The sequence below is a fragment of the Capricornis sumatraensis genome, chromosome 15, assembly GCF_032405125.1.
Source record: "Capricornis sumatraensis isolate serow.1 chromosome 15, serow.2, whole genome shotgun sequence".
NCBI lineage: Eukaryota > Metazoa > Chordata > Mammalia > Artiodactyla > Bovidae > Capricornis > Capricornis sumatraensis.
Genome location: NC_091083.1, coordinates 38,132,076 through 38,203,281, shown reverse-complemented (window position 1 = coordinate 38,203,281; position 71,206 = coordinate 38,132,076). Strand labels below are relative to the sequence as shown.

Genomic DNA, 71,206 nt, shown 5'->3' with positions numbered 1-71,206 from the left:
CTACAGTCCATGCAGTTGCAAAGAGTCGGACACGACTGAGTGACTAACACTTTCACATAGCATGGGACATGAAACAGAGCACATAATCCAGAGAATGGGAGTGTTCAATAAATATACTTTACTGAGTAGCAATGGCAGTTAACGGCACTAAAGATGTTTCATGGACTTTAATTTAAATGCCAGGTATGTTTATGTGATACTAACCTCTGGTCACCCCCTTTTATGAAAAAATGGAGAGGATTTTCTTTTCCCAAAGCAATGATGTATTGTCCTTATATGAGTATTTCAAACCTGCAGCTAAGAAAACCTACCTATCTTTTAATTTTTAAATATGTTCCCTTAAACAACGGAATTAAGCCTCTAAAATCATGAGATGACCATATTAAGTGAAGTAAGTCAGACAAATACCATATGCTGTTACTTATATGTGGATTCTAAAAGCAAACAACACAAGCAAACTTATTTACAAAACAGAAATAGACACGCAGGCATACAAATCAAAATTATAGTTCCCAATGGGGAAGTGGTGAAGGGATAAATTAGGAGTCTGGGGTTAAAATATATACAGTACTATATACGAAATCAACAAACAACAAGGACTTACTGTATAGCACAAGGAACTGTATTCAATATCTTACAATAGCATATAATGGAAAAGAATCTAAAAAAGAATATTTATTTGAATATATATATATACAGCCAACGCAGGAGACGTAGGAGACGCGGGTTTGATCCCTGGGTCAGGAAGATCCCCCGGAGTGGGAAATAGCAACCCAGTATTCTTGCCTGGAAAAGTCCATGGACAGAGGATCCTTGTGGTCTACAACTCGTGGGGTTGCAAAGAGTAGAACATGACTGAGCAACTGAACACACACATACATATATATATATATCTGAATCACTGCTGTACATCTGAAACTAACACAACATTGTAAATCAATTATACTTCGATAAAAAAGATCTTGTCATTTTATATCAGACGACTGAAAGTCAGTTTTACCATCCTGCAATTGCTTCAATATGAGAATATTTTATCCTCATATCCTCCATCTCTGCTCCCATATGGTGTCCTGTTCGCACTGCAGTTCATTAGCAAAGGTGGGGAAAGTAAAAATAAAAAATAAATAATAACAATGAAACAATTTGTTATGAGTTAGCAGCAGAGAATTAGTAACTAGGAAATTTTAAATTACCCCTTCAACATATAAAATCTATCATAACCTCATATACAGATTTGCTTACTGATAAGCAGGTGGGCCCTGACCACAAATCAGGCCGTGTTCTCTGGAAAAGATATTAGTTTTGTTTATGAATAGCATCTGTTCAAGGATGTATGATATTATGGCTCCGGTGTATACCATGTAGAGAGGGAAAAAAATAGGGATGAACTTAATACGACATCTGTGACTAGTTAGTTATGGTACCCTCCAGGTATTTGGTGGTTTCAGCAGAAGTTCTAATATACATTCCAGGCATGAAGAACTACAGGGAAGGCTGTACAAATACAGAGACAAAGATGAATACATTCACTAGTTTGAGAACACTAGGAAATACACACGGCTGCCTGCTGACTTGAGAGCTGCACTCAGTTTCTCCTCTCCCATGGGAGGTGTGTGCAGGTTCCCACATGGGGACAGAGGCTCTGGCCACCCCAGATGTGAGATGGGGAGTCACTGGACCTTATTAGTGGTGACCCCCCCCCCCAAATGGACTAAGTTTCCACGTATCCAGGGGACGGTGGCTGACAAAAGGAACATGGCAGGAGTCAAGGAGTTGCCCAGGCGCTCCCTAACCAAGTGTTCCAGCCAAGTGAGACACTGGGATTGGACTTGCACTGTTATTTTGTAGCCACTGCTGATGAAAAGCTGACGTTCCCTAATGATTTCTTTTCTTTTCTCAGACTTACATTTCATGTCTGTTAGTTAGCTTCTGACAAACCGTTAATTCTTCTCCTTGGCTCTCTTGCTTGCGTGTTTCATATTATTTGCTTTTAGAAAATGTAATTTTGTTGGATTTAACCAAAAGGCAAGCAATCTGACACATAGGTATATATCAGATTGACCATATATATCTATATCTAGATATAGATATATATGGGGCTTCCCTCATAGCTCAGTTGGTAAAGTATCTGCCTGCAGTGAAGGAGACCCGGGTTCAATTCTTGGGTCGGGAAGGTCCCCTGGAGAAGGAAATGGCAACCCGCTCCAGTATTCCCACCTGGAGAATCCCATGGGTGTGGGATGTCTGTGGGGTCACAAGAGTCGGACATGACACCACCATATATATATATATATATATTCCATATATATATGGTCAATCAATCACCAGGAACTTAAGAGACTAATAAAGTTTGAGAATACTAAGCTGGGTTTATGATAGAATACAGAAAAAGCAGAAGTAAAACTCAGAACAAATAGACCAAAAATTCAAGAAAACTCAAGCATTTTCTAAACTTGTTGGTCATTTTTCCTTTGGTGACCCTCAGCCCTCTGCTTAGTTTTTACTGTGTGCATATTGTGAGGATTTATAACTCAGGATTTGCACAATGTCAGTTTAGAAGGCCATTTTTCACTTCAATAATTCAGTGGAACAAGCAGTTGTTTCATCTACCTGTTGAGAGGTGTGGTTTGAGGTTGCAGTGAACAGAGGGGTTGATTTGGGTCTTAATTTATAGAGGTGGGTGACAATTGGGCTTCCCAGGTGGTGCTAGTGGTAAAGAACCTGCCTGCCAATGCAGGAGACATGAGATGTGGATTCAATGCCTGAGTCGGGAAGATCCCCTGGAGAAGGAAATGGCAACCCACTCCAGTATTCTTGCCTGGAGAACCCCATAATCAGAGGAGCCTGGCGGGCTGCAGTCCATAGGGTCACAAAGAGCTGGACATGACTGCATCGACTAAGCACACGTGCACGAGTGACAATTCAGAGAGGCCAGTGGTTTTGATGGAAAGGTTTAGTGTGGCTCCCAATTCCCCTAGAAAGGAGAGGCACGCAGGGCCGCGGGGGGAGCACCAGTGTCCACCAGGGGCCAGAGAAGAACAAGTGGTCTGCACAGGCCGCAGCCTCTACTGTGGTGCCTGTGGAAAAGGGCAAGGCAGGGCTAGGGAACCAGCTTGGAACTGGCTGGTTGGAGTGGCTCTGGGGAGTTTCCAACTCCTTCGGAAGAAATACGAATATGTAGGGAGCAACTTCTTAAAAGAGAAGAAGAAATTGCAGAGCTGAAAGCAGAAAGAAACAACACCAGGATGCTGCTGGAGCCCCTGGAGTGCCTGGTTTCCTGGTACGTGCCGTCCCTCCGGATGACGGTGGGCAAGCGGCAGGCACAGTCCCCAGCCGGCATGACCAGCGAGGTGGAGGTGCTCAGGGCACTGAAATTGCTGTTTGAGCACCACAAGGCCCTGGACGAGAAGGTGCAGACCCTGAAGGAGCAGGACTGGGAGCACGAGCAGCAAGCCAGCGTGCTGGCCAATGTGGCCCAAGCGTTCAAGAGTGACGAGGGTGTGTCTCACGGCGAGGGCGACAGGGTCACCCTCTTCAGCTCGGCCACTCAGCTGTCACCCAGCGGGCAGGGCGATGCTGAGACTCTGACTGTGATGCTGCAGGAGCAGCTGGACACCATCAACGAAAGATCCGGTTGATCAAAGAAGAGAAGGAGAACACGGAGCAGCGGGCCGAGGAGACTGAGAGCAGGGAGGGCAGGGGGAGCTTAGGCAGCCTCTGTCGTTTTAAATCAGTGAGCTCCCTCAACCTGCATCCCGCCTCCTCAGGTGCCGGCTCCTGCCCACCCCTGCCCAAGCCCAGAAGGAGGCAGCACTGCCCGGCACGGGAGGGAGACCGGCTGGGCATCATGACTCTGTTACAGGAGAAGGCAATGGCAACCCACTCCAGTACTTTTGCCTGGAAAATCCCATGGATGGAGGAACCTGGGTGGCTGTAGTCCATGGGGTCACACAGAGTCAGACATGACTGAACTGACTTAGCAGTAGCAGGGGGGCTCTGGGGCATCAGGGCTTTCCCTGGTTGCCTGGGGTGGGGGGGTGGTTTAGGGAAGGGACAATACAGGCTTGGGGTGTGAGGGTTAGATAAGGAGGTAGTTTCCAGCCTGGGCCCCCAATCACAGAAGACTTGTAAACAACCAGGCCACTGCTCTGGCTTTGTGATTAGTGGATGCCAAAGAGATAAACATGGAGCCTAAGAAAACACAGGACAGAGACGAACAATCCAGAACTCAAAATCCAGCAGCTTAACTAAACACACAGGCTGATAACAGCAAATCCAAGATATATCATGATAAACCCAATCCTAGCAGCTTAAACCAATTGCTGTGGGTGTTTTATGAATGCAAACAATCAAAGATGTAGAAAACTCTCTTTATATCGGGGATTCATAGCCTCTCCAGCACTCAACTCAAATCATCCAGCCTTGGGCTTCCCTGGTGGTTCAGACAGTAAAGAATCTGTTTGCAGTGCTGGAGACCCGGGTTCGATCCCTGGGTTGGGAAGATCCCCTGGAGAAGGGTATGGCAACCCACTCCAGTATTCCTGCCTGGAGAATCCCATGGACAGAGGAGCCTGGTGCGCTACGACTGAATGAGTAACCGTGGTAACAGAATTGTGGGAAAATTTAAGTCAAGGCCTAGCCATATGCCTGGAACACAGCAAACATGAAAGGAAGTTCTTGCCTCTCCCCCTGGCCTTGGTGTCATCTTTGTATCACTTGCTATCACAGACGCAGTAAAAGCCTGATAATGTTATTCTCTCCCCCAGTGGAAGGTTTCCCTCGTGGCTCAGATGGTAAAGAATGCACCTCCAATACAGGAGACCAGGCTCATTTTTTTTTTTGCAATTAATGTTGATAATCAACTTGTTTCATAGTTGTTCACATATCTCCCATTAAAAAAAAAAAGTCACACAGGGGTAAAGAAAATACTCAATGTTTAGGACTTCACTGGTAGTCCAGTGTTTCAGGTTACATACTCCTAACGCAGGGGGCCCAAGTTCAATCCTTGGCAAGGGAACTAGATCCCACATGCCACAACCAAGACCCGGCCCAGCCAATAAATATTTTTTTAAAAAATGAAAGAAAAAAGAAAATACTCAGCTTAATTCTGATGGATTCTCAATCAGCTGATGTGAGATGGCAGGAGAGGAGGCCGAAAGTGCCTGTGCGTGGACACGCCAGCGCTGGTCCACTGTCCTCCGGAAGCCACATCTGTATCTCCTTTGTCCCAGGCAATTCTAGCCAGCCACTGTCATTCCCAGGAAAAGAGGAGAATTGGGTTTTCCTTATGAATCTGGCAAAGCACCACAGTCTGCAGGCAGGGGGATGCTTGGAATGAACCATAATTCTGCTCCAGTGGGTGGTGATGGTGCTCGGTGGTGGTGGCGGCGGGAGGAGGCCTTGAAGGTGTAGCCTGATGGAGGAGAAAGTGGAGAAAGAGACAGCAAACGATGAAAAATGATTTTTCTCATGTGATAACCATGCAGATCCGTCTCCTTAGAGTGAAAGTATAGTCCTGAAATGAATTTGTCATCCTTTTTCTTAATCCCCATGGTTGTAAATTTTCTGTTTGGGTTGGTGCCAAATCTCTAAGGCAACAGTTAACACACCCCTAACGCACTTTATTTCCCAGGGGCATCTTCCAGCCTCACGGAGTGACGTTGATGGCTACCGTTCTGGGAATGTTTATAACGTGCCAATCATTCTGTTAGGCCCTCCACACACGAGTTCTTCCTCTTGTACTCTTTCTCTGCTTCTCAAACTTGCCCGTGTGTACGAATTGTCTGGGCATGTACTTAAAATAGAGATTTCAGGCTCTTGACTGTAGGAATTAGAAATTCTGATGGTGTCCAATGAGGTCCAGGAATCTGGCTTTTAGTCAGACCCCCCCGAGTTGATCCTGAAGCGAGTGATCCATGGAGCACACTTGGGAAAACATACCTAGTTCCTAGTTCATGGTCAAAAGTGATTATGCAGCATAGCCTCTGAATTAATAGAAATACCGATATCTAAAAACAGGTTTTCTTAGCACCTATGAACATAAAACCCTTTCTAGTTTTTGTATAAGTACTATTGTCTGACTTTCCAGAACAAGCCAACAAGAGGGACTTTGAGATCTTATCAAGAACATTAATCTTTTCAGAGAATAAGAACTGGTAGTGTTTTTACAGACTGAGAAAAACATCAAAGAATATTGCAGTTAAAGGAAACCTTGTGGTAGGTCATCCCTGAGGCCCTAAAGCAAGGAGAGGGTTGTTTTTTTTTCCACTGAGTCCTTGGAAAAAAAGCAGCAAATCAAAGAAACAAGGGTTTGGTCTTTTTTATTTTATTTTTATTTTTATTTTTCCTGAAGAAGACCGTTAAGCATTCTTGCTCTGGTCATCGCACATCTGTCCTGATGACTCAGTAATCCAGTTCCTTCCTGAGTCTGTGAAATCCCTTCTCCAGAACCCGCAGGGAGGCGGGGTCGTGGAGGCAGCCAGGAAGGCATCCTGACTCAGGGTCCCGGGCAGCATCATGCTCAGAGTTGCTTTAAACCACATTTTCTGTTTCCTCACAATTACATAAGCAGGCGATAGATATTTTTCCTGTGTGGAAGTCTCCCAAAATCAAGTAGGTGAGAGAGAGAGGGGTGAAGTTACCTTATAACTGGGAGATTTGTAGGCGAAGTGGTGAAGGAGTGGGATTCCTCTTATGGGCAAAATAAAACCTATGCAGGTGCTTTCTGAGTTACAGAGACCTGCCTGATGAAGAAATGCCCTTTTTTCCTAAAAATATAATAACAAACGTATGTATATATGTGTGCTCAGTTGTGTAAAACTTTTTGCAAGCCCAAGGACTATAGCCCACCAGGCTCTTCTGTCTGTGGAGTTTTCCAGGCAGGAATACTGGAGTGGGTTGCTATTTCCTCCTCCAGGGGATTTTCCTTATACAAGGATCAAACCTGTGTCTCTTGTGTCTCCTGCATTGGCAGGTAGGTTCTTTACCACTGAGCCATCTTGGAAGCCCCATATACCCATGTTTGTATGTGTACAAAAGGCAGAAGACCACAGGCATATACATGTATACACAGTTGGTTCTCATCTCTCATGCCCACCACCCCAGGTCCAAGTACTGTAAACCAGTGTGCAATGGGTTTTTTCCTCCTCAGCTTCTACCTTCATTTGGGGAAACACCACACCCCCTCTTTGGGCTCTTTAGACAGTCACCCTCTCATACTCATTGCCTTTTTTCTCTTGCCCTTCTTCTTCTTCACAATTGTAGCCCCAAATCTGCAGAAAAGGCTCCCATCTTTTTCCTTGCTTCCCACCCCCTGCCCCCACTCTGCCCCATCCTCATTTTTTTCATTCTCCTTGTTCATCTGAAATGATCTGAGTCATGGCTGGAAGGCATGAGAGCTGGGCCAGGGATATATCTGTGCTGGAGAAAGCAGAAAGGTAAACATTTTGGAATGAGGTTATCATGTTAGAGAGCTGGTGTCAGGAAACCACAACAATCTAGGAAATCATGAAGTCATCTTCTCCAGAATCTGTGATAGTGCAATCTTGTCACCTTCTTCTAAAGAAAGCTGCCTTCACCCACCTTTCTGCCCCAACAGTTTCTTATTACAGAGGCTTTATGTGGGTTGGTTTAGCTTGTTTCTCCCTTTGCTTCAGCGTTGTCTTCTGCTGCAAATACACAGCAGTTCAGCTGCATTAGGAAACTTCTGCAGGGTTGACCCAGAAACCCAACAATATAACTTTGTTCTGTGGGAAACCGTGTCCTGATCTCAACGTGCTGGTTGATAAATGATCTCGTGGGAACATTTGTCTCCATGTGTGTGCATACTGCTGGGCACATAGATGCTCCACAGCAAAAAAAAAAAATTATTTCATTGAGTTGACAAATTGAGTACAGATGGGAATGGTGTGTCACTGAAGCAGTCTATCCCTGAGACATGCTTTCATAACAAGAAGTCATGTCACTGCTGTATATAACTGTGATTTCCCAGGAAAACTTCTGCATATCATTTTCTTTGCTTTTTTCTTATCTTATTTTTCCAGGCTTCCTTTGCTTAAGTGCAGCCTACCAGGCCTTTGAGGCATTTCCCATGAAGTCTTCCTACCAACAGAGCACCATTAGAACAGGTGTTAGTGGTAGGAGCTGATATTTCTGCCTTCTTACCTTGTGCCAGCACTATGCTTGTTGCTAAAGAGGCCTCATCTCACTTAATGCTCAGGGCTTCCCTACAAGGTGAGCACTATTGTTGTCCTTATCATATTAGGCAAGAAACTGAGGCTCACAGAAGTCACACATCTAGAAAGTAGCATGTGCTCAGTTGTATCTGACTCTTTGTGATCCCATGGACTGTAGCCCACCAGGCTTCTCTGTCCATGGAATTATCCAGGCAAGAATACTGGAGTGGGTTGCCATTTCCTCCTCCAAGGTATTTTCCAGACCCAGGGATCGAACCTGCATCTCTTGCATCTTCTGCACTAGCAGGTGGATTCTTTACTACTGCGACATCTGGGAAGCCCCTAGAAAGTGGCAGGAATACCCAAGATCAAGTACACAAGCCATCTGCCCCTTGAGCTTCAGAGCAAGCTGTCTGCTCCCATCTTCCCTGTCTGGTTTCCTGGAATACAAGAAAGATGATTTCACCACATGACCCTTGACCATATCACCTTTCTTTCCCAGCACAAGTGTGTTTGGCTTTATATGCTCTCTTAGACTGCACACACCTTGTGGTTAGGGTTCAGAATGAGAGTCTTGGGCCAGATTCTGCAATTGCCTACCTGCAGGGCCTCTCAGAGCCCCAGTTCCCAGTGGCACCATCTCATAGGACAATGGTGAGGACTGAAACAAAATAATGCACTTGAAGGGCTCATCCTGGGACTCCCTGCAGTGACAGTGCAATGACTTCAGAGATTATCGGTGTGATGGCAAAGAGCACAGCCAGAAATCAGTAATGTGACTGAACAGTTTTCTTTCTTCTTCTTTTTTAAAATATTTGTTTATTTGGCTGCATCAGGTCTTAGCTATGGCTCCCCAGATCTTCGCTGCAGCACATGGACTCTCTAGTCGGGGCATGCAGGCTCCGTACTGATAGCTTACAGTGAATGATGTCAGATTTGTGATCTCCAAAGAAGATTTTGCTTCAGGGCCAGAGACTGGGCTTCAGATACTCAGAATTTCATGTGGCAGAAGTTCTATTACAGCGAAAAAGGACAGAGAAAGCTTCTGACATAGACATCAGAAGGGGGACAGAGACTGCCCCACTCACTAGTCTAATCAAGGCGTTATATACTTTACCAGATCCACTGCCAGAACATACATCTTAAATTAACAAGATTAGAACTAGCAATAGAAAGGTCTTACCAGACCCACTCCCAAAACATAGGTCTTAATATAACAAGATTAGTCAGAAGTTTCTTGTTAAGAAGGAGAAACATGTCCTCGAGCAAGATATATTGTTGTTATATAATCACTCAGTTCAGTTCAGTTCATTTCCTCTTTGCCACTTCATGGACTGCAGCAGGCCAGGCTTCCCTGTCTATTACCAACTCCCAGAGCTTGCTCAAACTCATGTCCATCAAGTCAGCGATGCCATACAACCATCTCATCCTCTGTCGTTCCCTTCTCCTCCTGCCTTCAATCTTTCCCAGTTCTTCATATCAGGTAGCCAAAGTATTGGAGTTTCAGCTTCAGCATCAATCCTTCCAATGAATATTCAGGGATGATTCCCGTTAGGACTGACTGGTTGGACCTCCTTGCAGTCCAAGGGACTCTCAAGAGTCTTCTCCAACACCACAGTTCAAAAGCATCAATTCTTCGGCACTCAGCTTTCTTCACAGTCCAGCTCTCACATTCACACATGACTACTGGGAAAACAATAGCTTTGACTAAATGGACCTTTTTTGGCAAAGTAATGTCTCTGCTTTTTAATATGCTGTCTAGGTTAGTAGTAGCTTTTCTTCTAAGGAGCAAGCATCTTTTAATTTCATAGCTGCAGTCACCATCTACAGTGATTTTGGGGCCCCCCAAAATAAAGTGTCACTGTTTCCATTGTTTCCCCATCTATTTGCCATGAAGTGATGGGACCAGATGCCATGATCTCCATTTTCTGAATGCTGAGCTTTAAGCCAACGTTTTCACTCTCCTCTTTCACTTTCATCAAGAGGCTTTTTAGTTCTTCTTCACTTTCTGCCATAAGGGTGGTGTCATCTGCATATCTGAGGTTATTGATATTTCTCCTGGCAATCTTTAATCCAGCTTGTGTTCATCCAGCCCGGCATTTTGCATGGTGGACTCTGCATATAAGTTAAATAAGCAGGGTGACAATATACAGCCTTGACGCACTCCTTTCCCAATTTGGAACCAGTCCATTGTTCCATGTCCAGTTCTAACTGTTGCTTCTTGACCTGCATACAGATTTCTCAAGAGGCAGGTAAGTGGTCTGGTATTCCCATCTCTTGAATTTTCCACAGTTTGTTGTGATCCACACAAAGGCTTTGGCGTAGTCAGTCAAGCAGAAGTAGATGTTTTTCTGAAACTCTCTTTGCTTTTTCTATGATCCAACAGATGTTGGCAATTTGATCTATGGTTCCCTGGCCTTTTCTAAATCCAGCTTGAACATCTGAAAGTTCTTTGTTCATGTACTATTATAGCCTGGCTTGGAGAATTTTGAGCATTACTTTGCTAGTGTGTGAGATGAGTACAATTATGTGGTAGTTTAAACATTCTTTGGCATTGCCTTTCTTTGGATTGGAATGAAAACTGACCTTTTCCAGTCCTGTGGCCACTGCTGAGTTTTCCAAATTTGCTGGTCTATTGAGTGCAGCACTTTAACAGCATCATCTTTTAGGATTTGAATTAGCTCAACTGGAATTCCATCACTTCCAGTAGCTTTGTTCATAGTGATGGGCCAAGGTCCTAAGGCCCACTTTACTTCACATTCTGGGATGTCTGGCTCTAGGTGAGAGATCACACCATTGTGGTTATCTGGATATATAATCATTAGTATAGAGCTTAAGGAAAAACATACCCTTGACCAAGATGAGTTGTTTTGTTGTATAATCATTAGCTCTGGGCTTAAAGAAAGTTATTCTTAAAAATTGTTGTCACAATAACTCAGAGTTTAAGAAAAAACGTCTTATGTGACTAAGACAAAGTGATGCAGAAAAAAACGTTTGTCCCTTTCTCCCCCTCGAGAGCCCCAGACCCCTTTCTCCTCCTTGGGAACTCCAGGTGTCTTATCAACCTACCTGAGAATTCACTCCCTCAGTAGCTCCGAGGCATGTAGGGTCTTAGTTCCCCAAGGAGAGCTCAAACCCAAATCCTCTGCCTTGCAAGGCAGATTTTTAATCGCTGGGCCGCCAGGGAAGTCCAGTTGAAAGGTTATCCTTCTGCACCGGGGGCTGCTCCATGCCTCTGCCTCTGTGAACTGAACTTAGCCAATACCATCGCCCTCTCCATGACTCACCAGCAGTTGAACGTTTTGTCTTTTCTCTGCCCTCCAAAGTACAAGGACTTTTGCCTGTGAGCAGACCTGGCAGCAGTCTGATTGTGGCTATGAGGGAGGTGGAGAGGCGCGAGCAGTATGTGTTCACTCTGCCTGACCTCTGCCTTTTCCTGGCTTCCCATTTCCTCATCCACCAAAAGACAGGACTGAGCAGCTGACCTGTAAAGGTTCCCCAAGCCTCTAGCTAAGATACTCAGCCGTCTGCTTTAGGAGATTCCAAGCACTAAGCTGTTGTCACTGTCTTCTGCTCTTCACACCTTCCCTGCGTGTATGTTTTTGTGAAAGTGTGTGTCTATGTGTGTGTGTGTGTGTGTTTGTGTGTGGCTGTGTGCGTCTCTGTGTGGCAGTGTACGTATGCATACGTGTGTATGGACATTCATACAGCGTTGAAGCTGCCCAAACCCAAGTGACCGGAAAGAGGGAAAGGTGACCAATTCACCTGTGCCGTAGGCGGGGCCGGAGCAGGCCTGTGCCTTTGGCTACCCGTCCGCCCCTGCCCGGGTGCTGCCCTCCTGCCAGAGAGCAGAGCCTGGAGACCGCTCGTCGGACAGGGCGGGGCGGAGCGCGCGGGGTGGAGCGATGGGCGGGGCGGGGATCGCGAGGCCGCGGGGGCGGGGCTATGGGCGGGGTGCTGGGTCGCGGAGGGCGGGGTGATGGGCGGGGCCGCGGAGAGCGGGGCGGCGGCGGCGGCGGCTCCGGGCATGCTCGGCCGCAGAGGCTGCGAGCGGGGCGGGTCGCGCTGTTCCCCGGCCGGCCGGAGCGGCGGCGACAGCGCAGGGCAGCATGAGGGAGCCGCTCGGTAAGTCCCGGCGTCTGTCGCCCCTCCTGACTCCCTTCGTCCATCTAGTCCGCTCCCTCGGCACCCCATGGGCCTCGCCCCAGCCTCCCGCGCTCGCCCCCCAACTTCTCCAGCCCGGACGTGGGTCGGGTCGGCGCCCTCCCCAGAGCGGGGGGGCGGGGGGATGTCCGCCCCCAGTCCGGAGCCCCCGGCGTGGCGCCCAGCCCCGCAGCCTCGGGCGGGGGGCGCCCCTCTGCTGGGTCGTGGGGGACGAGTCCCCGCCCTCAGGTGCCCGGCCCCGGGCTCGCGCTAACCTGTAGGCGCCGAGGGCCGCGGCGGGCGTTGGCGCTCCCCTCGCCCCTCCATGCTGGGTCGGGGCGGCGGGGGGTCGGGAGGCGGGGGTCGCTGCCCAGCTCCCGGCGTCCGGGCCACCGCCCGGGTCCAGCCCACCCGCTTCTTCGCCTGCGCCCTCCGACTTCCCGGGCATCTCCACCTCGGGGAACTGACAGCCGCTGCGTGGGGTCCCCGGGGCCCCCAGTTCCCACTGGCGCCCCCACCCGCGGCTGCTGGGACCTGCCCGCGGGACGTAGGGAGCCGGCGGCCGCGCCCCCGCCCCGCCCTGTCTCCGCCCGGCCCGCGCGCCCACCGCCGGGGGGTCAGGGCCGGGATTAGGGTGCTAATCGCCGCTGCCTCTCAGCCGTGCGCGCGGCGGCCCGGCCCTCCCCCAGGCGGCTGGCGCTGAAGCCAAAGAGAGAAAAAGGAAAACAGGGTGGGAGAAAGGAAAGAGCCCCGCCTAAGAGCGCTGTAAATCCGTTAAGCCCACTTCTGCGATCCGGAGCCCGCCCGCCGGTCCTGGGTCTCCGCGCGCACCCTGCGTGTCCACACCCCCAGTCGCCATCAGTTCACCCCGAAAACCAGGGATTTCCTAGAAGACCCGACCGCAATGACCTCAGCACTTACAGCTGAGAGCGCCGCTTTGGCCCCCTGTCACTGGCGCCCCGGATTCTTCTAGGGGTTTGAAAAAAGAAGCTGTGATTCCACTACTGAAGAAAAAAAAAAAAACCCGGGAACTTTCTGCCAGCGCCACCTGGTTACACCCTAGCCCTTGCCCATCCGCACTCTCTAGGAGCGAGGACTTTGGGGAATTAGCTTAGGCAGGTCCCCACCCCCAGCCGCCCACACCCACACCCTGCCACCCAGTCTCCCATCCCCTGCGTCCCCGTCCCACCCCCATCAGCATCTCCCTCCCCAGATCTGGTCGCCTGGCCTGTCTTGGGGAGAGGGTGGAGCGGTGAGGACCACACAACTAGGAGGTTTTCTCCCTTCCCTGGCTTTTTTGTCTTTTCAGATTTGCAAATAGAGACAGGGGTGGGGGGGGTGGGAAGGGTGGGGGTTTGAGTGGAGGGTTGAAAGATGGGAGGGGGAGTGGAACGGGATTCAGGCAGCCAGAAATGCGTGGACAAAAATTGCAGACTCAGTAGTTTGAGTGGGCAAAACTTCAGGGAAGTGTCGTCCTAGGTCAGGTAGTTTTAGAATTTAAGATAACTGGACTAAGACCGTCCAGCAAGGCAGAGGCGAGTGAAAAGTTTTTTTGGAAGTTTCACGCAGACTCTATTTCCAGGAACTTGTGTTGGCTTTGATGTGACCTGGGAAGTGTGGTAAATTCGTTTGGTTTTCCATAATGTTCTGTGGGTTTGGACTTTATGTTTACCTTGATATTAGGTGTCTAATTCTAGGCCATCAGCTGAACAAGCCTCCTGAAGGGCTCCAAGTGTTACTCAAGGCAGGCAGCTTATAGAAAATGGTTTCCCTCCCACTGGAGGGGTGAGCAAATATTTGTTGAACAGAGGGCCTTCATCTACTGGGCCTTCCTCCCGCCAAACTTCACCCTCTGCTGCAGAGATCGGAAGGTCAGGCCCTTGGCAGGCCCAAGAGATTTAGGGGGATTGGGTGGGTGGAGGAAGCCTGTGCCAGAAAGAAAAAAAATTCTGTCTTCCTACCTCCTTAGAACATAACTTAAGATGCCGGGGTGTCCACATGCTCTGGAGGTCTTGACAGCTAATCACCGTTATCTAATAAGGGATCTGAGTAAGTCACAGATTCCAGAAACATTTGGCTGTAAAATTTTAGCTATAAAAGGTAACTGGAGATTGGAGGTACACAGGAGAATAAATAAGGACCAGTTTTTCAATTAAAAAAAAATCTTTGAAAAGATGCTTGGAGTCTAATTTTTTTTTAATGCAGTTTAAAAATAAATCCTAGAAATGGCTCTCAGCAAAGGAAACCCAAGGAGTCTGCGCCCCCATCAAGTCCTCATTGTCCTTGCTGCAGAGCCCTCTAGTTTGGAGGACAGTTTAACACCATGGGGCTGTAGGAGCCCAGAGTTTCTCTAATAATGAGCTTGGCAGGACTTCATGCTAATTGATCTAAAGAGAGTTTAGAACTCAGAGCGTGGGATTGAGACAATTGTTCTGTTGTGTTTTTTTCTTTCCAGAGGCAAAGACCATGTCTCTGAAATCCTCCAGGCTGATTGCTGAACCCGTCACTGCAGTTCATTTGGTTTTTCAGCAGATGTTGTTTTTCACCTTTTGGATGGCAAGGGTTATCTCATTCACTGAAACTTTGCTATTGGTCTTTGTTATGAGGGCTGGCCGACTTCAGGAATGATGAGGGGCACTCAGTTGCTAAAGCCAGCAGGCTGAGAACAGTCTCCAATGCTTTGATACAGCCCTTAAACCTTTCATGTCATTGAATATGGGAACCACCCAGATGCTAAAACCTCAATTACCTTGATTTGAATTTGTGGTATTTTGTTTAAAATTTGACTTTCTACCTTAACTTTCTTTGACCAAATATATTTCCTAGAAACTGTCTATAGATAATATAGTTGAGAACAGCCTGGCCGAAATGACAGAACCTTGTATCAGACCACTAAATAGCCTTGTGGTTTGTTGCTTTCTGGTTCTCTCTCTGGAGTTGCCTATTCAGCTTGCTTTTTTTCTGTATGGAAGTATAAGAATTTAGATACTATTATGAAGACACCAAGATAAATATTTCAAAGAGGAAAGGGGGGGAAAAGGGAGTGAGCGAAAGCAACTATACATAGGAAGACTAGTTGGAGAAATAGAAACCAGATGGTTATCTCTTGACACAGTGGAGTTTGAGGCAACTTTTACTTTCTAGTTAAACACTGAATTTTTCAGTGTTTACTTCTAGAATAATATATGACTTTCATAATTAGAAAATGAATAATGTAAGAATTATACAAGTTCATTTAAACTTTGACATTTTTATAAAACCTTGGCTGTTTCATTCTAAAGATATTTAAAAGCAAAACTAGTGTGTTGTAAGTTTAAGAGATTATTTTAGGAATCTTTATGTGTGGAATTTGACATCTGTGATGATAGTGGAATTTAATTTTAACCTATTATAAGTTTTACAGTTGTTTTTGCAGATAGTCAACAGTTCCAAAAGATTTAGAAAATGTTATCCAATTGCAGTCCTCTTTTCTTAATGACTGCTAATCTTTCAGAAACGTTAATGAGATACTTAGTCTCTTAAAAATGGTTGAGGTCTCCAAAGCAGTAATTGTGTGATAGAATTTAGAGGTGAAAGAAGACAGCAGAAAAAAAAAAAAAAGAAAAAAAATTAAAAAAAAAAAGACAGCAGAGCGTGAGTGTGTGTGAATGTGTATGTGTGAAATGTGTATGTGTGTGTGTTCATACAGGTGGTAGGGGAAGAGACAAAGTTTAAAAAGGTAATATTTACAAAAAAAAAAAAGAACTCCATAATGTTTGGCACTGTACTTTCTTCTCTTTTTGAATCAGTGCCTTAATACCAACCCAACCCAGCAAGGTTAGCTTCCAGGAAACTCTTGATCTTAGATCCAAGATTTCCATCTCTTTTTTTGTTTTGTTTGTTTGTTTTGTTTTTGCCACCTTAAAGAAACTTAACTCCGAGATGGCTGCCCCACTAAAACCACAACTTCACAGTCAATATGCTTTTTATATCTTAGGAGATTGTGACCACTTGAGGGCCCTGGCAGAGGTGGTCATCCCTCTGTGGTGTAATGACGACAGTGTCTTTATTTAATTATTAAGACTGGAAAGGGAAATGGCAATCCTATTGCTCATAATAAAATCCATGACTCTGCCATCCAAGAAAAGAAAAAAAGCTGTAGAGAGTATTAAAAATCTGTGCATCAATTAGCAGCCTGCCTCAGTCTGGTTTGTTTTGTATCTTGGCTATTTACCTCTTGTTTAAAGAAAGTACTTTGTTGTATGTTAATCACAACATTAGACCGAAAAATTGTCAGTTGAAGAAATATTTATAGTCAACTGCCAACAATTTGAAGGGCTAATTACATCTTAAGGGTGGAATGTCAATGAATATAAGAGAGAAGCCTTAGGTTTTGTAGTACCAACGTCTCATTAGGACCTTTAGAATGCTACTTGGGATCTTGTATTCAATTTTATCAGCAGATTGGGATTTTAAGCCTGCTAGATTCAGGTTAAGTATCTCTTGGTAGCAGATAAGACATAAATACCATATCCTAAACTCTTCAAACCTTATGTAATTTACTTTTCATTTATTCTTCTCTTCTGTGTCTCTCTTATTCTCATTGAGTCTTGAAATATGCAGTATGTTTTTGAACATATTTTCTCTTAATCTTTCCTATATGTAGCTTTTTGTTATTTTTTCCCCTGATGATGAAATAGTAAGTACAAGAAAATGCCGCTATTTGACCATTTTTTACCTGTAAAATGGCAGCTTCATGTGGTTCGATCTAATATATTTCATGACTGAATATCATAAACACAGGAAAGTATAAATAAGGGCATTTTTAAAAAACTTAGACACCAGTACCACTGTTGCTGTTTTGGTGTGTTTCTTCTTGGTGTTTCTCCCCAGGCTGTATTTGTATGTATTTAGATGGAATTGGTATTATATACACTGAATCTAGGCTTTTGTGTCCTGTCTTTATTATTTAACATGGTGCCATGAGCATTTTCTCCCTGTACCATTCAATATCTATAAACATCATTTTATACACATGTGTGCATATTATAATCTTCCACATGGAGGTACCAGAATTTTTTAGCTGTCCCTTAAATGACTGTTTAATCTAGCTTTTAAAAAAATTATTATCATAATTAAAACTTGGGTAAGTATCCTTTTATAAAACTTTGTATGTATCTCTGATTATTTCATTAGGATGGATCCCAAGAAGTGAGATTATTAGTCTATAGGGTTTCAGATTTTTAAAGATTTTATAGCATTAATCATTTTTAAGAAAGGAAATAGCCGTTTCCATACAGACCTATTCCCCACACACACACCCCCACCAACCCCACTCATACACTCACAAATGGGAGAACCCTGACAGCTCATTCACCATGCCCTTAACAAAAGCTATTGCTTTCTAGAAACCTCAGTAATGTGAGAAGGGAATAGTGGCTTTTGGGTTTAATTTGCATATCTTTTATCTCAGGTGAGGGTGAACATTTGTTTGATATTTTTAATTGAGTATTTGTCTCTTTCTTAGTTTGCAGTTCTAGGCAGATGTTTAAAAGGAAGAAAGGTGCTGGTTGATTTCGTGAGTTTACTAATATTTTGTTTCATTTCACTGTTTTGAGCCTGAGAACTGCCAATATGAGGAGAACACATATTTTTACAGATGGGACGGGGGTGGGCAGTGGAGCCTGTGTAGATGACATTCATTTGCGAGGCTCGACCTCTAGTGATGAGGGCGCCTGTGACTTCAGTAATGCCTCCCAGCTTAGAAGCTTCACAGCGGAGGGTGTTGATGGGGGCTTCTTCTGTATCTCCATGTCTTCAGAGCCCAGGGCCTGCACACTTGGTGCAAAGCAAGTTGCAGTCAGTGGGCGTGGCTGCGCTCCAGGTCTCTTGGGGTGGGCGATCCTGGGTGGTGGACTCCCCTAGCCCTCCCCACTACCCTCTTCTCTCACTGTGTGGCCGCTTAGCTCTGCTCTCTGGGCTGGCCTCTGTATGGGTGCTGCTAACCAGGCCAAGGTCAGAGGGTCTATCTTCCTGTGACCCAGTTAGCTTTGTTCTGTATCATGGTCACAAGCTGTATTCTCTCCACCGAGCTAACTGACTAAAAAATGCATGCTGCTCATCACAGGGAAGAGGCCAGAGAGGGGGGCCATCTCTAGAGCTGGAAGGACCCAGAAGATCCTCTAGTTCAGCCTTCCTAACGCACTTTTTGGGAAGAAGACTGAAACCCATAGGTTCTCCTAGGCACTGTTTTAGGCTCCGTTCCCACAGCAGTTATGTATTAAGCCACCGTGGCGGGATGGAAATTCATCCCTCCAGCGAGGGGGTGGACAATTCCAGTCCATGCCCAAATGCTATGAGCTGTTATCAGCATCCCTTCAGCCTGAATAGAAAGGATACGGCTGATAAGGACAGAACTTAGAAGCTCACCACACAGGAAGATGGCTTACTGTGGTCTCATTCGGGTTCTCTGGAAAGGACAAGAATTCTGATGAAAAGCCATTGAAGAATGATCTGGGCACAAGAAAATTTTGCAGGAATAAGTTGGTTAAATCAAAATTAAATGACCCGTCATCATCTCCAGCTGAACGTTGTTTCCAATTTCTGGTTTCTCATAACAAGAGGACGATTACTTTAGTCACCAAGACCAAAATTCACTGTACTTCTTCCCTGGGAAGTTACACTCATTACTTTCCTTTTTTCTTATCTCCCGCCCTCCCATCCACCCATGCACATTACAATAGAAGGGACTTGTGACTATCTGTCCACACATCTGTCCTGTTCTGCCCACGTTATTCCTTGGCTCTCCTGCCAGAGTCACTGTCAAGCGCCTTTCCTTTATCTGCCCAGAGCCTGCGGTGGTTTCCCACAGTCCACTCATTCAAGTCCGGATCGTATTAACACTGCAGAGAACAGTGGATATTACTATGTAGATATTTTTTTTTCTCTTAGAACTTCGTTTTTTACAAAAGTTACAAGCTCCCCTCCCATTTCTCATAGATGTAGTTTGTCTGCTTTTCAGCTTCACACAGCAGGTTTCATGAGAACTCCAGGTCCCTGGTGGAGAGCCTAGAACCCCAAATAATTGAAGAGGTCTGCTGAAGGTCACAGAACATCACGTGGTGTATTTGTGAATGAATCATGTTATTTGCATGTTTAGAAGTCAGTGTTAGTATTGCCATCAAGACATTGTAGTGAAGTGAAGCGTCAACCTTGTGTGTGTGCATGTACGTGTGTGTGTGCATTGCTGTGTGTGCGTGCATTGCTGTGTGTGCACTTGGTGTGTACAAGGCAAGGGTCACCTCAAAGAGCCATCCTAGCCCAAGAGAATAAAGGAGTTTTCTCGTTTTTATTATTGTATTTCATCTTTATTCCACCATGCCTTCTATCCTTTCTTATTTGTATTTTATGCATTATTTGGTAAACTGGGAAACTTCTGTTGCTATTAAGGAAGGAAATTTAGAGCCTAAAATAGTAGCATGAGCTTTGAAGCTAGACAGACCTTGGTTTGACCCTTGGATCTGCGCCTGCAAACTGTAACCTTGGACTCTCAGCCTCGGTTTTCTTGTCTGTAAAATGGAGACGTTCATATCTACAGCAGGACAGTTCCTGGGAGTGGAAAATAAAAAGTGCCAGGCAGCCAGCAGAGTGGCTGGCACATCACAGATGCTCGGGGGATGGATGATGTTGTTATCTCTCGTGTGCTGCTATTCTGAGCTTAGAGAACAGGCTCTTCCTTCTCTGTTTGATGAGGGTAGTGGCCGGGTGAGGGGGTATAAATTAACCACAAATTGGAAGATGTTCCTTACGCATCTCCTGGAGGACATTTGAGCATCTTACCACTTATCCCAAGCGTCCTCAAGGGGGAAAAAAATGATCGACTATAAATCTAGTGATGTAATGAATCAATAGAAAAAAACCCAGCCTGGGAAGCTCGGCTGTTCAGCATTCATGATTCCTCTCCCTGGATTCCCCTTTAAACCACCTAACTTAGAGCCTGCGTGCCATAAGCATTTGTCTTTGGGTCTCCTCTCGTGACTTTAATTTAAACCAGTCCTGTCGAAGTGAACAAGAGAACTGTAGGCTGAACGCAGACTTCTCACCCAGCTCCATGTTCCTCGTGCTTTGTTTCCTTCACCGTTTCTCCCATTGTGTTAGTTTTGACGCTTTTAAGTATGCATTTTCATAACAGAACAGAGGGGGAAAAGCTGAAGTTTGCCTTTCGCCTAACTGGTTTTTGGAGTGTTGTTATATACTGAGCACAAAAGTTTTCTCCTATAGAAAGAGACTTGTTGTAAATCCAGTTTGCCTTCTTTCTGTACACTGTCTACAGAGTTTGCTTCCATCGAATGACTGTGTCGCTCAACTCAAGTTGTGTAACCAGGGGAGACGTTCTCTGAGCCGGGGGTCCGGATCTGTTGTTGTGTTTAGTCGCTAAGTTGTGTCCAACTCTTTGCGACCCCATGGACTGTATCCCACCAGACCCCTCTGTCCAAGGGATTTCCCAGGCAAGAATACTGGAGTGGGTTGCCACTTCCTTCTCTGGGATCTTCCCAACCAAGAGCTCGAACCCACGTCTCTTGTGTCTCCTGCATTGGCAGGCAGGTTCTTTATCACTGAGCCGCCTGGGAAGCCCCGCTGCTGGGTCGGGCCGGGTTTCTCTTTGGCATCATCAAACAGTGCCACCAAGTCCAGTAGGAATTACCAGCCTGACATCCTAATAGCTACTAGATACCACGTACTTGTCTTTGGAGTTAGTGATGATCCATTTAGAAAACTGAGGCTTGGAAGTTAAGTCCTATGGTAACAGCCATCTACCAAGTAGAAGCTTGATAGAAGGAAGGAAGCCTTTCTATCAAGAAAGCGCACTGATCTGCTCCGTTTTCACTCAGATCAGGTGGGAGGAAGTCTGCAGGCAGGTTCCACCCGAGATGAGAAGAAACAGCTGAACACACGCCACCCCGGGAAGGAGACCCGCCAGGACACATGTCCCTTCTGCCAGACTGTCAGGTTTCTTATTAGGGTGGTAGGGTTTTTAAACTGCTTTCTCCGTTTTGTCTTTGAAATGATGGGCTTACTCCAGGAATATATGGGGCAGAGAATAGTATAGGAAAAGATGAAAAGAGCCGTAGTGGACTCAAAAGAGACAAAAGTCTGCTTCCTGGCTCTTTCAAACCAAAAAGAGAACAAAAGCTGCAGTACTGTAGGTGCAGTTCATCCTGAGGGTTCCTTGGCACCTTCCACGATGCTGGCTTTATCTGTCAACCAGTGATGCTGTGTTCCGAGGCCTCCGGTCTCAAGCCCCAGGTGGATCACAGGTAGAGGAAGGAAGCAGGAGCCAGGACTTTCCCTTCAGAAGATTTCTTTCTTTTCATCTTACGCTCTTAAGAGTGGGAAAGCAGCTTCACTTAGTTGCTGTGACTTTTCTTGGAAAGGAAATTTTTGATCAGATAGAACAGCTGTATTTTGCTGTTGAGAACAAAGCAAGGAACTTGTTAAGGAATTTCTCATCGATTGATGGGATCGTTGAACTGGACAGAATTTCAGGGGTCATCTAGTCCAGCGTCCTGACCAGCACAGGATTGATTTCTCCATTAGTGCTTTCCAAACGCTGGGTTCCGATCAATTACTGTGACATCAAATTTAGTGTGTAGTGACCAGCATTTTTCAAAAGTGAAATAGAATAGAAAATATTACAGTGCCCCTCAGAATGTGAGGGTAAATATGTGTGCACACCTTCAGTGGGTGGCTGTAAAAACAATAGAATTTGCAAATTCATTGCCTTGACCTCCACTTAAGACCCTCCCAGCCAGGAACTCCTCACTACAGGCCTTGATGGACTGTTCTGTTAACGTGAGTATTTTTTTTTAATAATTTTATTTATTTTTGGCTGTGCTGGTCTTCATTGCCGTGGGGGCCTTTCTGCAGTTACGGCGAGCAGGGGCTACTGTTGGTTGTGGTGTGCAGGCTTTTCCCGGCGGTGGCTTCTCTCGTTGCAGAGCACAGGCCCCAGGGTGTGCGGGCTTCAGCGGTCGCGGCTCCCAGCCTCTAGAGCACAGGCTCAGCAGATGTGGCGCACGGGCTTGGTTGTTCCAAGGCACCTGGGATCTTCCTGGACCAGGGATCGAACGCGTGTCTCCTGCGTTGGCAGGCAGATTCTTTACCGCCAAGCCACCAGGAAAGCCCAACATGTGTATCCTTATTTTAATTGTCTGCCCTGCATTTAGTCATAGAATGAATGAGTTACTGGAAGTGGGCTCCTTAGTCTCTGGTCCTTGTGTTCTCAGGAGTCTGTCCCTGAGAACTTATCTGGGCACCAGCACTGCCTGGGCCGCTCTTCTTAGATGTTCCACTCTGAGTATTTGATGCAAGGTGACAAAGTAGCAAAGGAAGACATTTCTTATGTGAACTGGCTGGAGAAGCATCCTTTCAGGGTGACCTCGCAGCACAGCTTCTCCCTGAAGGGTTTGTTTGGCTTTGACACGCTCTTCCAGAGGCCGTCCTGACTCCCTGAGACTGGGTGAGGGTCCAGTGCTGACACTACAGGGAGCAGGCAAGCTCCTGTCACTAACACACGCATGTGCCGTGTTTCCTTGGCCTGTTCTCCTGCTGTTGCTGCAGTAAACTTCTCAAGAGCAAAGAATGGGTCTCGTTCATCATTACAGTGTAAGTGCCTGGCGTATCCCAAGCCCTTGGAATGTGCGTGTGCAGGTTCTGGACTCTGTGAAATAACATTTGCTGTCCTGGGTGACTCGGATGGTGACAGAAGTACCCCTTCCTGGAAGACAGATGTCTGGGAGATAGAAAGTGGGCTTGACTTTGGGAATCAAGTCACAGTCCAAGTGATACACGAGGAATCAGGGAACGGTCCAGTGGTCACAGCGAATAACTATGGTGAAAGTTTTCCATGAGGATAGGTTGGACGCGCTGTTCAGAGATGGTCGTGCCATTGCTACATGATAAATGCTATCTCAGATTGTGTGTGATTTACGCTTTTACATGTACTTACATAGCCCTTGGGAAGCCTGGCGTGCTTCAGTTCCTGGGGTGCAAAGAGTCGGACACCACTTGGCAACTGAACAACAACATGTGGCCCTTGAAACAGTCTGGGAAGACAGATGTGAGTGGCCCTGCCATTTTGCAGATTGGAAAACTGAGGTTTCATGCAGCTAATGACTTGCTTCTGGGACCACAGCCAGGGCTGGTGTCAGCACCACTTGGGGATGAAAGGGCTCATTCCAAGCCCGTGCTGTTTTAACTCGAGTGGCCCTTGAACAACTTAGGTTTGACCTGCGTGGGGCCAGATTCTTTTCAGTAAGCTCCTGCTTACAGGGTATAAGCCGGCCTGGCTGAGGCTTGGTTGAACCTGTGGCTGAGGAACCTCAGATACGCGCACGGAGGGACTCCATATACAGAGGCCTGACTGAAAAGTTTACCCTCAGATTTATGATGACCCGGGTGTTGGTGCCACAAGGGCCCATCATACACACACATCTTTCCAAGTTGTGAAATACCATGTTCTAATAATTTACACTTAGGTCCAGTTTTGTTGTGTGCTTCTCTGAACAGCAGCCCTTTGGGTAGTGGGTTGGGGGTGGCCTCGAATACCTTTGATTTGGAAGGCTGCTGCCTCAGGGCTGGGCGGGGACTTTGAAAGGACTCCTCTCCTCCTCAGCTCCTTAGCATCCCCTCCTGGTGGCCGTGGGGCTGATGTGTTAGAGATGCGCTGGTCCATCCATGGTAGGGAAGGATATTACAGAAAGGATGCTGAAGACAAAAAGGACTGGATGGGCCATGAGGCTGTTGAGAAGTCTTGTCTGCTGGGAGCGACGATGTTTGACATGGGGCTGGAAATGAGGTAGAAGCCAGGCTCTGAGATAGGGTCCAAGAGGTGGTGGGTGTCAGCCAAAGGAAGGAGTCCTCTGGGGATTGGGGGCACCCCTCATCTGGGCCATGGGGCCTGTGCTGTAGGTCATCCCCTCTCGTGAGGCCTGCACCCCGAGTGCTGAAGCTGGTGTGCTTCGTCCTCCTGCCCCCCACAGGCTGCTGGCCTCTGTGACACCAAGTTAAGAGTCCGCCTACATCAATGCACGTTTGACCTCAGACCTGTAAGGTCAAGGACAGTTCTTACGAGTTTGTAGGAAAGATATTCATGGTTGGGCCTGATCTGTTGTACCCTTTAAGGGTTTGCAAAGTGTACTTACCTTGCAGACAGAGGCAGCATGGACCAGCTTACCTATCCCCAGGAGGACAGTGACCCTCAGGCATTTTTCTGGAAGGTCATTGCTTCTTACCACCCTCATAGTGGATTCTGTCACTGATGCTGGCCTGCTCCTCTGTGTAATGGGTGGCCAGCTAGGGTGCTGTGAACTTTGCTTTGCTTTTAAAGAGCCTGATGTGGTAACAGGAAGAAGCTGAGTGTCCTCAGACCTGAACTCTGACCATGGTGCCAACTGTATGTGTGACACTGAGTCTGGGAACCCACAGTCTCACCTGCAGGATTCTGTTGCCGTGTCATTCTTTCCCCCTGGGATGACTGTACCCTGAATCTATTTTAAATGTTAATTCCCCATCTCATACACATGTTCACGTGCAGTTTATTCAGTGAGCTCCTAATCATTCTTCAAAACCTAGCTCAAACATCCCTTTCTCCCACTGTGCCGTCATTCGACAGTGATTTATTGAGCACATACTACATGCCGGATGCTGGGGGCCTAGCATTGAACGAAGCAGACCTTGCCTTGATGTTCCCGCAGCCCTGGGTTTGTGATGGGATCCCTGTCCTCTTCAGGCCCAGCCTGGGGATCAGAACAGTGAACTCAGAAAACAAATGCTCGCCCCTCTGGTCCTGCCATTTCTCTGTCCGTCTTGTGCCAGCCCCTAGAAGACATGGAGCTTGAGCACAGCACTGAGACTAGCCGAGTTGCTGTGGAGATGCTTCTCCTACTACAGTCCCTGCAGGAGCGTGTGGATTTTCCATAACGTGGGGACTTGATAGAGAACCACAGGCTTCCAGAGCCTGATCTTTCCTGCCCTCTCCGTGCCGGCTGCAATTTGGCTGCTGCTGGAGCCCAGTGTGTGCCGAGGGCCGGCATAGTCAGCAGGATCCTGTGATGAGCTCCGGCCAGAGGCCCCACCGGCAGGAAGCACAGGGGCCCCCCTTTCACCTGCACTCGGGGGCAGGCATTTCCTGGCCATTGTTTGCAGGGGCTGCCACTGCTGATAGTTGCTATTTCCGTCCAGCAGCCAACAGGGGCTGGAGCAGCCGTGTTCTTCCAGGCCCGCCTCTCCTGTGCAGCTCACCCAGGCCTGCCTCGAAGCCCCTGGGGAGGCAGCGGCAGGACTGACCAAACTGCCTCCCACCCCGTTAGCAACAGGAGGTCTTGGGAGAAGAGATGCTCCCTTGTGAAAATAAACGCAACAGCCCCACCTCTGCATACACAGGCGCTTTCATGTAGGTTCCCTGTTTACTTTCATTCTTCTTGGCTGGTGCCATTGTCTTAGGACTGTGTGTTTTTGAATCATTGCTGCTGTTGAATTCATGCACCCTGGCAGGACTCGGATGTGGACACCCCTGGGTTCAGAGGTGCAGACTGTCTCCCCAAGATAAACTGGAGAGAAATCTGACTCTTCAAAGTTCGATGTGGGAAGAAGTTTGGAATTGTGTAGTGCACGGGCTGTGTAGGCTTAGTTAGCGTTTCTCATTATGAGCTGAAAGACTTAGGATCTATTTTTGGTGGCTCATTACCCACCCAGATTGCTTCCGCCAAAGTGCATCGTAACCCTGGGTTGATTAAAGATCTTGCCTTGCCCTTTTGGACCAAAAGGTGTGTCTGCGAGATGAAAGCGGGGAAGATAATAAGATGGAGCTGGCCCCTGGGGGTTTCTCTTTTTAGCAGTGTGGAGTAGTAATTGCGGCTTCCGAGTTTCTTTATTTTGACCTCTCTACTGTGTGTGTTGTCTTTAGAGGTCTGGGGCAGGGGACACTGGTCATCATTCCTTGGCTTAAATGCTGTTCTGGACTTTCCTGCAAGTGGTGGCCGTCTGGGGAGGGGTCCCCAGAGTCAGTCCCCCATCCTGGCTCTGTGGAATCCAAGATCAAACGCTCCCTCTCTGGTCCAGAAGGGACCATCTCACCCAACCCCGGGAGGGCAGCCCTCCTGCCTCCACCCTTTGTCTGAGTGAAACGGAGAAGCCCCCTCCTTTTCCCTTTCACTGCAGGCACCGTGACCAGGGTGCCGTGTGGTCAGAGTCCTGGAGGGAGGAGGTACAGGAGCGCTGGGGGCATCATCCACAGCTTACAAGACACTCTCCTTGTCCCCACAGCGTGGGCTCTGCCACCTCGACAGTCACCACGGTGGCGCTTTGATGCGGCCAGAGCACTATGTACAGTGTCGAAGACCTGCTGATCTCCCACGGCTACAAGCTGTCAAGGAAGCTGCCAGCCCCGCGCGAGGATGATAGCGAGGGGCACCAGCCCGCGAGGACCGCGGCACCTGCAGGTCCCAGCCTGCTAAACGGCTGCGAGGATGGCCCCACCGCCCACCCCCAGGGCAAGGCCTCTCCGGGGACTGGCCTCCTGAGTGACCCCAAGAGCCGCCGCCTCGGGCCAAGGGGCCACGGGGAGCGCCCCAGTGCTGCTGCCGCTGCCAGGACCTCCGAGGCTGGGTAAGCTCCACCAGGACCCGCCAGCTCCCTTGGCCCCGGGGGTCTGGTAGCAGATGTACGCGTGCATCCTGGCCACCATTTCTGTGTGGCCCGGGCCTGGGAGGGAGGGGAACTGAGTGGCAGGGCTGCATCTTCCCTGGAGCATCCGGGATGCTCGGTGGCACCCAGTGCAGGGTCAGATGTGTGAAGCCTTCAGCACAGTGACGAGTGAGTGGATTCTCTTCTGCCAATGTGGCATTTTCATCCTCAGCCTCCATGTTCCCTCATAGTTTCTTCATGTCTCCCCAGCCAGGAATCATTTAAAAACTCTAGAAAGGCCAGTTTATGTCAGGCACACACTCCAAGCACATCCAGCCTCCTTGTTGACACGTTCCAGTATCTTACAGAGTTGAAGCACCTGTACGTACCTGAAACACAGATGCGTTCCAATACCTCGTACGTTACAGCATTGCAAGACGCCCGTGCTCCCCTCCACTTGGGCAAAAGCAAATCCTCTCTTCTCTCATATTCATGTCATTCCACTGGCCTCCAACCCATCTTTTCCCAACGCTCAGGCCCTGAGGTGGGCATCTCGTCTCAATACAGCTGCATCTGTGGGTGTTTTCTTACAACTGAAAAAGAGGGTGGACTGGCCAGGGGATGGGGAGGGAGGTAAATAGCAGGGAATTTGGGCAGCTCGCCACAAACCCTGCAGCCCACAGCCAGCAGTTTTAACCTGCAGGAAGCTTTGTCATTGCTTCCTAAAGCTGTGTTTGTCTTTAATGCTACGTGGGGACTAGGCTTAGGCTGGTGGGGGGCCTCTGTCTACAAGTGGAAGCAGAGGCCTGTGTTTAAGGCAACAAACCAACACGCAAACAGGACAGTGAGTCAAGTCCAAAGGGGATGAATGGCCTCCTATGGTTTCAAGTTACCTGTCTGTCCACAGGGAGACTCTTTCTTGTTGGTCGACAGCCTTCAGGCAAAAAGGGGAGGGGTCTTGCTTTTCCACGTCAGAGTGGTCAACCCCTTGGTCGTGGAGTACTCCCCAAGGGGAGGACGCCTCTTCACGCCCTGTGGAGCTGACACAGGTTTGTGTTACTACCCAGACCCACCTCTTCAGGGAGGGCTAGTGTTGTCACCGATGGGGCAGGTTCAGGAGGGATGGAGAAGGAATTGAAGCTGCTTCTGTTTAACTGTATCCTTCAGAACTTGCCCTTGTGTCTACTGCTGCCTTGGTCCCCGGTCTTGGCAGCCTCAGTCCCTGAAAAGCCTGCCTGCCATGGACTTTGGAAGAGGGCGCTTGTGGGTGCCTTGGCCGAGGGTCAGGACAGCCTTCGCTTCTACCACACAAATGCTGGGTGTTACTCTGCCTCCTGGGCTTCTGGTTCTCTGCAGAGTGTACCTGTACCTCCCGCCCTGGATTTCGGGGTGCTGAGGTTGCCCGCTACCGCCCTGCCCCGTGTGTCCCACAGAGCTCACTCCAGTGCTGCACACACAGGGTGCTCAGGATAAGCCCCGAGGTCCAGTTCATCCTTCCAGCCTTGCAACAACCATCGAGGAGCCGAAGGCTCAGTTTCTAAGGAGGTGGAAAGATGGTGGCCGTAGAATCCCTATGAACGTGCCACGTGTGGGGTCCTCTCAGTCCTGAAGGCTGAATCAGAGATCAGGGTTGGGTCCTGGGTGGTGGGGGCAACAGAATCCCCTTTAGGATTCTCTGAGGACAGTGAGGCCCCCGTCCTGTCCACAGCTTGCCCAGGACTCCCCAGCCCCCTGTACTCAGGGGGCCTGAGGACTTTAAGGCCCTGCAGCCCAGCCTCTGTCTGACCCTCGGGTGCCTTTCCTCCTGTCTCAAATGAGGGCCTCAGCTGGTTTGAGAGCATCGCCGGCATGGCTTTGTCCCTCCACGGAGTTCTAACAGATCCGGCCATTCCCTCCCAATTCTGAGGTCGGCTGGTCAACTTGGGAGGTGTTGAGCTTTGGGGTTGAAGGTTGTCTTGTAGGGTAGAGAGAGACAGTGCACACATGTTGGCAAAGACCCATGCCAGTGCCCAGCAGCTCGGAGACCTGCTGCTGGGCTTCCCAGGCTGAAATGAAGAGACATTTTCTTTTTCAGTGGCCATTAGAGAGCTGGAAACAAGAGGCAAACGGAAAGGTAGGCGGGAGGAGAATTATTTTTCCCTTTCAGGAGAAACATGCTCTGAGGGGAAATAAATAAATAGGAAATAAATAGTTAAGGCTTCAACCTGTGAAGCCAAATTCTCTGGCTTCTGGGAATTCTGAATCTGCATGGATTAGCGGTGCTTGGCCTCATCCCAGCCTTCAGTCACTGGTCCCCACAGTGACCCCACTGGCCTAGCGTCCAGATCTGGTCGGGGACGGTCAGGCGATAGGGCCCAGGAGGTGCTACCCAACTCCTGGGCATCAGGGTGACCTGAAGGCATCATGAGGACCCCTCACCTGCAGTTTCTCGTGAGGTCCTGCACTGTGTCCCTCAGCACCCCGTGGACCTCCTGGGGACGGCTTGGAAGGCCGCAGGGGCTGGAAGGGGACTGGGCTCTTTTATTTTATTCTGGCAGGCACATTAGCAATGTCATTATAGCCAAGAGCGCGGAGCCCAGGGAATGTCAGTGACTCTGCAAGGGCCACTCGCTCAGTGCTTCCGTGGAGGGAAGCCAGGCTCTGGCTCCAGAGACACTGGACCTGGCCACACGCTCGCTGGCGGGGCCGTCCCCAGGCTGGACCATCCTCACTTCCTCGTCCCCTCCCACTGCTCGCAGGTGGGGGATCAGCTCCCCAGCACGGCCTCGCCCCTTCCTATCTAGGGAGCTGCACAAGGACCACATCTGTGCTCCCAGGCCAGGGCCGGGCAGTGATGCCAGGCCACATGGGTGGGGGCACCATCACTGTCTTCTGGGGCATGGCTGGAACTCCTGAGGGAGGAGGATGATAAGACTGATAAGTACCATCGCCTTAGAGTTTCTCACGTATAAGCTGGTTGTATCCAGGAAAACGCTTAAGGAAAATAAAACCGGGGACACAGAACAGCTTGCTCCCATGCAACTTGTAAAGCACTGTTATCAGGCATCCTCTGTTTCCTTACTGTGTTCCCTTTCAAATGTTATAATTGGAGGAAGCTGTAAAATAACGTAACATAGCAGAGGTTTGAATCTGAAAGTTGTACCATAATAAACTCTTCTCTGCTTACCCCAGAAATCCTGGCTGAAGTTTGTGCTAGTTAACCATGAGACTAGCTTGTAATTATCTGCTCTCATCAGCAGTCGTGACTGATTAGAGACTCCGCAGTCTGGGAGGGTCTCTGATGTGGGGTCTGGGGAGGCTTCCATCTGCTCAGTGAACATCGTTTTAGGTGGTGCTACTGGATTCAGTAAACAGTTCCTTTTTGGAGGCTTTTTAAGCTTCTCTCAAATCCCATCTTGCTTATAATGGCTTTCCTAAAAAGGGATGTCTCGAGTTTAACATCTGGTTCCATGTATCTCTTTCTCTGTACAGAATGACACTTCCACAAACATCACTGGTCTTGTTTCATCTCCTTGCTTCATTTCCTAAGTGTTAGGATTGCAAAGCACTGGACACGACTGAACGACTGAACGACTGAACTGAACTGAACTGAGGCCTTGTTAATTTGACCTCTTCACCGAGCAAAGTATGAGTTGTGTGAGCTGGTGTCTCAGCCACACACGTGAGGATTCAGACCTTCTGTTTCCCCACTGTCTTGTTGTAAACTCTTCTCCTGGGGTACTTTGTTCTTGTTCGTCAGCAGTGGAAGCTTCCAGAAGCCTGGACGCTGGTCCTCTCTCTGCACACATTCCCGTGTTGGTCTTCTGTCACCGTATTTTCCCAAGAAGAATCAGGTTGGACTGTTTGAACATGAGATTTTAGGAAGAACAGCGTGAACAGGTGTTTCAGAATTACCAGGAAGACTTCAGAGAAAACAGTGATGGGAGGGTGGCACTTCCAGAATTAGTGGGAAGACAGCAAAGTGCAGCCTGGGGCTCCATTTGCCTAAGAGCCACATTACCACCAAGAGGAGACTTGTTGGTGATGAGTTTCTTCTTTAACTAGAGAACTAGGTTAGTTAACAAGCTAAGAAACCCCCATATATATCCATAAGTGTGTTAGTCGCTCAGCTGTGTCCAACTCTTTGCGACCCCATGGACTGTAGCTTGCCAGGATCATCTGTCCATGGAATTCTCTAGGAAGGAATACTGGAGTGGGTAGCCATTCCCTTCTCCAGGGGATCTTCCCAACCCATGAATCAAAACCAGGTCTCCTGCACTGCAGGCAGATTCTTTTCCCATATGGATATGGGAAGCCTGTATTCATAAGGATATATGCTTATTACAGAGAAAATAGGAAACTTCTGGAGTAATCTGCCTTACTTATTGGTTTACTGGGTCCCAGCTTGCTCTTCCTGCTTTGTTTGAATAAACTAAACACTGGATGACTGGACATCATCATTATGGATCCTCCCTTAGAGACCGGCCGGAGGGGCAGGGTCTTGTTATGACAGTCAGGACATCGTGGCTTCCTGCTATTGTGAAGGCCCATTGATCACAGCTGAGGAGGGGACAATCCCAGTCTAAAATAAGCCTGCACAAAGACAAACACTCTCTCTTTCTCTCTTTCCTGCATGGCCCTCACCCTCTTCCTTGGACGATGTGAGGCAAGAGAAATGGATCCTGCTCCACTGAGAATTGATATTAATTGGGTTCAGATAGTACTGATAGCTGAAAACAAGGGATTAGTATATTAGACCCTCTGCCAATCAGGTGACATGTATTATCTCATGAATCCCTCCCAACACACTTGAGAAGGAAGACGTTAGGACCACCCCCTCGATAGCGATGAGGAGTCTGAGGCCAGAGAGGGTGAAGCGTGTTGCTGAGGATACTGATGACAAAGCCAGGTCCCCCTCGTCAAGATGCACACACAGTCCTGGCAGGTTGGCCACCCTGCTCTCTGGTGGCATTACCGTGGGTGGTCCCCTCAGCCCTGGGCAGCTGCCCCGTGGTTCACAGCCCTGTTGCCAGTGGGCAGCCCTCTCTGGGGACTGGCTGCAAGTTTCCCAGTAGCCTGACCACAGGCACCATCTTCTCATCCCACTCTTCTCTGTTTTGAGCCCTTTCTCCCTGAAGCCTGGAAACCCGTCAGAAGGTGCCAGATCACCTGCAGTAAGTGCAGGGGCAGCTGCCCAGTCACTGGGGACGGGGGGGTGGGCTCCACATCTGGGAGAGGAGGGGGGCTCTCATGGATCCCAGAACTACAGCACTGGGCAGTGATTTATAAAAAGCAAGTAGTGACCCCAAACACCCCTCCCTCCTGGGGCAGGGCCTCTGACTTAGGTCTTTGCTGCTGCTACTGCTGCTAAGTCGCTTCAGTCGTGTCCGACTCTGTGCAACCCCATGGACAACAGCCCACCAGGCTCCCCTGTCGCTGGGATTCTCCAGGCAAGAGCAGTGGAGTGGGTTGCCAGACCTCAAAGCATCAAAAGGCTTTTGAAGTCCTACCCCAGCAATGATGTGGAAAGCTGCCGGCCCCCACAGGAGGAATCTGTGTCCACTTCCAGCATCATCTGATTTCACGGTTGTGCAGCAGAGCAGGCTGGGCCCCTGGCACCTCGCCTCCCCAGGAGGCTGCCCATTCTGAGCCCATCTCTGTAGAACTGGACTCAGGCTCTGTTATGCAGACTCCCACGTGGGGGACCCAGACTCAGAGCCTTCTGTCTCCAGTGTCAGCAGGCAGGTTTCCCAGGTGGATCTGCTTGGTCACCTGTGTGCAGTGAGTGCTCTAGACTGTCTTCCTACCCTACCCCCACCCCCCATATGCTAAAGTTAGGATCATTCATCAGTCCAGTCAGTCATCATGCTTCCTATTCCCATTGTTCAGTGTGTGTATTTAAAAAAAGATAATCAAACAGGAACCTCCTGAAATAGTCTCCCTGCTCCTTGATCTCAGCTGGAATCATTTGCACTCACTTAGCATGACATAGCGGCTTCCCTCCTGGCTCAGATGGTAAGAATCTGCCTGCAATGCAGGAGACCTGGGTTTGATCCCTGGGTTAGGAAGATCCCCTGGAGAAGGGAACAGCTACCCACCCCAGTATTCTGGCCTGGAGAATTCCATGGACAGAGGAGCCTGGTGGGCTACAGTCCATGGAGTGGCAAAGAGTCAGACAGGACTGAGCAACTTTCACTATTTTCACTTCATCAGGACATTGTGAAAAGCAGGCCTAACGGTTTGCTAGTCATGTGACCCAGCAGTTGTGTGTCTCCTAGTTATATCTATGCCAGTGCAACTAGCAATTCTTGTTCAAATTGAACTTGGCTGCATAGTGATCTTCGTGCAATATGTTCCCAGACCAGCTTTATCCTTTCTGATGGATTTTAATTTGTGCTATCCTCTTAACCTCTGTCATGATCTCCTCTTGACCTTATAGCTCCCTTTTCCAAAATTAGTTTATTACTCTGAGTCAGAGGGCCATTCACCTAGTTGTAGTATGTTGCTGCTGCTGCTAAGTCACTTCAGTTGTGTCCGACTCTGTGCAACCCCATAGACAGCAGCCCACCAGGCTCCCCCATCCCTAGGATTCTCTAGGCAAGAATACTGGAGCGGGTTGCCAGTTCCTTCTCCAGTGCATGAAAGAGAAAAGTGAAAGTGAAGTCACTCAGTCGTGCCCAACTCTTAGCGACCCCATGGACTGCAGCCCACCAGGCTCCTCCGTCCATGGGATTTTCCAGGCAAGAGTACTGGAGTGGGGTGCCATTGCCTTCTCCGTGTAGTATGTTGAGTATACCACAATTAGCTGAAAAGTAAAATTGCAGGCTTCCAGGCCAGAGAGCGTTGAGAGCAAGTTCTGTAGCATGAGATGGCTGACCCCACCCCAGAAACACCTAACACTGGACTGATAACTCTGAGTCACTCTAAAGAGATGCCCTAGTGCCCCTGCAGGAGGAGAGAGCTTCTCCTTTAAGGGGTAGGAGGTTCTTTAAGTGACACATTCCACGTTTCTGCTCAGACTGTGGTCCTGGGTAAGACTGACCGGCCACCTGGAGGAGGGTGTGGCTTCTGAAGGATGTGGCCCCAGGGTTTCAAGGTTATGATGGGTGGTGCTGGCAGCTGCTAGATTGGCGGCCCTGCTGATGGGAAGAAGTCACTGGACCGGGGACCTCTTCAGTGGGGCCTTCTCCCTCCACCCTGATCTTTACAGGGAAAACCAGACTCCAGAGGCCCCCCTGGGGACCCACTTCAGGATTTTGTTGGTGGAAGAAGGAGGGCATCTCCCCTGACCCATGGGGCAGTGGGCACCCAGCTGGGCTGTGTTGTGCCCGGGTGACACAGCCTGTGCTGTGTCGATTCCATGGTCTAGGGATCCTGGAAGGGATAGTCCTGCCACAGGTGGAACCGTGGTTAAAAGTCGCGGCGTTGCTGCCCTTCTAAGTTGGCTTTTCCTTTCTAAAAGGATGGTGGGATTTTCTGTTGCCATGGAAAATGTCATGTGAACAGACAGGTCCCATGTTTTTCATCATCAGCTTTTATACCTTCAGCAACTAGATTCGCCTTTTTTCCAGTAGACATGTTGTTTGCCGCATGTTCATGTTTCAAAGGTTTTCTAAACACCCTGGATCGGTGATTTTGTCATTGCCGTGTCACTGCTGATAGATCAGGGAGCTGCTCGCAAGTGTAGCTTCTGTCTTCTCTCTGACCTCTTCTCCCAGGAATTCTGCACAAAGACCCTGCTCGTCTCCCTGACCTTGCTGACACTATTTATTTGGGCTCACAAACTCCACTTGGCTTCCTTATCTTTTTCCCACCCTGTTTGAATGCGTTCAGCATGTTTTTGTGGAATGTCCCATTGTTAACATTTTGTGAATGTAAATGTGGGGTTTCCCTGGTGGCTCGACTGTAAAGAATCTGCCTGCAATGCGGGAGACCCAGGTTCAATTCTTGGGTGGGGAAGATCCCTTGGAGGAGGGCATAGCAACCAGCTCCAGTATTCTTGCGTGGAGAATCCCATGGACAGAGGAACCTGGCAGGCTGCAGTTCACAGGGTCGAAAAAGAGTCAGACATGACCGAATGACTGACAAACTAGGCGCACACTAGATGTTGGTGAACTAATCGCTTTATAGTTTTCTATGTCGTGTATACTTGTTAAAATAGATTATTTAAAGTTCTCCAAGTGGCCCTGTGTTTTCCTTAAACTGGGATTTTGGTGTATGGTGCAAATGGAAAACCAAGTTTAGCCCAGAATGCTTGGCCATCTTGATTAATTACACATGGCAGCTTGGATGAAGTTAAGGTGGTGTCACAATTTTCAGCGGGAAGGAAACTGACCCCCTTCCTGGTGTAGGTAGCTGCAGCCTGTTTATGTGCGTGTCCTGTTTCTGTCATCCTTTGTTAGTCTCCAGTGGTGCTCGTGGCCCAAACGTGGGAAGATCGCACCTTGGGATTTCAGCCCCTCTTGGTATTTAACAGATCACGCATTTACCAGGAAACTGGAATATCTATTGAGCAAGTGAGCAAAAGCCAGACAGCATGGTCTCTTCTGTGAAGCCAAGTGCCGCAGACATTCAGGGGTCTGAAAGAAGCCAGTCAGTGGGTGTGGAGGGTGAAGCCCGCTCACCGTCAGCTATAGAACAGGCAAGAAAGGAGATTCCCATGCTGGGCACCGACCACACACTCTGGATGGTTTGTTTTACTCTTTTAATTAGGTTTGCAATGATTGTATCGTCTTATTAAGCTGCACTTTTGAGTCTTACCCTTGGACTTGGCACAGAGTCTAAGACGCTGAAGCCAGTAGGTGCAGCATGGTTCATGGTCAGTATCAGACTCGGGACAGGCAGCCAGAGGGTGTTCCTACGGACAGGAACGTTAGCTTCTGAGCTCTGGATGCCCTGTGCTGGCTCGGCTGAGGGTGAGGGTGGGGGCGACGCATGAGGAGGCCAGTGAGGTGGCTTCCACAGGGACCAGTCCTCATAGAACCCGACCCGAGAAAGGCTCTGTCAGTCTTCAAAACCTAAATGCCCCCCAAACACTGTGATGACGACAAAGGCAACAAAGAACTTGACCTTCAGCTGTGGGCAGGGCTAAGACAGCTTGCACTGTGTGTGTGCAGTAAATGCAGAAGCAGTTAGGCAGTTCTGGCAAACGCTTTACCTCCAATCCATTTCAGACATTTTCTGCTTTTTCAATCCATGCCTCAGCTAAGTGGTTGCTGAAGTTATTGGGGGGCAGGGGGCGGGATGCAGGATGTGAGAAGCTGCCTTCACTTTTTAAGGCAAAGAAGTGAATTCCAAAATAATAATGACAGTAATAGCTTTTCACCATTTACTTACCATCTAGCTCCTGTAGAACAGCCCTTCTTTCTGCCTGTGTGTTGCGGGGGTCGGGGGAGTCCCACCTTCAGCCCATCCCCCACAGTGCCTTGTCCCCAGGCCGTCACCTGCTGTGGCGCAGGGGGTGGGCATCCTCCCTGCTTTCTATACCTTCCTGTCAACTGGAAAGTGGACAGTGGCATAGAAATCATTCCAAACCACAAAATGTGGTTTAATGGCACCTAAGCGCATAAAACAGTAATCCTCGCTAGTAATCACAGAAATGCAAATGGAGACCAATGAGAGATTACTTTCATTTCTCTAGAGCAGAAACAAATGAGCCCTGATGTTCAGATGTGGGCACAGAGCAGCAGGACCAGCTCTCCTCCAAGCTGCGGGCAGATCGCGCAGCAGGGAGGACCTGACCTCCTGACCTGCTGATGCCTTCTCTCAGCATTGATTCTCCAGAGCCTGAGACACGATCAGTGATGGCAAATAGCACTTCTCCGAAGTGCTTTAGGACTAAGCGACACAGATATCCAAGTCTTCCTGGTGGCTTAGTGGTAAAAAAATCCACCTGCCAATGCAGGAGGCGTGGGTTTGATCCCTGGTCCAGGAAGATTCCCAGGAGAGGGAAACGGCAACCCACACTAGTATTCCTGCTTGGGAAGTCCCATGGACAGAGGAGCCTGGTGGGCTACAGTCCTTAGGGTCGCAAAAGAGTCAAACACGACTTAGCAATTGAACAACAAGAGCAAGGATGTCCAACAGCAGGGAGATGGTTAAATAAAGCATGACTCATGAGAGACTATTCTCCCACTGAAACTGTGCACCTGAGGAACCTGTCATTATGCTGGAAGAAGTAGAACGTGGTGGCTGACGGGCTTTATGGTCACCTTCATTGGGTTTGAACTCTTGTCCTACCACTTACAAGCTGTGTGACTTGAGAGAGTCGTTGAACCTCTCTGCGCCTATTTCCTCCTACCTTAGAGGGGTGCTGGTGGAGCTTAGTGAGGATCTGGAGGGCTGGCACCGCTGTGTGAGCATCAGCTGTTGTTGGTGACACGGTTGTTGGGAAACATTCATGTAAAGCCAGATCCCAGTAGAATGACACTAAGGCTGTTTGAAAAGCCCATGTCGTCACACAAACATTAGAAGCTGTAAATCACAGTGACTACCTCTGGGTAGAAGGACTGCCAGTGACGTTTGATTTCTATTCTTTCCTGTATTTTTCCAAATTTTCAGCAATAAATCACATATTACTTTTATTTTTATTTATTTACTTATTTTTAATGGAAGGATAATTGCTTTATGTGTTGATAGGTGGCAGAAAACGACAGAATGCGTAGTTCTTCTATAATGTGAAAAGCAAGCAGCACTGTTAGCTGCTTGAAACCTTTTCCAGTTTCAAGAAAAGTTGAACCCTTTCTGGATTAGCCCGTGGCCAATCGAGCTCATGGAGCATCCTAGGCTTCTCTCTGCCCAGTGGGTTTTCTGGGTTACAGTCCTAGTCTCTGCTCCTGTGGTCAGTAGCTTAACATTTCTGCAGAGTATGCCAGGGTCCTTCAGGCTGTTTCTTCGGCTCCATTAGAAGGGTGATTTTCAACTCAGGGTGTGTGTTAGAGTCATTCAAGGAGGTACCAGGCTCCTGGCTAGACAGATTAAATCCTCCATCTGGGGTGGGAGGGACCTGGGCTCACAAGGAAATCTCGATGCACAGCCAGGCGGCATGTGGCATCCTGGGGTCAGCTATCCTCGGGTGCTGCTGGTGCTGCCCTTCCTCGCCTGGCAGAGAGCTCTGCCCACGAGCAAGACCCCGCTTCCTCTGTCAGTCTCAAAAGTCAGTCCGAACGGTGTTTCCCCCATCGCCCTGAAGAAAAGATGCCCCTGACAGCTTGCTTAAAATAGACGTGTTAGTCCCTCAGTCGTGTCCAACTTTCTGCAACCCCATAAACTGTAACCCACCAGGCTGTACTGTCCTTGGGATTCTCCAGGCAAGAATGCTGGAGTGGGTTGCCATTTCCTCCTCTTGGGGACCTTCCCGACCCAGGGATCAAAACCAGGTCTCCCGCGTGGCAGGCGGATTCTTTACCATCTGAGCCACCAGGGAAACACCCAGACCCTAACCCAGACCTATTGACTTGGAACTTTGGGGGCAGGGACTTGGTAATGTGTATAGTTAATGAGCCCCCTGGGTGGCTCCCACCATCACAGAGGCGTGGGAACTCTGCTCTGCTAGAGCCAAGGGGCCGTCCCAGTCACACGCTGGGAAAAGCTGGGGGCCCACCGAGCACTCCACCTGCCCCTGAGACCCTGACAGGTCGGAGCTGGGATACTGCCTGGGCGTCGGGATTGGCGGGGTCCCCGGATTGCTGTGTAGTCATGGTTGATGCCTCCCGGCCTTGATGGTCCTCAGGGGTCGCCGGGATCAGCAGTAGCCACAGCACCCGGGACCTGTTAGAAGTGCCCTTTACAGAGTCCCCCCAGGCCTCAGAGCCAAAATCAGGGGTGGGATTCCTACACCTGCTGGAAGCAGGTGCCTGGACTTGCTCCCAGAAAACAAGGTCTTCTGGTCTGAGCTGGGGGTGGACCCCAGAGGCCCAGGATCACACTTGCGAAACCCATGTCTCTTGGGCATTTCAGGCGCCACTCAGGTCCAAGTCTAGGCCTAATGCTCTTGTGGGCAGCATGTCGCTGCCACTCTTAAGTCTGCGATGGCAAAACATGTGGCTGCCTTCCAGCTGTAATTTCTGGGCCACGGTTTCTTTCAAATGAATGAGTCCTGTGGTTGGAACTGTATCTTTCAAAGGTTCTGACCTGAGTTTGACTTGGCACGCTGCTCCTGTGGGCTTCCTTCAGGTGTAACCTGTGGCCCTCTATCTCGCAGGTTCTACCATCAGCCGGTGCTCGCGTGGTCCTCGCAGCCCCTGACCGGCCGCAGCCACGCCTACTGGAGGAGAAGAGAGCAGGAGGCCCGGGAGGACCCAGGGGGCCGAGGCCCAGTCCCCAGCCTGCCCGCGCACCCGAGGGAGGGTCCCTGGGAAGTTGGAGGAAGGTCTGAGCACGTGATTAAGAAGACTGTTTGGGAAGACGAGCTGGGAATGGCGGGTCCCGCCAGATGGCAGGACGTCAGCGTTGGAAGCTGGAACCAGCCCCCGAGACTAGGAAGGCAGATGTCGGACGGTGTTGGCGAGAAGTTGTTTCAGGACCTGTACCCGTTCATGCTTGGGGAGCACGGGCTGACCTCCCAGAGCAAAGGGAAGTCCCAATCACTGCCTCGAGTCCTTTCCCCCGAGAGCCTGAGTTGCGTGGAGGTCCCCATCCCTTTGAGCGATGGCCATTTACCAGGTGTCCCTAAAGTGCCACTTCAGCCTCCAAATTGTGCTTCCAATTTGGAACCCACCAGGAACCCCAAGAAGGCTGGCACCTCGGCCCCCTTGCCCCAGCCCAGGTTTGGGAGACCCCTCAAGCCCCCATCTTACGGCTCTCAGCCACACTCCAGGGCCGGAGCAGAAAATGGCAGCTACACAGACAGCAGGCAGCCAGACCCAGCTGCCCACTCAGCCAGGACGAACAGTGCCAGGCAGGACCTCTACGGGCCTGACCCTGGCCTGGAGCCCCCAGTGTACGTGCCCCCACCCTCGTACAAGTCGCCACCGCAGCCAGCCGCACACCCCTGCCCCGAGGAGGCGGTGCCCAGGCATGAGGGCGGAGGCCGCCGTGTACCGCAGCATCTGATGGAGAAGCCCGCTGCTGGCGGACAGCTTCTTTCTGGCTCCCGGGGAGCTGGGAGTGAGTGGGGGGCCAGCCCATGCTCTTCTGTGGGCGTCCCCCCACAGCCCCACCCCACCACGGCTTACGACAGCTCCATCCTGATAATTCCCTTCGATGACCCACGGATACGACACATTAAACTACCGCGACCCCGTGGATTCTGGGAAGATGTGAAACTGGATGGTGCGGTCCCTGCCCCTGACCCAAGAGGCCTGCAGCAGGAGGGGGCCGTGTGGCGCCCATCAGGGAAGGAGAGGGGTCCCGCCCCTGCTGACCCCAGCCCCCCATGGCTGTGGGGCCAGCCCCCCAGGAATGGAGAAGACGGCAGCTCTCCTGACCAAAGAGACCCCTGCATTGTCACACAGAGGAAGCAGCCCGACGTGAGCAGCAGCCCACGCGAATATCCAGAAAGCCTGGTGTCCTCCCCGAGCCCCCAGGGCGAGAGTTCCTGCGAGACGCAGACCCAGCTCAGAAAGTTCGAGACAGGGCTGCAGCCCAAGAGAAGCTCAAAGAAAAAAACGAGCGAGACGATCTTTTGTTTGGTTTCCATCCCGGTGAAATCGGAGTGCCAGCTGCCAGGTACGGACACAAACAACAATGACCTGAAGCAGAGCGCGGCGTTGCAAGAACAGAGTGTGCTCAGCTTGTCCTCCACCGACCTGGAGCTCCAGGCACTCACAGGCATCATGGCCACGAGGACAGAGCTGCCAAGACCAGACCCGGGGGGCCCGGGACGGGGCCGGCAAGCAGACGACCTCAGATTCCCCAACCCCACGAAGCACCGTGCGCTCGCGTGGCCCGGCCCGTGGCCTGGGCACCACTTCCGAGACCAGCAAACACAGACCAGCTTCGCTCATGAACCTCAGAGTCTGCAGCCCCTCCCAGGGGAGAGGCCAGGGGGCTCCCCCAACCCCGTGCTGCCTCCAAGGTGTTTGGACCCCGCACCCTTCGAGGTTCAGATGCACATGGCGTTGGCGTCCAGTGACCCGAACCAGAGGCCCGGGGCTCATTCCCCAAAAAGTCAAGGGTCCCTCAGCCCATCCAGCAACAGCGCCTTCTCTGGGTCTTCCTGGCCCCGGAACCAGGGCCCCACGCCGAGGGCCAGCCTGGGTCAGCAGGGCTCTGATGGCCCTGGGCGCCGAGCCAGCCCCGTGTCCAGGGCCGAGGTGATCAAGGGGGAGACCACGGGCCCCTGCAACAGTAGACAGCTGTTCGGGCAGTTCCTCCTGAAGCCCGTGAGCCGCCGCCCCTGGGACTTGATCAGCCAGTTAGAAAGTTTCAACAAGGAGCTTCAGGAGGAGGAAGGAAGCAGTGGCAGCAGCGGTGGTGGTAGTGGCAGCGAGGACAGTGACACAGAGCTGCCCTGGGGGAGCTGTGCCCGCCCAGCACCCCAGCGGCCAGGCCTCCTGAAGGACATAGCGCCTGAGGACCCCAGGACCAGGCCAGGCAGAGTTAAGAGCAAGTCCGAGAGCTGGAGCGAGGAGGGGAGGCCTCGGTCCCCCAGACCCTGGCAGGCAGAAGGCAGAGGTTCTGTGTGGTTGTCGCCCCCCGGGAGCTGGATTGCCGAAGACGGGGACCGAGAGGTTGAGGACAGGGTGGCCCAGCTGGCAGTCAGCCCAAGGCCTGTGAAACGAGCAATATCTTCTGGGTTGAATGATGCAAAACCCGAGCCCCCACCCGATCCAGCGACACGGAAGGAGCCCCCGCCCAGCCAGGAGCTCCCTGGCAGTCTCGGAGCTGTGGAGCTGAGTGGAGCCGGCCCTCCGAAGGCGGGCGGTGGGGAGCAAGGGAGCACGAGGGCACCCCTCTCTCTTGCCGGCAAATCCCGAGGCCTGTCTGCACCAGACTTGAGGTCTGTGGGGCTGACGCTGGTGCAGGAGCACAGTACCAGCCAGCTAGCGGGGTCTCCGGGTGATGCCGATGCAATGGAAATCCCCCCAAATGAGTCCCTCGAAGCCAGGGCCGCCAGGATCCTGGGCATCGAGGTGGCTGTGGAGTCCCTGCTGCCAGGCACCCAGAGGGCAGGGCAGAGCCGGCACCCCGAGCCAGAGGGAAGTGCCCTCAGGCCTGAGTCCCCCAGACAGGAAGCAGTGGCCAGCTTGGCCCAGCCCAATGAGTCCACCACACCTGCCGACGCCTTCTATGGCAGGAGGAAGTGCGGCTGGACCAAGAGCCCTCTGTTCGTAGGCGAGAGGGACAGCACCCGGCAGGCTCCCCGGGCCTCTGAGCCCATGGGTGTGGACGGGGCCGTCCCCAGCAAAGCCCCCGAACCTCCGCCCAGCCCCCCGGAGTCCCAGCCTTTCCTTCCCAAGGACATGGAGACAAAGCCACCCTTCAGGTCCACCTTGTTCCACTTTATAGAAAGGACCCCAAACTTGGCATTCTCAGAAAGGAAGCTCCGAAGCACTTCCAGAGTGATTGAAAGTTTACAGGAGAAGCTGGTTTCCCCGCCCAGGAAGGCGGACCCCGACCGCCTGATGAGGATGAAGGAGGTGAGCTCTGTGTCTCGGATGAGGCTCCTGACGTCCCGGGGTGTGGACTCCGAGGAGGAGCCCAAGGCCGAGAGGGGCCCCGGGGCGTGGCTGGGAGGCCTGGTGGCTCCCAGCACCGGGCATGAGCTCTCCGACCCCCAAGGTGCTCTGTCGCTGGAAGTAGACGGGCATCCAGCAGCACGAAGGGAGAACGGCGGCCGGGACTTCTGGTGCCCAGGTGAGGAGTCAGGCAGCGGGCCGGGTGTTGAGGTTGCGTTTGACGTCCTGAGAGCATCAAAATGCCCAGTGGGTAGATGATGAAACCTGCAGGTTCACAAAAGATCAGATCGACTCTGAATTATGGTGCCCAAAGCGTCGTCATTCTACCCAAGAATTATCCAGAGGCTTCTCTTAATAGTAAGACCTTGCAGTGTATTTTAAATGATCCAGTCTTCATAGATATTATCTATGTAAGTGACTAGATAAAATTGCCTATATAAACACCCTTGGGGCCCCTAACTCTGAAGAGGTACGTCAGTAAGCTATGCCAGCCAGGGTGTAGGCACCTTGATTGGTCTCCTAGGAGACTAGGGCGTTTGTATTCTGTTCTCTCCCCAGATAATAGACATTCCCCCAGATAACTCTCGGACTTCCCAGGTGGCTCTAGTGGTAAAGAACCCGCCTGCAAATGCAGGAGACATGAGAGGTGTGAGTTTGATCCTTGAGTCTGGAAGATCCTCTGGAGGAGGACATGATAACCCACACCAGTATTCTTGCCTAGAGAATCCCATAGACGGAGGAGCTTGGAGGTTACAGTCCATGGGGTTGCAAAGAGTCAGACACGACTGAAGCGAATGAAGCAAGAAGCGAATAACCTGCATTGCTTGGTTAGCCTAATGAGAAAAGAAGTACCCAAGTGATTCAATAAACTTCCTGCCCTGGGATTCTTACCGAATCCTTTGTCCTCGGTTGTTATCTCTTTTCGCCACCACACCATTCATGAAAGACTTCAGAGCTTTAGACAGAATTAGCAGTTTGCACTTTCTCAGCACCAGCCCACGCGCCCCTCGAAGCTCATGGGCCCACCCTGTTTCTTCCAGCCCCTCAGCTCTGATCACTCGGCCCAGGGGAGCCGGTTCTGGCAACAGCCTCCTGCAGACCCGAAGCCCGGCATATTCTCATCTTCATGGGTCTCTCCAGTCTTCTTCACTGTATAGGCCACGGGACCGGTTCTCACAGCAGGGACATGGTGCCCCCACATACCAGTTCACTCTCCCAGCTCTGACAAGAGCAGGCAAGAGAGCCTTGGGAATTTCTGGTCCAGGCCTGGGGGTTATCAATGATATTACCAGTTATATTCCCTAGACATGGTTCAAGGAGGGGTGGCATCCATCTTGAACTACCGACTGGAAGGGGCCTTTTTGCCGGGAGGGGCAAGGGTGCCCCGTCCTCAGTGGTCTGGCTCTGCCTCCACCCCAGCCCATCCTGGCAGCCAGGCCCTTCCATCTGCCTAGCTGCCCCGACTGGGCGGTCCTCCCCACCCCTGCCGCTCTGCTTCCTGTTTGGAAATCGGGTTTAAAAGGAGATGGAAAAGATCACTTGTTTCAGCTGGAAGAACCCTGAAATTTTTGTTCAATTAAAAAAAAAAAATCTCCTTTGCATTTTTTGTTTTCTCCAAAATGCGGAGAGATCCTTAATGCTCCCACCCTCTCACAGAATCCAGGATCGACAGAAGCCGTCTGTCAGGGCCCTCCTGGGTCATCTGAGTGACCACGTTGGTCTTTGCTGCGGGAAAGAACAGCGGGGGTGTGGGGCCTCGGCCGCTACGTGGAAAGAGCTCCGTGACCCATCTGTGAGCCGTCGTGAAGCTGCAGCAGGAGACCTCCCCCGACCCCCACCAAATGGGGTTCAAAAGCCATCATAGGCTTTTTCTTTTAATCGAAGGATAATTAGTTTACAGAATTGTGTTGTTTTCTGTCAGATTATCAACGTGAATCAGCTGTAGATGTACGAATGTCCCCTATGCCGTAGGCTTTTAAAGTGAGTTTCTTATCTGTAAAGTAAATCAGGCTGAAAGTGTTAGTCCTCCTGAGAATTACAAGAATTTTAAAGGGAGATGCATCCTGTTAAAAGAAAAACATCAGTTTGTAAAGATTTCCATGCCTCCATCAATGGCCACATATTTTGGGGAATGTGTTATAAAATTTCTAGTTCCATTCAGCTTTCCCTCAATTCTCAGCCTGAGCATCCGGCATGTGAATGGGGTCAGATGGGTATCTGAAATCCCCCAGATAATGTCAGTTTCCATTTTAACCAGCCATTCAGACACCCTCACCTGTGACTTTATTATCTGTTTTGTAGCTGTAGTTTCCAACCATTAGAAATTTTTAATTACTTTTTTGCCACTCCGTTTGGTGCATTTGCTATTTAATACACAATAAGATGACCAAAAATCTCAAGGCAGAGAGCTCCTTGAGGTGATGGCTTCCTGAAGTGGCCACATAGTGAGACCCATGAGGGCAATTCCTCATGTGTGCAGCTACTCAGGTACCCCCTTCAGCCTTCCACATGCTGGTCACCAGGTCTCACTGCAAAGCCAGTCCTTCTGAGAGGCCTTAATCGAGGTAGGAAAGCCTTGTTGCTCATAAGCTTTTGGACTCTTTCCTTTTGATGTATTTTTATCATTTTAAACGCAAAAGTCATCATCTCCATCCTCGCCCGATCCCTGCCTTTCCTCTCACCTCAGGGTATGGGACCCGCATCACTGCCCCAGACTCACAGCCCACTTAGATTCAAATTTTGTTCTGGAATTTTCAAGCACTATCGTACCTCATATATCTGTAAACCACCGCCCCTGCCCCCCCCCGCCACACACATCCTTCTAGGATGTTATTATCTGTGTTATGTACCCATCATATCATAAAGACTTGCCTTCAGCTTAAAGACGGTCGTTTCAGCTAACATTGTTTTAGTGTTTTTCGGTCGAGGGGAGCTCTGGCTAAGAAATCAGCAGCTCAAAACTAATTCAGGTCACAGCATTCCCATCTCTGCTGGATGGATTATGTCAGAAGCCTAATCCGGGTGCATCGGTGTCTGAGCCTGCTGGTCTGGTCTCGTCCACCTCTGCTGGCCGCTCTCCTGGTACACATTCAGGAGGAGTGGGGACAACCTGTCCTCTTTGGGCTTGGGGTGGGGATAACCGGGGCAAGCTTGAGAGGAGCCACGTGATGCCATTAGACGGCTGGGCGTCAGCACATCCTCACAGGCGGTAGCCTTCGAGTGTGTTCATACGTGAAATACCCACCAGGGTGGGCCTTAGTGATCTGTCTTCCCCCGACACAATGCCCATAGGAACCAGGAGGGGCATGACTTCCCTGTTCTCCGGCACCTCTGCCGGCAGTGTGGTGGCCCCTGGTCACATGTGGCTCCTGAGTGCTTGAAACATGGCTCGTCCCAATTGAGATGGGCTGTAAATGTTTGATACACATGCCAGAGTTCAAAGACATCACCAAAAAAAAAAAAAATCTAAAATGTCCCAATAATTTTTATTGATTACCTGTTGAAATGATAACATTTTGGATATATTTGGTGACATAAAATGCACCACTGAAACTATTTTCACCTGCTTCCTTTTGTTTGCCCTAACATGGCTACTAAAAACTTTAACATACTGCGGCTCACGTTGTGTTTTTATTGAACCTCGACCCTCCATGGTCTAAAGGAGTCCTTGGTCGTACTGATTTCTCTCTGTGGTTCTGTCTCTGGGCCCTCAGCTTCAGCAGTGGGGGTCGGGCTGCAGGCATGTCCTGTAGGTCGGTCTCCACGTACCTGCCCTCAGGTGGGCTGCTGAGGGCCGGGCTCTGTGTCCCTGGAGGCTCAGCCTCTCGAGGCCTCTCCCTGCTGCCAGCACGCCCTTTTATCCATTCGTGACCACCCACTTCCATCTCATCTTCGCTCATGGGGGTCCCCCAGAATCAGCACTGAATGAGGCCAACTGAGCACAGAGAGGGGCTCAGCCGCTAAGACCCGTGTTGTCACCGTGGGTGTTAAGTGTAGACCTGCAGAAGGCAGCTTGTTCATGGGATCTGCCTGCTTCCAACGAGACGAACACTTGGTGCTGTAAGCGTTTGAGGAGCAGCAGACCCCTTCACTTTTCACTTTCATGCATTGGAGAAGGAAGTGGCAACCCAATCCAGTGTTCTTGCCTGGAGAATCTCAGGGATAGGGGAGCCTGGTGGGCTGCCGTCTATGGGGCCGCACAGAGTCAGACACAACTGAAGCAACTTAGCAGCAGCAGCAGCAGACCCCTTCCTAAAAGCAGAGCCTGCCCCAAGTGCAGCAAACACTGTCTTAGTTGTCGCAGTTGTGGCGTCTCATCATAAGTACATCCTAAGGAATCAAGAAGGTGTGTGGTGTGTCAGTTGTTCAGTCGTATCCGACTCTGCGACCCAATGGGCTGTAGCCCACCAGGCTCCTCTGTCCAGGGGATTCTCAGGCCAGAATACTGGAGTGGGTTGCCATGCCCTCCTCCAGGGGATCTTCCCAACCCAGGAATCTAAGGCAGGTCTTCTGCATTGCAGGCGGATTCTTTACCAGCTGAGCTACCAGGGAAGCCCAAAGTCACTCAGTCGTGTCCGACTCTTTGTGACCCCATGGATGGTAACCCTCCAGGCTCCTCTGTCCAGGGGATTCTCCAGGCAAGAATACTGGAGTGGGTTGCCATTTCCTCCTCCATTGTCAAGGTGTGCAGAGGACACAGCAAGATATCTTGCTGCCAGAGAAGTGGGACTCTGCGTGGCCTTCAGAATGCACTGTCGTCCAGATGGGTTGAGGAAGAGATGGCTCTGATAGTTTTAACACCTGTTGAATTGTACCATCCTGCTAGACTTCTTATGTATTTGCTCTTAAGAACTTAGGAGCCCTTTGAGCTGCCATGGGAGGAGATTCTGACCGTGGGAGGTACACATGTGAGCCTCAGGTTTGCGTGGACCCCAGAGATCTGTGATGCCCGAGGGGCCCAGCCACAGCCCAAGTGATAATCTAGGACCATTGTTCTGTTGTATGGTGTCCCTTTTTGGAAACCAGGGCCGCTTGGGCCCCGTGTGTGTAGCTGTAGAGTGGATCAGCATGGCAACTCAGACTCACACGCACTGCTGTGTGTGGAAGGCTGGCCGGCGAGCCTGCAGCCTGGGGCCTGCGTGCTGGCTGTGGGGTCAGAGACAGGAGGCCTGCCATCACCAGGCCCAGTTCTCAGGGTTTCAGGCCCCCCCGGGACATCACTGGTCCCACAGCAAGCTTTCCTTAGAGTTGCAACGTACATGCACACAATATCCTGCTTAGCATCAGCTGAAAGCGTCGCTACTGCTTTACAAGAGTTGCAGTTAAAGTGAATTATGTTCCCTGTGAACAACAGGAAGGGACGGTCAAAATACTAAGCTGCCCCCATTTCCCATCTGTGATTAGGCATGGGTCATACCCGTTCCTTCAAAACAGCCTTTAGATGATAGCCGTTTACTCCTTGGTGAAATATAAGGTCGGTGAGATGTCTGAAAATTAACATCTCAACACCTGTGGGCCCGGCTCCCTACACATTTATTTCTGGCCTGAGGATTAAATAGAAAGCAGACCAGTGGAATATGCTACTCATTTTCTTTTGTTTCCTTTTTCTGCAGATTCCTATGACCCAAGCAGGGTGGAGAGGGTGTGATGGCACGCCGCTGGAGTGTGGGGCTGCGTCTTTTGCTGATGGGTGACCCCCCCCAAGCTGGCCTCAGCCCCGCCACCTGGGAGGAACCTCACTGGGCCATCCTTCCCCATGGCCAGGACACACATCGACTCCACAGAGTCACTCTGTGGAAATAAAGCAGTAGTCTGTTGAAAGCATCTGTTTTTATAGCACGAAGGGTTAATACCTATATTTAGAAAAGAGTCACAAGGACCCTCCTTAATGATGGATTTAGCCCAGCTGATAGACCGTTTGGTGTTAATCTGGCTATATGTGAAAACTCAAATGTGGGTGGTTTAATGAATGATTTTGAAAGGACCAAGAATGTCATAAATCCCCCTTCGCATCCCTGTGGCCTGCTGCCCACACTCACTTTCGGGAGTTTGGGGGACGTAGGCCATTGCTAGTGTTTCAGCACTTTGAGTTTCCGGGAAATGTGAACACGTATGTATGATCCATTTCTCATCAATTTGGCCTTCTGCTGCTGAAGTCACTTTACCTATTAAGTAACTTGCCATCAGCAAATGAAAGCGGTAGCTTGTAAGTTTCCAAAAGATGAAACCTTGTACCATGATGGACAAGAGTATTATTTATCGGCAATGAGATGCTCTGATCTTTTGCAAACATGCCATTGTCTGCTTTGCACTCAGTATTATCTATTTTTATTTCCTGTATGGATGTCTAGAAGTTCTTTATATGAGAAATAATTGCTAGTAAAATAGACCATTTTAACAAAGTAACTATATTTCTTTTTACCAAAAAATTGCTATTTTTCTATGATGTAAACAGTTGTTAGGTGGCAGATTTTTAAGGAAGTTTATTGTATTTAAGAGTCTGTATCCCTTTGTGTGAGAGGAACCCAGAGAGGGTTCGCATTTGCTTTAAAGCATAAACCCCTCACCCATTCACAACTCTTGCTACTCTTAGTTTATCTTAGAAAGAGATGTCAATAGAGACATTTTTCAGGGTTAATAAAATTAACTTTTCACAAAGATTTTTTTTTTTTTTACAAATGCAGCTATAAGGTTATATTTGAAAATAACCCTCTTAAAACCAGCCAACAACATCCTTACAACAAATTTTTGCTGCCATATTCACTAGAATTACCAAAAAAACCCCATAGTTTCATCTTTGTTCATCTGCGGGGATGTGCCCTGAGACCAGATCCCCCTCCCCTCACCCCCATTGTCCCTTTAAAGAAATGTGTATTTTTATCTAGAATGATCTTTAATTAGCGTCTGCCTATTTTCCAAAAGTGCTAGAGACATTATATGTACGCCATTACAGAAGTATTATGAGGCCTATGTATTCTGCTGTTTACTATTGCATTAATCTGCACAAAGTTTATGCATTTTTTAAAAAATGTGTTTGTCACTTCTTTCTAAGTCAGGCTTTCTCATGAGCTAACACTTCCTCAGTGGTTTCTGTCTCCTCCCTCCCTCCCTCCTTTTCATCTTTTTTTCCTTCTCTTTCTCTTTCTTTTTCAGAAACCACCTTATCAATTTCTAAGCATTTTGAATTCCTAAGATGTGAACTGCTGAGTGGTCTGCCATTTGGCCCTAAAACAGCTCTGGGCTCTCATGGCCTGCTTTTATCTGTCCCATATGATTGTATTTCATCAGAACTCCATGCATTTGGACAGTAATAAACAACACGGAGTCTAAGCAGTTCTGAGAAGTCTTTTCAAACCCACCTTGCAGCCTTGCTCCTTCCCTGTTTCTCATGGTCACTCCTTTCCAGATTTTGGTTCGTGTGAAATTAGAGGCTTTGCTTCTCACAGCCCATGGGGATGACGGGCCGGGCCTATGCTGGGAAAATCACCGGAGTCGTCTGGTACCGCTGGGAGCAGCCACCTGGGGGGTCCTTGTGAGGGGGTGTACATCCCTCTTAGGTGCAGATGAGAGAGGGTATATGTATATGCACACACGCATGCATCATGTGTGTACATAAACATGCGTATAGACACACGCATGTGTCATGTATGTACACTTACAGACATATATACTTGTGTGTGTCGTGTATGTATATACATATTACCGGGTCTGACTTTCCCGTTACAGTCTTTAATCCCATCTAAAACATCTTTTAATCAAAAGAGTTCAATCAGAGCTTATTCCTCAAGAGAAAGAGAAGGATCCTAAAGGGAAGAAATCACAAACCAGAATATGACACCCTGTTTTCTTCTAAATCCTTGTATCATATCACTCTGAAACCATTCTAAAAATTTAGGGGAAATTATCAGTATTTATCCCTTTAACCTTAATTTCTAGATTCTAGCGTGTACATAAGTTTTGGGGAGGAGAGGTAACTGAAAATGTGACTTTTAAACTTGCATTTTCTAAGGTAAATAACGGTTTCTGATCCTATAAAATAGCTTGTCCAGAGGTTTTGAACTTTTGCTAATTATTCTTTTATTATTTCTATTTCTCATACATGCACAGCTCTCTCTTATCATTTGTGGCTGGAAAGGAAGTATTCATATTGTGTATTTGTCATTATTTTTCTCATTCATATGATTTACTGTTGGTGTTTAATAATTGGGGGCTTATAAGATTAAAAGTTCTAATTTTGACTGTTTGGACTTTAAAAATGTGAGGAATCACAGTTGAAATGTATTTGTATCTCTTGATTTGCAAAAGGGGTAAAATATTGGTAATATAGCTCTAATTACCTTTCTTTGAAGAAAATTCCTGGACCATTGAAAACCAAACATCTTTATTATTGTTTTGAACCTTCAGTTTCTGCAAACTACAGAAAACTCCCTCTGAAGGGTGCACCGTCCCTGACTGCGTCTTTAGAATCCTTTTCCGTGTTTGTACATAACTATTTGGGTCCCTTTTTTTTTAACATCCCTTAAAAATGTATGCACCGTGAGATCCTGATTTCCTCCGGAGAGTTGTAGGTTGAGGTTTGATTCCTGTGGAAATTCTAAGTAGACCCTTGTCTGTTTCACATGATGGTTTGTGAAGGGCTGTCTGCTGTTCACAGAAGTCCAAGTGTCTAAACCCAAATGACCCTGTTGAGCTTAAACTCAAATGACTGGTTTTTGCAACAGCAAAATGACTTTCTCTGATAGCACCTTGGTTATGGGTTTCTGGGGAAAAGATAAATTTGATTCTCAGTTGACACAACTACTTCCCAGCCCTGAGCAGAAAGGGCTGATGAAAGATAAGGTGAACCCGGCATCTCATCTGTAACCTTCCAAGATTACACTTGTGCGTCTTTTGTCTTGTTTAAAATGACTAAATGGTACACAGTTAAATGTCAGGTTAGCGTCCCCCGTAAACGGGCCAGCACTGCAGAATGCCTTTAAATATCTGGGCTCAGAGACCTGGATGCAGTACCATCACTCTTTAGGTGGTCACTGTTCTGCCAGATCCACCTGGCAGAGATGGAGTGAAGGGTGCAAGTGCATTTCTTAAGCCAAAGCTGTTACAGGCCTGGGGGACTTCTGCATTTTCTTTCTGTTTTGTTTTGAACTCCTGATTCTGCACATCTGTTTGTGGGAGGAGGGTTGCTACTCAGGACAGGATTTAAGAGACTGATTCCAAGTGACCTTTAAGAGTCTGCCTGGTGGGAGGTCCTTTTCCAGGAGTGTGGGTTTGTCCTCTCAGGGACCCCTCAAGCCAAGAAGGAGGAGATGATAAAATAACATGAAAGATAGAATGGTCCCCAGCCTGCACGTCTTTGTTTTTTGTTTTTTGTTTTTTTTTTAAAAAGGTGGGGAGGAGTGGTAAAGACTGCAATTCAGCCTCTGGGAAACGTTGATGGGGTCTAACTCACAGCCCCCCAGAACAGTCTCAGGTTCATGGGCAGCAGGGGGAGGGACAGGGCGCCTGTGGAGTTGTGTGTTAGTTGCTCAGTCGTGTCCAACTCTGTGACCCCAGGGACTGTAGCCCGCCAGGCTCCTCTGTCCGTGGGATTTACCAGGCAAGAGTACTGGCGTGGGCTGCTGTTTCCTTCTCCAGGGGATCCTCCCGACCTGGGGACTGAGCTCATGTCTCTCGTGTCTCCTGCTTGGCAAGCAATTTCTTTACCACCACGCTACCTGGTGGTTTCCAAGTTGTATTAAAAAAAAGGTCCTTTTTACCTCTTTCCTATCAGCTTTTGCAGACTTGCCCTCATCCTCTCCTGGCTCCATATGTGTGGAGCCCAAAGCTCAAGAGTTCCAGGGCCCTCTCCCTAGTCTGAAATTTCAGATCATGTCAAGATGCAGGCCTTAAAATGAAGAGCTATTCCCTGCCAGTTGGTAATTCAATGCACATATTAGAATATAACTGGAAAAGAAGTCCCTTGACCAAATTAATCCTGTAGGATGAAGCGCTTGGGCCAGGAATTGGCTTTAAGCTCTGCCTAAACTCTCTGTGACTGTGGCCACCTCTGCTACCCACTTGGAAACGTTTCATAAGTGGGGGAAAGGGATTGAACTAAATTAGCTGGTTTCTTCCAACTCTAAGATGAAATAACTGTTGTTTGGTGAAATTGAAAGTCCATAGGGTCTTTCGCCCTGACAGAACAGTCCAAGAGTAAAATAATTTGAAAACTGCGGCTGTACATGATGGAAGACCGGGTCATTCCTGGGGTAGGGAATCTTGCCATGACTTAATCTTTCACCGGGGTGGTCCATGTCCCTCTTCCCCCTTCCAATAACTTATCATGCTTTTGTTCCCCACCCCCGCCCCCCGCCATAGTACAGACCAGCCAAGAGACTGACAACATTGAATTCTCCCAAACATTTTTCTTAGGTTAGAACAGGGTACCGGGGTGTTTATGAGCCTGGCAGTCAGTCCAAGGCATTAATCTGCAGTGTCCGTATAGACTGTTTTTCTCACAATTTAAATGCACTCAGGTTCGGAGAGTTTGTCTCTTCCCAGCTAAGCTGGCCTTTCTGCTTCTACCGCGAGCATAAATCTCCCCCAAGATAGTCAGCTTGTACTTCACAGCCTGGAAACGCTGTCGATCACCCCATTGCTCAGCACTGGGGACAACAGCCCCGTGGGAAGCATCGTTCCTCCAGGCCCAGTCGGTGTCTGGTCTGGACTCAGTGGGAGAACCCAGCTCTTGAGGTAGAGGTTTGTGCCTGATCACATCGAGGCTCTATTTGCTGTCTCGTCTCACGGCTACTTCTGTCCTGTGCTCCCTGCTTTACTACCTGTGGCTGTTTTTATCTTGCTTAACCCCACTGGCATTTCAGAGGTCATCATGGCAGAGCCAACCTGTATAGAAGCAAACCTAGATGTGAGTTTCCCTGAAATTTCCTCTGAGTATGTAAAATCAGGGAACTTTTCTACACTGTTGGTGGGAATGTAAATTGGTACAGCCACTATGGAGAATAGTACAGAGGTTCCTTAAAAAACAGAGCTACCATCTGATCCTACAGTCCCACTCTTGGGCATATACCCAGAGAAACACATAGTCTGAAAGGATACATGTACCCCAGTGTTCATTGCAGCACTGTTTACAATAGCCAAGACGTGGAAACAACCTAAATGTCCATCAACAGAGGAATGGATAAAGAAGATTGGTACATATATGTGATGGAATATAACACAGTCATTAAAAAGAATGGAATAATGCCATTAGTAGTAACATGCATGGACCTAGAGATTGTCATTCTGAGTGAAATCAGAGAAGGAGAAATACTGTATGACATCCCTTATATATGGAATATAAAAAGAAATGGATACAAATGAACTTTCTTACAAAGCAGACTCACAGACTTAGAGAATGGTTGCTGGGGAGAGGGGAAGAAGAGATAGGAAGTTTGGTATCACAGCATTGTTAATCAGCTATGTGTGTGTGTTACTAGCTTGGTCGTGTCCAACTCTTTGCAAGTCCGTGGAAGAAAACAAGGAAACCAACATTGTTGGGTTCCTACTGTGCACCAGGTATGTTATAACATAAATTCAATGTACAACACTTTACAAAAGACACTTGGGTATAGAGAAGATAAATAATTGCTTACAGATGCAGCTCACAGCTGGTGAAAGGGCAGGGGTTCAAACCTATTTCTATACCCCAAAGTCATGCTGTTCATTTTAGCTTGCTGCATCCCGGAGGACGAGAGAATGATCCTCTAGTTAGTCAAGAAATTCAAAGGTAACATCTTACAACACTATATGCATCTGTTAGAATAAGGTTCAACTGCTTATCTGAAAATTGGAAAAACCAGTAGCTTAAGTGAAATGCAAGCTTATGTCTCTCACACTTCCAAGGAACTCAGAGGCAGGCAGTCCGGGGCTAGCATGTCTGCTCCACGGTACCTGGGGAGCCTGGGCTCCTTGTATCTTTCTGTTCTAGCATCCTCTCATGGTGGCCTCCATCCTCAAGGTAACCTCATGGCCCAAGATGGCTGCCAAAGTACCAGTCATCTTGGACACTTTCCAGGTAGCTGACAGGAGGAAGAATTCTCCTCCCAGATGAGTTAGCTTACTTTAAAGAGATGTCCAGGAAATCCTAAACTCTTCTGCTTATATTCCATTTGCTGGAACTTAGTCAAACTAGCTACAAGGGAGGTTGGGAAATGTAGTCCTTTAAATTGGGCACCATTACAGACCTGAATATAATCATAATTCTGTTACCAGTAAAAGCAAAAGGGAAACGTCGTGGCTAGTGGGGAAAGAATAAGAAATGTGAGATGGGGCCTGAGAGGATTCATTTTGAGAGCTCTGTAATTTTACCATAGGATCCACCTTTTTTCGCATGCAAGCTGTCAGGAGAGTTATTTTTGCCTTTGGGAAGCACAGCATGCATGAGCTTGGACAGAAGTCTGTGTTTGAGTCACACCAATATTATGCCACACAGTTTATACCAATATTTTTTAAATGACTGTCTTTATTATAAATGTCTGTTACTCTTGGAGGATTCCCTATCAGAGGTACAATCATGCCCATATTATATCTGGTTCAGATACAATTCATGTACATAAGATGTACCATGAAGAAAAAGAAGCTAAAGTTTGCAGACTTTATTTCATTCACAGTAGATTTTCTTTTTTAAGTTTGAGCACCTCCCATGGATAGTGTCTATGAAGGGGTTTGTTTCTTTCTTTCTTCAGAGAAGTTTCAAGTCACAGGGGCTTCCCTGATAGCTCAGTTGGTAAAGAATCCGCCTGCAGTGCAGGAGACTTCGGTTCGATTCCTGGGTCAGGAAGATCCCCTGGAGAAGGGAAAGGCTACCCACACCAGTATTCTGAGCTGGAGAATTCCATGGACATCCATGGGATTGAAAAGGGTCAGACACAACTGAGTGACTTTCACTTTTAATTTTTCAAGTCACAGAAGCATTGCCTAGATCCTGCCATCACACACAATAGAAAACCTCTTCTTATGAAAATAAAAGGTGGTTTCATGAATAAGACTTGCTCATGGTGTAGCAAAGAATCTCTGCAGGACAACCCAGAGTGAGCTTCAAGTGAGCTCTGGGATCAAAATCTGGGTTCCCACCATCAGGGAACCCCATGATGACACAAATGGTGGAGACCGGGTGCAAACTCTCACTCCCACTCCTCAGTCTTTGCCAGGTTGGCTACACAGTTTCGTTTGTTCTTGAGCGATGTTTAGGAAACGTGGCAATTGGTCATTGTTCTGGGGCTGCACATAAATCCTCCAGTTTGAAGCTGGTGAGTCTTAGGACATCACTGGCCAGGGACCAGCCCAGCATGTGCCTTTGTGTGTTCCGCCCACTGATTAGTTCACAGGTACATTGGGGTCCACAGGGTATGATGTTTGGATTACTCCCATTGCCTTGAAAATATGCTCCAGCAGCCCCTCATTCTGGAAAAATGAATGACACACTTATCCCAGTCAATCCGAAGACCTGTAGGCTGAAGAAGAGTCACCCTAGCTGACCACGAATGTGTGAGAAACCAATGCTTACTGTGTATGTTCTTGAAATGTTTGAGGTTGCTTGTTACACAGCATTATACAGTAACAAACCTGCTGACTGAGATATGGGCTAATTCCATTGTTCATTATATGCTGTTGTGATTATGGGGAGATTTGCGTGTTCTCAAGGCATCCATGAATTTTTTTGAAAGCCTTTGTTGAATCTGTTACAATATTGCTTCTGTTTATGTTCTGGTTTTTTGGCCATGAAGCATGTGGGATCCTAGCTCTCCAGCCAGGAATTGAACCGGCATCCCCTGCATTGGAAGGTGAAGTCCCAACTACTGGATAGCCAGGGAGGACTCCATGAATTTTTATAATTTGCAAATGCCTGAGGTCAGGGCCTTTGGGGATATCAAGAATCACCCAGAGGGAGGTGTGTGCTCAAGAGATTAGCTCTCTGCCCTTTGACCCCATGCCTACCTCCGCTAACAGGGCTAGATTGACCTGGGCTGGTTGCCTCGGGAAATCTCACCTCTCACCCACCAGGTTTATACCCGAGGGCCAAAGTTGACCTCAGACCCTTCCTCTGACGCCTCTTCAAAGGCTAAAAATCATTAGAGGCATCTCTGCTTTTTGGACATTCAAACACTTCTCCAAAATCCTCACAGGAGGAGATGCTGTGTTTCTCAGTGCTCAGATTCATGTCTTTGGAAATATCCTTGGCTTCCCTGGTAGCTCAAATGGTTTTTTTTTTTTTTAAAAAGAAGGTCTGCCTGCAATGCAGGAGACCCAGGTTTGATCCCTGGATCAGGAAGATCCATGGAGAAAGGAATGGCAACCCACTCCAGTATTCTTGCCTGAAGAATCCCATCGACAGAGGAGCCTGGTGGGCTACAGTCTATGGGGTTCCAAAGAGTCAGACACGACTGAGCGACTAGCACTCTCACTCTTGGTTTCTAAAGCGACAGTCACTTGAGAGGAAATACCTCTGAGGTTCGTGGAATTCGAGTTGGCATTCCTGCCAAATAGCAACACTGGCTCCTAGCCGTTGGAATAAACGGCTTCAGGGATGAGCGACTGTGGCAAAAGGTGTCCCAAAGTCCCCTCCAGAGGAAAAACCCCTCCTCATAGAGCTGAGCCTGCAGGAGGGTGGTGACAGCTCCGCACAGCCCTAGAATGCTCGAGATTCAGCCCAAGGATGCTCAAGATTGGTGGTCAGGGCCTGGCTGTCTGTGTGGAGAGGCACTGGGAAGAAGCACACTTTTCAGAGCCGGGAGGTGCACACTCTGTCCTGTGACTCCAGGGATGAGAATGACAAGGCTGTCAACCTGCGCATCCTTGGCAGAGGTGTCCCACCAGCGTTCAGACACTAGAGGGCAGCATTGGCTCATTCCGAAGAGGGAGCTGGTCCAGAGCATCTGGTACCACCTGGCTCTGGGGAGGCTGGCAGCTTTTCCTGCAAATGGAACCCCTGACCTACTCATCTAAGATCTGGGTTGAGGTACTTTGCTGCAATCAGTCAAACTTGATTTGTGAAAATATGCAGATAACCCACAAGCTTTTTATTGGAAGCATATATGTGCCTTAGAGCCAGTGGGGCTTTGGACAAATAGGCATCTGGTCACTTCTGCTATCACAGAGAGGGTTTCGTGAGGGTCAGATAAAATAATGCATGAGAGAGCTTAGCAAAGCGCCTGTTCAATCAAAGTTCATCAGCTGTCATGCTGTGGCCTGGAAAAGCAGCCATGCTGGGCACATGTGCTGTGTTGCTCGGTCACGTCCAACTCTTTGCCACCCGATGGGCTGTAGCCTGCCAGGCTCCTCTCTCCATGGGATTCTCTGGGAAACAATACTGGAGGGGATCTTCCCAACCCAGGGATCAAACCCAGGTCTCCTGCATTGCAATCAAATTCTTTACCGCCTGAGCCACCAGGGAAGCCCATGCTGAGCACAACCCCCAGAGAAGAGGGGCAGGAACTGGGGCTCTTGCAGGATGCCCCCCCCACCACCCTGCAGAGCCCCTCCCGGGCAAGAGACCCTCCTCAACATCCACAGAAGCACAAAGACGGACCTCAGTCCTAGGCCGTCTGACTTCCGGAGCCTGGCTACCTATGTTGCACAGAAATTGCCCCTTGGGTATGGATCCTTAGGAGACAACAGCATCGGCTACACAGGTGTAGGGGTACCTGGCTGATCACCAGACTCACCCCCCAACAGCTGCAGCCCTGCCCATGCCCAACCCCCTGGGCAGCTCTGGGTCCAATTGCTCCTGGGTGTCCTTAGCTCCCTGGTAACCCCCTGCCGCCCCTGCAAGCATGATGCCCTGAGACAAAGCCAAGTTATTTTGCACCCCTCTCACCTGTTTTCCAGGTTTCCTTGGTGGCTCAGAAAGTAAAGAAGCTGCCTGCAATGCAGCAGACCCAGGTTCAAGATTCCCTGGAGGAGGGCGTGGCAACCCACTCCAGGATTCTTGCCTGGAGAATCCCAAGGACTGAGGAGCCTGGCAGGCTACAGCCCAAGGGGTCGCAGAGTCGGACATGACAGCGACTAATGGTTTTATGTTTTCACTTGTTTTCAAAGGAGCTCAGCTCCAGAGGTTTCTGAGGGTGGTGACTACTGAGAACTCCCAGAGGTTATAATCTGCAGGCTGTCGTGGGGATGGGTGGGGCTTGAGCGATCTCAGAGGTCATCTTGCCAGAGGCCTGGAGTCTACATTTCTCAGTGTTAGACTCGGCAGTTCATCAATTAGCCAGGTGGCCTGGGGCAAACACATCACCTCTTTGCGTCCTGGCTCCCCATCTGTATAAGCAGCACGAGGGAGTCATTTTGGCTCCTCCCCTCACAGGGGACAATTGTCAGCATCAGGGCAGTGGGAACACTAGATGGATCCCCCGCACTCACACTTTCATGTGGTGCTTTTTTGGTTTCATAGAGCAGCCACTGTGAAGAACAGTGTGGAGGCTCCTTAACAAGTTACAAATAGAGTTACCATTTGATCCGACAGTCCCACCCCAAGCATATATCTGGAGAAAACTAATTCAAAAAGATCCATGCACCCAATGTTCACCGCAGCACTATTCACAATAGCCAAAACATGGACACAACCTAAGTGTCATAGACATATGTGTGTGTGTGTGTGTGTATAGCAATAAATATGTATATACATTTGTTGCTATATATTGAGAGACAGAGGCAGTTGAGAGACAACTCAGGCAGCTCTCTGTGGGTCGCCTGCCCTTCTGCTGACTGCTCTTGTTCTAGATTTTGCTCCAAACCAGCTTTCCAAGGATGTTTGCAAAGTGAACAGTCTGAGATGTGTCCGTCACCAGGGCAAAGGACAGGTTTGTGGATGGCCAAGTGGGATAAAGACCGCCTCCCTCGGGGGCAAAACTCAGGCACCCATCGCTCCTCTGACCCCCTGGGTTTTCAAAGTGCAGGGCTCCTGTCCCGCAGGTGTGTGTCACCTGGCCCTCTTCACGGAGCCCTGTGCCAACTGGGGGTTAGGGATTTGGATCCAGGGCGAGACAATACTGCCACCCTACCCAGTGCTCTTGCTGATGTCACACAGCCTCCATCCTGACTCCTGTGTCTGCCGTCCCCGCCCAGGATGCCCAGGTGGCCTCGCTTACAAGGTGGGTGCAGTCTCAGGACCCTCTCTTTCTGAACCCCTTTCAGCCAAGGTTGAAACCCTTGTTCACCACCATCTGGTGAGCCAGGCACACAGATATTCTCATTCCTTTTCTGCAGATGAAGCAACAGAGGGTCAGGAAGTTTAAAGATGTTTCCAAGGTCAGGTTATACATGGCAGAGGAGATGAATCTGAAATGTTTTGCACTTGTTGTTTAGTCCCTAAGTGGTGTCCGACTCTTTGTGATCCCATGGACTGCAGTCCACCAGGCTCCTCTGGGATTTTCCAAGCAAGAATACTGGAGTGGGTTGCTATTTCCCCCTTCAGGGGATCTTCCTGACCCAGAGATTGAGCCCGTGTCTCCTGCATCGGCAGGCGGATTCTTTACCACTGAGCCACCAGGGAAGCCTCATCTGAAAATTAGTGCTACCTAAGAAGAAAAATACAGTACTGCCTCCAACCTCTCTCTCTTTCTCTCTCTCTCTCTCTCTCTCTCTCTCTCTCTCTCTCTATATATATATATATATATATATATATATATATATATATATGTAATGTTGCAATGAATATGGGTGCAGACAGCTTTCCAAGTTGCTGGTTTTTTTTATCTCTGGATAATTAGCTAGCAGTGGAGTTGCTGGATTATATGGTAGTTCTTTTTTTAAAAACATTTTTAATTGCCAAGTTTGTGCTTATTGTTATAATTTTTAAATTTAATTTTAATTTTATATTGATTTACAATGCTGTGCTAGTTTCAGGTGTAGAGCAACGTGCTTCAGCTATGCCTCTATATTTACATACGCATACATATACTCTGGGGCTTCCCTGGTGGGCTCAGACTGTAAAGAGTCTGCCTGCCAATGCAGAAGACCGGTTTCATTCCCAGGGTTGGGAAAATCCCCTGGAGAAGGGAATGGCTACCCACTTCAGTGTTCTGGTCTGGAGAATCCCCAGAGATGGAGGAGGCTGGCAGACTCCATGGGGTGGCAAAAGAGTTGGCCATGAATTAGCAACTAACCAAAAACAACATATACTTTTTCAGATTCTTCTCTAGTCTAATTTATTGCAAGACACTGAACATAGTTCGCCGTGCTCCATGGTGCGGCCTTGTTTCCTTTGTATACAGCAGTGTGCATCTGTCAATCTCAGTCTTAGTTTACCCCTCCCCCTTCTCCTTTGGGAACCATGTTTGTGGTCTATGCCCGTGAGTCTTTGTGGTTAAGTTCATTTGTGTCGTATTTTAGATGACACGCGTAAGGGATATGTCTTCCTCTTTCTGACCCACTTCACTTAGCCTGATCATCTCTAGGTCCATCCCTGTTGCTGCAGATGGCATTATTTCATCCCGTTTTATGGCCGAGTAGTAGTCCTCTGTATATGTGCACCACGGCTTCTTTATCCATTCATCTGGCGGTGGACACTTGGGTGGCTTCCTCGTCATGGCTATTGTAAATAGTTCTGCGATGAACATCGGGGTGCATGCATCTTTTGGAATTAGCGTTTGCTCCAGATATATGCCCAGGAGTGGGGTTGCAGGGCCATATGGGAACTCTGTTTTCAGTTTTCAAGGAACCTTCATACTGTTCTCCAGAGTGGCTGCTCTTCTGTCCCTTTTGTTGCAGAATTTTTCATGAAAGAGACCTCTGAGGAAACTTCAACTGCAGGTTCCAAACACTGTGTGTGTGTGGAGAGAGAGGAGGTGGAAAGGGGAAAGGAAATGGGCTTGGCTGGCATTCAGGATTTTGGTGACAACCTCAAGTTTTGGACAAAACCAAATTCAGGCTGTGGGGCCTGGTCACGTGTCTGCCGCTCCCACTCCTCTCTGGCCCTGGGGCTTTGTAAACACCCAGCGGGTTCCCACAGTCGCTAGGCCTGCTTCACCCAGAGGAACCCTTGTGATGCGCTATCCCCACAGGGATGGAAACTGTAAAAGTGTAAACTGCACCCCGGGTTTGAAGACTTCAAAAAACAAATGCAAAGTAGTTCCATATTTTTAGATTACACATCGAGATACTATTTTACTGGGTTAAATATAACACATTACTAAATTTCATCTCTTCTCCTTTTTGAAAGGTGCTACTGGGGAATTGAAAGTCACTGACAAATTCTCAGGTGGTTCAGTGGTAAAGAATCCACCTGCTGATGCAGGAGATGCCGGTTCCATCCCTCGGTCCGGAAGATCCCCTGGAGAAGGAAATGATAACCCACTCCAGTATTTTCGCCTGGGAAATCTCAAGGACAGAGGAGCCCGGCGGGCTACATCCATAAGGTTTCAAAGAGTCGGTCGGACACGGCTGAGAGACTAAATAACAATAACAAAGAGGCTTGCGTGTGTGGCTCACATCGTCTTTCTCTTGGGTGATACGGCTCTGTCGGCCAAGGCATGCTCCAGGAAATGGGCGGGGATGACGAACTCGTCCAGATCACACACCTAGTTAGAGGCTTGGCTGCAGCTGAGACGACGCGGCCCCTGCCCTTACCGCCTCAGCCAGGCGGCTCTGGGTGAAGCCCGCTCTGGGAGGTTTGGAAGGAAAATGAGATGGTCCTGTTTTCTCCATCGCAGGCTGCGAAGCACCCAGCGCAGGGCCTGGCCGAGTAGCACAGGATGCGGGTTGTCAGGTTAAATCATCCTCCTTCCAGGCTGGGTGCCGCCGACGCCTTTGCAATGCTGCCCCCTGCTGGCCAGTTCGTGGAAGTGCCCAACCAGGGCTCAAGCGCTGAGATGCCTGGTTTTGTTGTCAGAACGTGTTACTGCCTGTGACAGCGTGTGCGTGTGTATGGGTGATGGTGCGTGTGCACAAACCAGCGCTTGTTTTAACACTCCTCAGCTGACAGTGGTCCTCAGCGTCACTCTCCTCCCATTTTCCGAGCAGCAGTTGTTGGGTCTAAATATCCTCTAGCAGTAAGGAAAGAGTCCCTGTTTACAAACCGGGGTCCCCAAGCACCACAAGAGCCTTGTGCAGCGCTGATCTCTGGCTAACAAAAAATTATTCCTGAATAGCGGTACTCTGCGGGCCCCCGGAAGTCTTAACTAGGAAATTCTCCTTCAGGTCTGTTGTAGTTCACATGTTCCCTGCTATGGCAAGGAACGGGAGAGAGGAGCAGGGCGCCCCGCTGGATCCTCCAATGGGGAGACAGACAAGAACAATGATAATTCACTAGTTGGATTTTCAAAGAAAATGGGAGAAGCATTTTTTATTCAAAGGAAGAAGGGACATCCCTGGTGGTTCAGTGGTTAAGACTGTGCTTTCAATGCAGTAAGTGTGGGTTCCATCCGTGGTGGGGGAATTAAGATCCTGTATGCTGCCTGGTGTGGCCAAAAAATATATATTAATGAATTAAAATAATTTTTTTAAAAAACGAAAAAATGAGGCATGATGTCTGATGGCTGAGATTCCTGAGTTTTGATCCCCAAAACACGTGGTACAAATGTTCATGTGTTGGGAACACATGTAAACAGGTGACTGAGTGTCCTTACCACCCTGAATGTAGGCTCATCTGAGCATGCCACATGGAGAGCACAGTGGGGCTCCAGTCACTGAGAGGCTTAAAATCCCTCCCTTCTTATTAAATCCCATTTTTCTTCAGGCCTTTGCTCTGTGCCAGGTGATGGCCAACTAACCTGATAAGCTGGTGGATTAATGCTTTACTCCTTTCTATGTTCCAGTTCTGCAGTTCCACTTGGCCTTCTGGATGGGTATGGTGAGCTATTTGCTCATTCGACACATACCTCCTGCCAAATACATAGTCGGTCAGTCCCCAGGCCAGAGATACTCAGTGTCTTCTGAGATAAAGAGACAGATGGAGAGACAGAGACAGGGATAGACAGGGAGGATTTCAGCACACTGAGCAGTTTCTAAGTAGCAGAGTAGTGAAAGTGAAAATCAGTCAGTCCTGTCCGAATCTTTGCAACCCCATGGACTATACAGTCCATGGAATTCTCCAGGCCAGAATACTGAAGTTGGTAGCCTTTCCCTTCTCCAGGAGATCTTCCCAGGCCAGGGATTGAACCCAGGTCTCCTGCTTCACAGGCGGATTCTTTACCAGCTGAGCCAAAAGGAAAGAAGAATAGAGATATCTCTAAATAAACGGATTTGGAATCAGGAAAGATAACACAATTCATTGCTTGACAAATGAGACCTCCCAGAGGAGGAGAGAGTTTGGGATGCATTTTGAGCAGCGAACAAGTGATCTCTAGGGGCAGCAGTGGGGAAGAACCTCACACAGGAGGGTAGAGTGTACAGGAAAGCACCCAGCTTGCGAGGTATTGCCTTATAGCCGGGTGGGAATTTCAGGTCCCCCAAAGTGAAGTAGGACATTTGGCTTTCTTCAACTCTGGACTTTTCTAGAGGACTTCTTCCAACTCTTGCTCTAGGGACGCCACCTCGGTGATGCATGTCCCTCCCACTGCAATTGCATCAGGATCTCTGTGGGGCCAGTGGGACATGCAGACTTCTATGAGTTATGTGCTTAAAGTTGTCCCAGATGGGGACAACTGTCCCTGAATAGATTCACCTGCTCAGTCCAGATGTGCGTAAGACCCCTGAGAGGTCTGCATTGGTCCGGTTGTTTATTAATAAGCATAGATGCACAAAGGAAGATGACAAGACCCATTGGGGGCGGGGGATCCCTTGAGGGATGGGAAGGGATTCGTCTCTCTCGGTTCCCTTCAGTTCCTGATTTGAGGTGAATAATGTGTTAATCACCCCCTTGCTGCCTCACTAGCGCGTAAGAATGAAATATTCCCCCAGCACGCAGTTCTTCCCACACAAATGCTAGCCAGGGCTTTCTCTCCCCCTGGAGAGCTATTTGCTGCCTTACACATGTGCAGCTGAACTTTCCTTCTCCCTTTCCATTCTGCTTAGTAAGCAGACTCTGAATAACGACACCTGCATCCTATTCAGTCTGCAACGTGAGCCAAAGGGGAGAGAAGCTGGTGTGTGAGGGTCCGAGGGCAGCGAGGGCTGGGGCAGCAGGGCCTCACTTCCTCTGTTTCCTATCAAAGGAAGCAATGGGGAGGTTTCAGAGTCAGGATCACAGGTCGATAGATGGTGATGCTTCTTGCTTATTGATCGTCCGCACACATTCAACCCACAGCCCACGGATGGTCAGCCTGTTGGTGGTTCCTGTTTCCCCGCCACTTCCCTTTTAGTGGAACAAAAATTTAACTCTTTGCTAGGGCCCTAATAAGGTGGACATTGGAACAAACACACTGTTTCTGTCCCCAGTGATTTAGCACTTTGAACATTTCCATCCTGAAAGCATTTATACACACTTAGGAAGAAGTCAGCTCTTCTGAAATCAACACAGTACTAATTTGAAAATAGAATCATCAACATAGACACCAAATACCTCTGTCGTCACCTTTAGTGGACACAGGCTCCTTGTGTGCATACAAACATTGGCCAGATACCACGGTGCCCTCATTTCTGGTGTTTTGAAGTGTTGTTGTTGGGAGCTTCTTGACAGAAGAGTTGATGTCACCATCCACATTACCCTGATGGTATTTGTTTTTCTATGAATGGACATTTAGGTCACATTTTCCGTCCACGTCTCCTGCCGGCTGTGAGCAGCGACATCTCAGATGCACTTGCCTGCTGACTCATCGCCTGGGGTTATGACACCCATCTGGCTGTGCCTAGTGTTTCACACATGCCTCGTTTATTTTCCACCTTTCCAGGTAGTTAGCACATAGGAGACTGGAAGTCAAAATACTATCCATCGGTAGACAAATGGATAAGCAAAATGTGATATAGATCTACAATGGAATATGTTTCAGCCTTCAGAAGAAAGGAATTCTGACACACGCTACAACCTGGATGAACTTGAAGATGTTATGCTAAGTGAAATAAGGCAGTCACAAAAGATACACATTGCTTGATTTCTTTGACATGATGTACCCAGGTATTCTAGTCAAATTCATAGTCAGACTTCTAGAGACAAGGTAGAACGGTGGTTGTCAAGGGGTGAGAGAGAGTGTGTATTGAGCAGGTACAGATTTCAGTTGGAGAAGATGAAAAAGTTCTGAAGGTGGATGGTAGCGATGGTTGCATGATAATGTGAACTGTACACTTAGGGATGGTTACAATGGCACTTCCCTGGTGGCCCAGTGGTTGCAAATCTGCCTGCCAATTCAGGGGACATAGGTTTGATCCCTGGTCCAGGAAGATTCCACAGGGTACAGAGGAACTGAGTCTTTGCCCCACAATGACTGACCCTACAATCTAGAGCCTGGGAGCTGCAACTACTGAAGCCCAAGAGCCGAGAGCCTGCACTCTGCAACAAATTGCCGGAGTCCAGCTCCAGCAGCCAGGGACTCAACCTGAAGGGGTGAGCGGTGTCGGCGAGAAGCTGAGGCAGCCTCTCAGTTTTCTTGGACTGCCTGTTTATTTCAAATGCCGAAGCCTTTGACTGTGTGGATCACAATAAACTGTGGAAAATTCTGAAAGAGATGGGAATACCAGACCACCTAACCTGCCTCTTGAGAAATCTGTATGCAGGTCAGGAAGCAACAGTTAGAACTGGACATGGAACAACAGACTGGTTCCAAACAGGAAAAGGAGGACGTCAAGGCTGTATATTGTCACCCTGCTGATTTAACTTATATGCAGAGTACATCATGAGAAACACTGGACTGGAAGAAACACAGCTGGAATCAAGATTGCCGGGAGAAATATCAATAACCTCAGATATGCAGATGACACCCCTCCTTATGGCAGAAAGTGAAGAGGAGCTAAAAAGCCTCTTGATGAAAGTGAAAGAGGAGAGTGAAAAAGTTGGCTTAAAGCTCAACATTCAGAAAACGAAGATCATGGCATCTGGTCCCATCACTTCATGGGAAATAGAAGGGGAAACAGTGGAAACAGTGTCAGACTTTATTTTTGGGGGCTCCAGAATCACTGCAGATGGTGACTGCAGCCATGAAATTAAAAGACGCTTACTCCTTGGAAGAAAAGTTATGACCAACCTAGATAGTATATTCAAAAGCAGAGACATTACTTTGCCAACAAAGGTCCGTCTAGTCAAGGCTATGGTTTTTCCTGTGGTCATGTATGGATGTGAGAGTTGGACTGTGAAGAAGGCTGAGCGCCGAAGAAGTGATGCTTTTGAACTGTGGTATTGGAGAAGACTCTTGAGAGTCCCTTGGACTGCAAGGAGATCCAACCAGTCCACTCTGAAGGAGATCAGCCCTGGGATTTCTTTGGAAGGAATGATGCTAAAGCTGAAGCTCCAGTACTTTGGCCACCTCATGTGAAGAGCTGACTCATTGGAAAAGACTCTGATGCTGGGAGGGATTGGGGGCAGGAGGAGAAGGGGACAACCGAGGATGAGATGGCTGGATGGCATCATGGACTCGATGGATGTGAGTCTGAGTGAACTCTGGGAGATGGTGATGGACTGGGAGGCCTGGCGTGCTGCGATTCATGGGGTCGCAGAGAGTCGGACACGACTGAGCGACTGAACTAACTGAACTGATGATTCTCTTTTATACTTTTACAAAAGCATTAGGTCAGGGGTTTGATATTTTTAGTTCCCATTGACCCAGATTTATTTTTCTCCCAAAAATCATTGTTGCCCTTCAAAAGGAGTTCCTTCCTCAGCGATTCTCTTATCTACTTTTTCTCATGTGTCCTTGTGAATACACTGTAACTCTTGTTAATGTCTGGGCTGCATACCACATTCCTCACTTTAATTCTTATCTTTCTAAGTCCTGTTTGCCCCTAGTATCCTAAGCTCACTATTTCTAAGAAAGGGCTTCTAGCTATAAATATCTCTAAAGTCCCTAATCTCTATAAGCTATAGTAGAATATGCTAACATTACAGCATCCCTTAAATCTTTAGCTTCTAAGTATTTTAATTATTCCTAACCCCTAAATTCAACAACTCCTTTGCCATAAACACTTTCCTCACAAATAGGCTTCAGATAGCAATTCCCTCCCATAGTCTCAAGCTGCAGCCTCTGTGCTCACCCTGGAACACTCTTTTGTAAAAGTCCTTGAAAAAATGTCAGTGATTAACTTTATGAATTATTCTTTGAGCACAGCTGCAGAAGGCTTTATGCCTTCTCATGCTCCTCTCAAAAACAATAAGCACCTTAATATTCTCTTCAGTCAACTCAGCCGAGGAAAGGAAAAAACAAGTCTGAATCACAAAACCTAACTCCTTCATTCCAGGTCCGTGCCTACGGAACAAAGGGAGGGCTTTAGGGCCATGCCTCCGTTTTGTCAGTAATGCCTAACGTGACTCCTGACAATAAATCACCACAATGAGAAGCCTGCACACCACAATGAAGAGTAGCCCCCACTTTCCACAACTAGAGAAAGCCTGCACCCAGCAATGAACACCCAGCGCAACCAAAAATAAACTGGTGCATTTTTAAATTGTTAAAATGGTAACTCTTATAATATTTATATTGCCACAATAGAAAAGTACTGTCATGGGAAAAATCGATGTTAAAGATAGACTATCCTATTCCTTTGAGAATTTCTATGTTAAAATTCCTTTTTTTTTTTTGTACCCCACCATATCTGTAGATTTACGGATCTGTAAATTTACCTGCAGATTTACCACTCTGTTTTTTCATGGTGAGAGTGGCTGGCTCTGAACTCTCTGTGTGATCTTTCCCCTTGTGTCTTAGAAGAAGCGAGCTTTCTCTTCTACGCACCATCATATGTTTAACTTGCCTCTAAGGTGATGGGCTAGCTTTCCTAAGCCCTCCTGGCTGTTTCTCTCTTGAGTTTATTACCACTCCCTCCTCAGGAACTCGGAAGAAAAGTGTTTCAACCTGTCTGGCCCGAAGCAACCTGGCCTGGCGCCCACCCCCGCTGGGCCTGTGCATCTGAAGCTGTGGAATCCAGTTCACTCAGGGGCTGTTGAACAACTTGAGCAGCCCTGCTGAGGGTGAGTGATGGGTTTTATTGTGATGTGGGTATTTACGGTATGGTCTTATATGGGAGGCACCTCTGGTAGGCTGCGGTCCATGGGGTCGCTAGGAGTCAGACATGACTGAGCGACTTCACTTTCACTTTTCACTTTCATGCACTGGAGAAGGAAATGGCAACCCACTCCAGTGTTCTTGCCTGGAGAATCCCAGGGACGGGGGAGCCTGGTGGGCTGCTGTCTATGGGGTCGCACAGAGTCGGACACGACTGAAGTGACTTGGACAAGCACAACAGTCCCTTGTCTATGTGTGCCACACCTTCTTTCTGGTAATAATTTGTCGATGTCCTTAGCATTCCCTCATAGCTCAGTTGGTGAAGGATCTGCCTGCAATGCAGGATCCCTGGGTTGGGAAGATCCCCTGGAGAAGGGAAAGGCTACCCACTCCAGTATTCTGGCCTGGAGAATTTCATGGACTGTATAGTCCATGGGGTCGCAAAGAGCTGGACACGACTGAGCAACTTTCACTTAGCATTATTAGGTGCTTTGATTAACTTACTTGATTCCCATAACTTAAATGGGTGGACTGGGACAAGTAACTCTCCCTTGGTGGGAGATGAGGGAAATAGGGCCAAAGGGGTCAAGCGATGTGCTTGAAGGCTGTGTTCTCACGTGTGAGTAAATTTCAGGAACACCCGGAAGGCTTGTTAAGACAGTTTTCTGGATCCCTTCCTGGAGCTTCTGATTCAATAGGTCAGTGGTGGGACCTGAGAACTGGCATGCTCACAGGTTCCCATGAGGATGGTGATGCTGCTGGGGTCACCCATCAGGCTCACACTTTGAGAAGCACCAGCCTGAGGTCACAGAGCTGCAGAACCAAGCCTTCTTGGCGGAATGATGCTCCGTGTCCTTCTGCTCCCAGTCCTGTCTACCAGTCCATGACACTGTGTATAGCAGGGGTGGGGTCGAGCCATAGAACTGATTGCACAAATCCTTCCCCAAACAGTGTCATTATTTCACAACCAGTTACCCTACCAGTTGTCAACTAACCTAGCAGCCCCTGGAAGGCAGGAGTCACATCGCCCATCCCTTTTCCCGGAATCTCCTAGGACAGCAAACCACACCTGGCTGTTCTGAACGTGTAACAAACAAGTAACGTGCATGAATATCCAGATAGGACTAGCCCACCTCAGCCTCTCCTGATTCCTAAGGTGCACTGGTTGATGCCTGGGAAGAGCGACTAGCCAGGCCTTTCCTCCCATCCCCTCACCTGCTAGACTGTCCTCTATCAGTGACCCAGCTTGCACGTGAGGCATCAGGCTTTCTCCTGGCTGCAACACAGAAGGCCCTGTACCTAGAAACAGAATCTAGAGCAAAGTGCTAGACACCCCCCAACCTCCTTCTAGTGAACCAGGTCCAGGATATTTCCATATGTCAGCATCCCCATGGGATTGTTGCCTGTCACTGGGCAGCGGGGCGGCCGCTGGGCTATGGCCCTGAGCCCCACATCTGCGCGGCCATAGCCACCGGATGACGTGGACGGGTGCACAGTGCTCCCAGGCGGTTTTCTGTATATCTCACACACACACACACACACACACACACACACACACACGCACACATAACTTACTTGTTCAGTCTTCTGCACCTATACATACCTTTGACGTGACGCAAATCATTTGCCTCTGTTGTTTTAACTCCCTAAAAGAGTCAATATCAGTTTTCTGGCAAACACAGATGCATGTACATCTGTGTGTACATCTGTGTGTGTCTGAGTATCTGTATGTGAGTGTCTCTATGTGAATGTGAGTGTGTGTATGAGGGTGTGTGAGTGTGTGTCTTGTGTGTGAGTGTGAGTGTGTGTGAGGGTGTATGACAGTGTGAGTATATGAGGGTGTGTGTCTTGTGTGTGAGCATGTGTGAGCGTGTCTTGTGTGTGAGTGTGTGAACATGTGAAAGTGTAAGGGTATATGAAGGTGTATGAATGTGTGTGAGTGTGTGTCTTGTGTATTAGGGGGTGTGAGGGTGTGCGGGTATGTGAATGTGTGTGAGTGTGTAAGGGTGTGTGTCTGGTGTGTGAGTGTGTGTGAGGGTGTGAGGGTATGGGATTGTGTGAGTGTATGTGAAGGTGTGTATGAATGTGAGCATATGTGAGTGTGTGAGTGTGTGTCGTGTGTGTGTGAGTGTATGAGTGGATGTGTGCGTGTGTGCCTGTGTCTGTGAGAGTGAGTGAGCGTGTATTACAGATGAGGAAGACCCCTGGGAATCCCAGGGACCTGACAGAGAAGGCTCTTCTTCAGGTCTCAAGTCTGGGTTCTTCCCATCCGCGCTGTGAGGTCTGCGTGTTCCCCCAAGCTGGCCCGCAGGCCTCTGAGGCTGTGTTTCTAGATTGATGGGGTGCCATGTAAACTTTCCTAGGCCCTGCCATTAACAGTTGGACGCTCTCTGGTTTACATTCTGGCAAATGTCGACAAAACAAAACACAGCGGAACTCTATTTCCGAGGCATCCAAAGAGAGGCGAGATGAGGGAGTTTCTGAACGTTCGCTCAGCCGACCGAGTTGTGTCTAACAGACACACTTCAGAGAGAAGTGAGGACTCAGGCTGGTGCCCCGTACAGGGATG

The 71,206-nt window shown here is 48.9% G+C and overlaps 1 protein-coding gene across 2 annotated transcripts; it reads left to right on the top strand.

The window, feature by feature from the left end:
* The first annotated feature begins 12,233 nt into the window (after positions 1 to 12,233).
* On the top strand, positions 12,234 to 50,770 carry JCAD (junctional cadherin 5 associated). 2 transcript variants are annotated; one of them, XM_068986998.1, is made up of 4 exons: positions 12,234 to 12,299; positions 26,622 to 26,963; positions 39,163 to 42,758; positions 48,193 to 50,770. In XM_068986998.1, exons 2-4 carry the CDS (start codon positions 26,680 to 26,682, stop codon positions 48,225 to 48,227), a joined length of 3,915 nt encoding a protein of 1,304 aa, XP_068843099.1. In that variant the 5' UTR covers positions 12,234 to 12,299; positions 26,622 to 26,679; the 3' UTR covers positions 48,228 to 50,770. The 2 variants fall into 2 exon arrangements, with proteins under 2 accessions (XP_068843099.1, XP_068843098.1); XM_068986997.1 differs by lacking the exon at positions 48,193 to 50,770 and having other exon boundaries at positions 39,163 to 42,911.
* Positions 50,771 to 71,206: the final 20,436 nt, after the last annotated feature.

Coding starts and splice junctions, on each gene's coding strand:
- JCAD (XM_068986997.1), top strand. CDS start 26,680: ATGTACAGTGTCGAAGACCTGCTGATCTCCCACGGCTACAAGCTGTCA. Junction 26,964..39,162: donor GCCAGGACCTCCGAGGCTGG/GTAAGCTCCACC, acceptor TCTATCTCGCAG/GTTCTACCATCAGCCGGTGC.